Source organism: Podarcis muralis, chromosome 8, assembly GCF_964188315.1.
Source record: "Podarcis muralis chromosome 8, rPodMur119.hap1.1, whole genome shotgun sequence".
NCBI classification, from domain to species: Eukaryota; Metazoa; Chordata; class Lepidosauria; order Squamata; family Lacertidae; genus Podarcis; species Podarcis muralis.
Window position 1 is genome coordinate 81,914,738 of NC_135662.1, and position 71,774 is coordinate 81,986,511.

General features: G+C 45.7%; 1 protein-coding gene and 1 long non-coding RNA gene across 3 annotated transcripts; one reads left to right on the plus strand and one right to left on the minus strand.

The window, feature by feature from the left end:
- Positions 1-6,352: 6,352 nt before the first annotated feature.
- On the minus strand, positions 6,353-25,021 carry IRX4 (iroquois homeobox 4). Of its 2 annotated transcripts, none has more exons than XM_077933415.1 (6): positions 24,806-25,021; positions 15,741-15,906; positions 13,849-14,100; positions 11,980-12,086; positions 8,685-8,998; positions 6,353-7,798 (listed from the first exon to the last, which is right to left on the minus strand). In XM_077933415.1, exons 2-6 carry the CDS (start codon positions 15,783-15,785, stop codon positions 7,035-7,037), a joined length of 1,482 nt encoding a protein of 493 aa, XP_077789541.1. In that variant the 5' UTR covers positions 15,786-15,906; positions 24,806-25,021; the 3' UTR covers positions 6,353-7,034. The 2 variants fall into 2 exon arrangements, with proteins under 2 accessions (XP_077789541.1, XP_077789542.1); XM_077933416.1 differs by lacking the exon at positions 24,806-25,021 and adding an exon at positions 14,604-14,710 and having other exon boundaries at positions 15,741-15,894.
- Positions 25,022-25,196: 175 nt separating this feature from the next.
- Positions 25,197-58,201, plus strand: LOC144328751 (uncharacterized). The gene is made up of 3 exons (XR_013394051.1): positions 25,197-25,388; positions 54,150-54,299; positions 58,022-58,201. It is a non-coding gene; the product is annotated as an uncharacterized LOC144328751 (long non-coding RNA).
- Positions 58,202-71,774: the final 13,573 nt, after the last annotated feature.

Genomic DNA, 71,774 nt, shown 5'->3' on the forward strand with positions numbered 1-71,774 from the left:
CCCAGAGTGGCTGAGGCAATCCAGTCAGATGGGCAGGGTACGAGTAAATAATAATAATAATAATAACAATAATTATTATTATTATTATTATTATTATTATTATTATTACGATTTTTGTACTTAGCTCATTGCTGATAACAGATACCTGTAACTAGTTATAACAGCTACAACCCCTTTTCTTTCTAATTAATGTACACACATATTATATTTAAAGATCTGCCTGTATTTGCAAGCCTGTGTGTAAGAGGGACTTCAGACAAATTTGCCCTGAATCGTGGACGGATCCACTCAACCACTTAAACGACACATTTATTAAAGTGACTAAGAAAACAGAGGCATTGGTGACTTAAAGCAGAACAGAAGCGGAAGCGTTTTGCTTGAAGCCTTTCGTATCTCTGCTTTCTTCGCCACCGCAACGCGGGCGCTGCAGCCCCTGCCTGGACGTGGCGAGGCGAAAGAGGCAGCGCTCTGCCCCGACTCGCGATTTTGCATGCATGCGTGGGGAAAAGACGAGGCCGAGAAGAAAGGAGCAGGTGACATTAATCGCATGCATGATCTCAGGAGACAATCATTTGAAATCTTAATTGGCTGCCTTTTAAATATCATTTAAGGTCTCGTTTGGCCGGCTCCCCCCCCCCCTCTCCAGTTAAGAAGGCGTTGTGTCAAAGCCTATTTGCTTTCCTGGACGGCTCTCTCGCCTCTTAAGTCTCTCCCCCCACCCTAAAAAAAGAAAAAAAAGAAAAAAGGAGCAAAGACAAGAGAGAAAGAAATAGACCCATCATCAGCCGAGGTTTGCGAGGTCGATAAAGCTTTTAGATTTGAAGATGTTTTCAGGAAGCCCATTTCCTGCGGCTAAGAGTTGTTAATGGAGCTTAAGGAATTATCTTATGACTCCGACCCGGAGAGCCCCCAGTCTCTCTCTCTCTCTCTCTCTCTCTCTCTCTCTCTCTCTCTCTCTCTCTCTCTCTCTCTCCTTCCCTCCCCCTCGCCTTTTCCCTTTCTCCGGCTCCCTTGTCGAGACTGAAGCTCCAGCCGCCGCCGCTGCTGCTGCTGTCAAAGTCTCTTAATGAAATGTAACGCGCCGCTGATTACAGTTTTATTTGGGCCCTATGTAAAAAGGCCATGTTAATTTCCCCTCCTCTCCTCGGAGGCTGGGAATTTGCCACGGCCCAGTGCGCGACAGAGGCGCTGCCTTGCAAGCCCAGAAAATGCCACCCCCCCGTGTGTGTGTGTGTGTGTGTGTGTGTGTGTGTTTAGAGAGAATCCCCAATTTCCGGTGGCTTTTTCCGCCATCGCCTCCAGGTAGATGCTGGGTGTTGGGGTTTCATTTGTATGTAACGCTATCGGTATGTACGAGATGTATTGATCCAGGCTCGCTCGAGATTAATTTCTCGCAGAGCCTGATGCCCAGCTTGATGCGGATTTGCTGGGGGCTGCCGGGGGGGGGGAGGGGAGCGCACGGCGCTGGGTGATCTGAACGCAATCCGCGAGGAAGTTCTCCTGCGCGGGCACCGCCAGGCAAGCGCAGGATTGCCCGCAAGGCTTGTCCCCCAGAGGATTGCCGCTTGGGAGAAAGGCCCCTCCGAAGTCACTTTCGTTGGTTCGCAGATCCTGCTCATTTCGACGCGGTTTGCGCAAGAGAACTTCCCCGCGTACTCTATCCCCGTTTATTATAAGTTGTTTTATTTACAGGGAGAGCAAAATTAAAAATTATGTATTGTGCCATAGGACTTATTCTGTACACTGGCTGCGGGGTGTGTGTGTGTGGATTCCTATCCTCTGCTGTGCGGAGAAATTATCCATCTGGAAACCTTGAGCCTTTTCATATTGTCGGTGACTGGGAGGGAAAGTTGTCCTGTTCGTTTCAGAAAAGCTTTCACTCTCTTGAAATTCACGGGACTGGAGAAGAGGGCTCCAGCCTTTCTTCACCTATTTGCTCGCATTGTTTTTAAGGATAAAACAATCAAACCCACCAAGTAATAACAGCAAGTCTCTATTTAATCGCCCGTTCCAAAATTCCGCGCGTAAAAATAAAGGAAACGGTGAGTAGGGAAGCTATAAAAGTGGCTGAGAAACGTTGGCATCAAATCATTATTTTTTTTAAAGAAAGAAAACAAAAAAATAAAATAAAAAATCCTGAGATACTGTATTTGAAGTTAGCTAATTCTCTCCACCTTTGACCTTTCGAAACTCTTTTTAACGTCCTTATCTATTATTGCATGGACTGCAAGAAGATCAAACCTATCCATTCTTAAGGAAATCAGCCCTGAGTGCTCACTGGAAAGACAGATCCTGAAGCTGAGGCTCCAATACTTTGGCCACCTCATGAGAAGAGAAGACTCCCTGGAAAAGATCCTGATGTTGGGAAAGATGGAGGGCACAAGGAGAAGGGGACGACAGAGGACGAGATGGTTGGATAGTGTTTTCGAGGTTACCAGCATGAGTTTGACCAAACTGCGGGAGGCAGTGGAAGACAGGAGTGCCTGGCGTGCTCTGGTCCATGGGGTCACGAAGAGTCGGACACGACTAAACGACTAAACGACTAAACAACAACAACAACATCTATTATTGCCTGGCTGCAGGAGTGCTGGAAAATTAAAAGGCTGGGGTTGGTGAGAAGAGAGGAACTAAATATGTCCTGACAAAACACAAAACGCGATTTCTTAATAACAGGAAATAATTCTCGCGGGATGTGTTTCAAAGTCTCACGTGGGCTTACTCTGCGCGGGCACAGCTAGAGCCACAGTTTAACGCGCGGAGGAAGCTGCTTTCCCTCCGTCTCCCCTGCGCACCCACCAGCCCTCCATCTTTTGAGGTCCCTTGCCCTCTTTGCCTTTTCCCCGAACCCGGAGCCGCTGCCCCCCAGCTCCTCACTGCGTCGGACTGCCACGATGGTGTGCTTTGTCTGTCCGCGGGGTCCGTTTCCCTGCAGCCGCCCGCCCAGACGGCATTAAAATTCCTCTTGGCCCAGCCTCTGGCTGCAAAGCCATCTCCCCAGAGGCTCCACTTTTCGCTATTACTGTCAAGTACCCTTGACTCTTTATTTTGTGCCCTTTTTATCTATTACAACTAATTCGAGTTCTTCTGCCCTTTTCAGCTCCAAGACGTGCCTTTCCGTAAGATGCCCCCCTCCCCTCCTTTCTCCCCACTCCATCCTCTCCCCGCCCCGCCCCCCCGGGTGCAAAGCCTTCTTGAAATTGAAGAGGCTGGTCCCCCCCCCCCCGCGTTCCCTCCTCTCCCCCTTTTACTGTCAAAATGAAAATTTCACTTCAAATTATCTTGGCTGATGCAACGGGTTTCCTCGGCCCCCCTTCCTTCCTTCCCCTTCTTCTCACACCCCCGCTCTCCCCTCTTTCCTTTCCCCAGGCTGGGGGCCTCCTGTCTCAGCCTTTTGACAGCCCCCATCAGCAGAGAGGTTCACTCATTTCGATAATATCATCCGAGGGAGCGAAAGTCAATATAATGACAGGGGGGAATTTAAGGAGGAGGAAAAGGGGGGGCGGGTAGAGTGCGTGGGGGGAGTTGCAGTCCAATTACAGACGTTTGCAAGGAAAAAAAGAGAGAGAAGGGAAGGGACGGCGGCCACACCAGCAGCACAGCCACCGCCTTTCCTCTGCCTCGGTCCGAGCGCCTCTCGGTTCAGTTCCAGCCCCAGCGCATCTCCTTCCACCTGGGCGCCCTTTGGCGCACCAAAGCCAGCCCAGATCCGCCACCCGCTTAAGCCCTAAGCGCTTGTGTTTTTCTTCTCCATTTGACTCCTATCAATAACAGAGGATGTGGCAGTTTCTAATCCCTTCCTGGCGCGATCCGTTGGAGAAATCTAGGGTGCCCTTTCGGATTTATCCTGCACTGCAGGGCCGGAGGTGGTGGTGTCGGATGGTTTTGTTTTGTTCGTTCGTTTCTTTGTTTTGGATAGTGAGAAGTATGTTCTGTTGTTGTGTTGCCTGGGACCAGTAAATGCGCCCTAGCAGATTATTTGCGCCACCCTCCATCCCTAACGGGGCGTTTTGGAGATCTGTGTTGTGGCGGACTGCATTAGGCTGTTCGGCCATAAGAACAAGAAAAATGCACTGGCAGCGCGCGCGCGCGCGTTGCCATTTATTCTTGGACACCCCCACCGTGCAGAACCGTCGCAAGGTCAAACAGTCAGTTGCCGTGCGGGGCGGAGAGAAGCAAAGGGATTTGCGCCCTTGGCATGCAGAGGCCTATTTAATTGCTCAGAACAAGGTTGCGTAAAAGCACCAGGCGCAGAACTGAGCTGGCCAGAGACGGGGGTTATATCTGGAGAAAGAATCACATGTGGCCTGGAGGAGGAAGAGGAGGAGGGTGTCCTAGAGAAGCCTTAAATGGCACCCTTGGTTCTAATCTCATCACTTAGACCTAACTGGGCAACTTGTGGAAAGGGTGACATTTGCGCTTAATTTTTAATTATTTCTATTTTACATAGGTGTCCATTGGAGCCTGGTTGGGGGGAACAAATCATTGCCTTTTCACCTTGGCTTTTGGGGACTTAGAGAGAGGCGATGAAAGACTGGTTTAAAAACACTTTCTCTCCTCCCATCTCAAACTCCCTCAACCCCTTAAACTTTTCTAGATTGTGGGTACAGATCTCAGGCGAGTTCTGTTGGTGGCTCTCTCCCCGCATCCTGCGGAAAAGTTTACACCCCCGGACTTGCGAAGAGAGGCGAGATCTTCAAAGCCCTGTCTGCCTTCTTCTAGCTAAATGGTAAATCGCCCGAGCCTTCTCCTGAATCGCGCGCGGGGGCGGGCGGGCGGGCGGGCGGAGGGAGAGAAGCGCTCGCTCTTTCTCTTGGCTGAGCTTCTATTTAATGTCAAAACGGTAAACCATCCGTCCTGAAGTGCTGAAATATTCATAGAGAATCCAACGATTCTCTCTCCCCGTACCAGCGAAGAAGCTTCAAGTTAAAACAGTAGTTAAATCATCAAATGTTCCATGTGAATCAATTGCTTCGCGCACATTAAAAAAGAAAAGGACCTGCGTTAGTAAATGGGATCTCTACTCCACCGGTGACTTCGCATCCCTATAGCCCAGTTTTTATACAAAACCATTTATCGAGATCCATTCTAACTTTTCACAAAGTTTTAGCATATTAACACACACCCCTTCTAAAAATAAATAGGCAACTTGATCCACACCACTTGTATATAGCCTTGCAGTTTCCTGGGGAAACCGAATTCCCTTAAATTCTCGTGCAACTCAGTCCTGTGCATGTTTACTCGGAAGCAAGTCTCCCTGGCTTCAGTGAAAAGCAACCCTGCAAAGGTTCTCACCCTTAGTCGGGAAGAAAACAAAGAAACGAACGAACCCCAGTTTAAATCACAGCAGTCCCCGCTTAAGCTGGACTGAGGATCGGAACTCTCCTTTGAAAATTAAGATCTACCGGGTTTGCATACACACATACTGTATATCAGGGTAAAAGAACCTTTCAGGGTGCCTCGCCCCTCCCCCTATTTCAGACCACACGTGATTCTTCTGCACACGGAATAACTGTTGCAATAGAAACAATTGGACTGGCTTGTGTCTTTTTTGCTTAAAAGACTGTGCCATCTCTGTTTTGATAGCATAGTGGGGCAATTCAAAAAGAACAGAATAATGAAATTCTCTCCCCACCCATTTGCTGCCTGCCCTTATGTCCCAGAGCGAGCTTTGGGCCCTCCTTGCGGATGTGGCCTCGCGATTTACTGAACCCGGAACAGGCGCCTGGCCAAACTGCACCAACGCCTGCAGCTGTCCAAAGGGAAGCGCAGAGAGGGCAGGAAGCGCTGGCCGGCATTCACTGGGTAGGTGCGAGGGAGGATGATCGTTTGATTGAAAAGCCAGGAGAGGATTATTTTGGAGTCCCCCCATTACAAACTAAGATTACAGTCGGACAGGTGAAAATGAACACATACATTTTAAGGCATAATGAGAAGTCGCCAGCCTCTTAGAGATTCTCGGTTTCGGCTGCTAGTGATGCAGCTGAACCAGGTAAAGTCAAGGTGGCCGGGTCTCAAGCTGGTTTAAGGTCCAGAACCACATCAGCGCCAAACGCACCGTTGATTTTAGAGGGGGCGGTTTTCCTCTCGTGGGTTCCTACTGAGGTCTTTACCACTCGGGAGTATATCCCGGGTGTCGAAAGTGCAAACGCACTTGCGCGTGGAAAAGAATGCCACCCAGATGCGCAAGGCTTTTATTTCCAAGAGTGCGCTCCGCCCTACATTTATTGACTGGGGAATTCCGTACATCTCCACGGGACGTGAAATAGACACGCGTCTTCCAACGCGTTTGGGACCCAGGCGTCGAAGCTCCACTTCCTACGCAGGCAACGCAAACAGACCACAAATCATAGGGTACCTCTGAGAGACAGACAATTTATTTGGAGTGAACATACCTTTTCGACATAGCTTATTTGTCAAGTTCAAATTCGGTGTGTGCGCGTGTGCGGGCAATGGTGTCAACTTGGTGGAAGAAGTGCTGTTTTTGTGTGTGGGTGAGATGCTAACGATGAGAAGGGGAGGGCGGGGTGGGAGGGTAGGGAAGTTCGAAGAAGAAACTAAAATTGGCATGCCACAAATCAATTTTTTTGTTTTTTAGAAAAAGGAAAAAAAAGGGAGGGGGAAAAACAGAATAGACAAACAACTCCCTCCCTCCCCAAGAAGCTGAATTCGAATCTCGCGCCTGGTAAACTTTGCAAGGTAAACGCAGAAGGACGCCTCTATAAACTAGTGGAACGTGCTATGGACTTAAATAACCGTGAAGACATTGATCCCTTAAGGCTGCAGCCAAGTGACAGTCTTTTCGTTCTCTCTCCTTATACCAGCAACTTTTAAAATCCTTGCTCGGTTTTTGCGACGGAAAAAACGTCTCTGGTTTGGAACGGAAACTCTCTCCCAAGTCTTTCTCTCTCTGCGTGTGTCTCTCCACCTCCCGCCGCTCAGTCCCTCGGGGCCCAGCCTGTCTGCCCTCCCATTCCACCGTCTTGCCTCCCTCCCCCGGCCTGTCCCAGGGAGGCGGACGGGGCGGGCGTCGGTCGTTAGGAGCAGAACATTTTGCTGCCTGCTTTGGGGAAAGCCAGAAAGTCTTTGCCGGAGTCCTGGGGCGCAGCCAGGCCTGCCAGCTGCCCTTTGAGCACGGCGGTGGCGCCGCCGCCCAGCGAGCGCCCCAGGGCCCCCGTCTCCAAGAGGGAGCCTTTGGTGGTAGCCCAAGACACTGCGGTGCTGCTCAAGGCCTGGTTCAAAGTACTGTGCCGGAAGAGCGGGTCGTGGAACACGCCGTCAACCCAGTTCCTGAGGTTGGTGACGGGGGAATCCTTCGGGTGCCTCTCCAAGACGCCCCCAGCCGTCGGGGCCGGCGCGGCGCTAGAGGCACTGGACGCCCCCTGCTGGCGCTTCAGCATGCACGACGGGTACTCGGCCTGGTTGAGCGAGGTGGCCGTGTGCGCCAGGGACCAAATCCTCGGCTTGCTGGACGCCTCCAGGAGCTGCTGCTGCTGCTGGTAACACGGCTTGGCCTCGCAGCTCCTCTGCCGCGCGCTCAGCAGCTCCGCCGCCTCGCAGCCCTCCGCGCCCGCCGTCGGGTCCTTGAGGCAGCTCTTTGCCCGCTCGAGGGGGCTTTCCAGCGGGGCGGCGCCGGCGCCCAAGGAGGAGGGATCCTTGCAGGCCTCGGTGGCGCACGCTTCCCCCTCCGCGTGGCCGAAAGCCGCAGCCTTCAGCTCGCCCTCGGAGCTCTCCGACTCCAGCGGGTCGTAGTCGTCCAGGTCGCTGAGGCCCAACTCTTTGTCCTCCTTGCTGGCCGGCTCTGGGCAAAGGAGGGAAAGGAGGGCACGTTACAAACGAGACGGGCAGGGCGCGGCAGATACATTTGCAATTGAGGCTTGTTCTTGGCTAGTAAGCCATGGGGCTTACGATTCTGTGCAATGGCTTTAAGGCTAGGACTTCTCCACCCATTCTCTGCCTCTGTTTTGCTTCCCCTCACTCTTCACAACAGCTCTGTAGCATGTGCGGTTAACAGCAATCCCATTTTACTAATGGGAACCAGAAATGGGCAGTCACTTGTGCTGGGATATGTATAGGGGGACGTGACCATCTTATATAGGCTGCGCCCCTTTACCTGGCTTGCTGGACACAGTGGGCGTGGCTCTCAAAGAGAGGATTTCCTGTAGACCCTGTGAGATCCAACTTCCCCTGTGTGTGCCTTTATAGCAAGCACGCATTGTGGGTTTGACTCTGTCGTAAACGTCCCCCAACTTACCCAAGGCAACCCAAGCACTGCATGGCTTCCAAAGGTTTCGAAACCCGAATGAAATGCCAGTGTTGCGCTCAGGCCTAGCAAAACAAGCGCTTTTCTACGCGAGGAAGCAAAACTTTTAAAGGTTTTGGTCGGGTGGAAACCGATGCAAAGCCCGGCAGGCGCACCTCTCATTTGACAGCCCCCTTCCCCTGTCAAAGCAGAGCAGACTCAGAAGGGACACTGGCCGCCTCAAGACATTCTCTCGAAATCCCCAGCGCAGCTCAGCTGCAAATCCAGAAGCCTCTTTATTGCATTAAAGGCAACACACCCATACTTTTTGTCTCCTGGACACCCATCACCCTCCCCGTGTGCCCAGTATCCTCGTCCCATGGGAGGGCGACAGGGCTAAGATAGCTCCTGCCTCCAGTATACTTCTAAGAGACTTGGAAGATACCCTCGAGTTTCTCATTCTTCAGGCTCTCCCCTTGACCCTCTCCCTCGTCCTCGTCCTCGTAGGGTCTCTTTTCGTCCGCACACTTGTTCCTGGGGGGCCAGGTCATCTTGTTCTCCTTCTTGAGCCTCCTCCTGGCGTTGGCGAACCAGGTGGAGACCTGCGTGAGGGTCATCTTGGTGATGATGGCCAGCATGATCTTCTCGCCTTTGGTCGGGTAGGGGTTCTTGCGGTGCTCCTGCAGCCAGGCCTTCAGCGTGCTAGTGGTCTCCCGAGTGGCGTTTTTCCTCCGCGTCCCTCCATCCATGGTACCATATCTAGGGCGGGGGGAAGAGTGTCAATGAAAATGCAGCGCCAACGAGCCGGAAGAAAGCACCACCCACTGTGCCCACATGGTCTGATTCACCGACGCAATTCCATTTCCCGCGAGAAAGGGATCCTGGTATCCAAGGTTCACCTTTAAATATTTCCCCTCTTTCTACAAAACCCAGAACGCGCTGGTCTTACCAGGAAAACGGTTCAGTTAGTTAAGCCAAGCAGCTAGAAAGACGGAGCGTTTGGGTACACAATTGGTGATCAATAGGACCTTAACCAGCTTGCTATCCTGCCTACACTTACTTGGGAGTAAATCCCCCTTGAAAATGGGGTCGCACAGTTAATCTTGGGATTTAGGCTCGCCTCGATCATGGATGGAGTCTTTGGGACTTGCCTCGCAAATAGGGCAAGACCAATGTACTCGGGGCAAGACCAATGTACACCTGATCTAAATCGGGAGTATGGACAGCCTCAAAACAACGGCACTCGGGCTCCTGAAAAGCGTGCTGCGGATCTTGTACACGCTTACTCTGAAGTGAGTCCCGGTGACTTCTGAGTTTGCACCGGATTGCAGCCTGAAAGCATGTCTACTTCAGAAGGCAAACAGCCGCCCTTGGGAGGCGTCCAAAATTCAACTCCTGCGAAATGGATATGCTAAAATAATAATATATATATATATATTTAAAGTCTACTCTTGCTCCAGCGCTCTGAGAGAGTCCACCGAAGTAACCTCAGGGCGCAGTTATTAATAAAAAATACTTATTTTATTATTAGTAAATTTCTCTCCTACCCATTCCATATATATATGCTGCACAAGACACTGGGCTATACCTGAATATTTAATGCACACCATCTAAGGAAAGGTCATCGGCACCCAGTAGGCTTAAAAGGTTGGAACAGCGTAAGGAGGATTCTTGGTGTGTGTGTTTTAAAGCAATAACCGCACCAAAGATTAAAAAAAGAAGAAGAAATATAAAATTGATCGACACACTTGTAAACGTGGTGGGGGAGTGCCAAAAAACGGCCCCCAATCTGCCCATGTAATAGTAAAAAGAGAAGCCAGTAGGAGATGAGCGAAGATTTTGGTTCACACGTGCCAAATGATGAGTGAAAGGCCAAATGATGAGTGAAAGGTCTTGCTCGTGTGAACGAACCATCGCGAGCTCAACAGAGGCAGGACTTCCTGGCATCTTAAACGCCGTGTTGTTCAACGGGACCAATTCATACTTTTAACAAGGGCTGGCTCATTTGAGGTTGGCTACCTCAGGGGCTAAAGAGTCGTCAAAAATAAAAGTCTCGGAAAGAACTTCTCTTTTCAGCAGAGCCGGTTTCATGCGTTCAGATCCCAGTTAATGAAGTGTGCCCTACTCAAGCGGAGAGAAAGGATGCGCGTGCACGTGTGATGTAGCCCGTGGAAACCAGTCGAGAAGAGGTATTTGTGATTAAATCCATACGGATCTATTGCTGTGATAGCGCAGATCTTATCGCATAGATCGAGCGCTAAGGCAACCACAGCGCTTTCCTACTATCCCTGGACAATAACCACCAGCTTATAGGGATGCTATACTTGAAAAACGCCAGTGATAGGAGTAAGTCGCTAGAGGATAAAACGCCAGTGATAGGAGTAAGTCGCTCGTGTGACTTCGCCTTGCCTTCAGATATATTGCGTTCCGCCAGGGAAGGCGTATCTTCCTTTCTCACTTCGTACTTTGGGTATCAAAGCCCACCATTGGACTTCCGCATGTGCAGAACCAGGCTGTATCCTGGCATACGAGAGCTAATTGAGATCGACTCCGTGAACTCTTTCATCAGGTGTAGGGAAACCTCCCCCCCCCCCGCGCGCCAGACTACAACTCCCATCAGCTCCAGCAAGCATAGCCACTGACCAGCGATGATGGGAGTTTAGCAACACCTGAAGCAGAGTTTCCCAAAGTCGGGTCCCCAGCTGTTTTTTTGGGACTACAATTCCCATCATTCCTGACCATTGATCCTGCTAGCTAGGGATGATGGGAGTTGTAGTCCCAAAACAGCTGGAGCCCTAACTTTGGGAAACCCTGATCTGGAGGACCAAAAGTTCTCCACACCTGATTAAGATCAAGGATGGAGACGAGGCTTTCCCCAACCGGATGATCTATAGTTGTTGTTGAACTACAACTCCCATTATCGAGTTGGCCGGGCTGGCTGACGCTGATGGGAATTGGAGTTCAACAGAGTGGAGGGCCGCAGGCAGATCCGCTTACTCCTTCGTAAAACGGATCGGGTCGCAGTATCGATCTCCATTAATCAATGAGGACTTGCTTCCAAAGAAATATAGCAAGGAGAGGAGGGGTGTCATCCAGATTAAGATCGGGCTGGCAGACGAATGAAAGAGGTCAAAAGGAAAATTTTCGCATTTGCTGTGGGCTCCTCCAAAACGAATCGGAGATTAGAGGCGCAAAACTAGCTCCGGATCCGTGCAGAAGAACGAAGAACAGGTTCATTTCGTGTAGACAACGCGGAAACATAACTTGTTATTGGCATTTATAGAGATAAAGAGCGGACGCAATTAAAGCTCCATTTAAACCCATTTCTTTCTTTCGGGAATGCGCTGGCTTTTAGGCGCCTTGGTTTCTCGCTGGAGTCAATGGGGTCTGAGCCGATGCAGGGCAGGTTCACACGTGCACGCTACACCGATTCCTCGTGCCTGATTTGGTGAGCAGCCTCTGCTGAAAAGCGCGGCCTTTCTCAAGGAGGCGCGCTTCGATGCTTGCTTCGGATGCGTTCAGGATCCCGGCTTGCAAGGGCTCCATTGGTGAGATCAGCTGACTCTGATACAGGGGCGGCTTATTCTGGCCACACTCGTTTCCTACTGGTCCTTTGAGGAAAGCACAAGCTGAAGACGTTTCCTGATTAAGAAGCGCAACTAACCTCCTCTCCTCTCCCCCCCCTGGCCCCCACCGCCTTTTCCTGCCCCTCAATGAACGGCTGATGGTTTATTTCTTACCTGTCATATTGATACTGACTGAGCGTGTGGTCGTATGGATAGTAGGCAGCCGCCTGGGTGATTCCCGCATGCGCAGATCCGCTCCCATCCTTCGAATCAAAGCTGTTCTGGAACAGGAAAAGCAAAGGCGTCTTCTTATCAGCGCTCCCCTCCCCCACGGGCAGTGCGGGTGGGGGGGCAGGAAGGGAGGCGCAAATGGACACGTTTTTATTTATTTTTGCAGTGGAGAAACACATCGAGGAGCAAAAAACCCAAAAATCCTCTAGCACATTTTCAAAGCTAAACAGGATCCGGCTTGATTTCAAATGGGATGGGAGGCCACGTGTTGAGATTCCTGCATCGCAGGGGGTTGGGATAGATGACCCTCGGGGTCCCTTCCGACTCTTCACTTCTGTAATTCTATCAGGGGGTTAAACTTGGGCTGCAATCTTGGGCACAAGTCCCACTGAACTCAGTACAGCTTACTTCCGAGTAGACTGGCATCGCTTGTATTTCAGCAAGTGCTTACATTTCTCCAGTTCCTGTATAATGGACTCGCGCTTAATTGGAGAGGAACATTAAATTCCTTGTACTCTTGTCCACTGACTCAGTGTTAGCATCTCTTGGCCCGATTTGATGCAGGTTGACTCAGAGGAAACCTTATTTTCCTGCAATGGAATTTACTCACAGGAAAGCTGGTTTAGCCTCGAGTCCACTGGAGTCCACTGCTTTCCTTCATCCGACTAAGAATGGTATTTTATGCACACTGGGCTCCAAGAACAAGTGACTAGGGATAAGCAAGGGTCAAATATCACCTAGGGCAGTGATGTCCAAACTTATTTTCCAAAGAGGGTCAGATTTGATGAAGTGAAGGGCCGTGGAAGCCGACCAAAGGGCCGACCGAAGTTGTTAACTTTTAGGATTGAAGTTGTCGAGCTTTTCTTAGAATTGGAATTGTTGAGGTTTTTTTTTAAGGATTTTACTCCCTGAAACAAGTGCGAAACAAGTGCCCTCTTAAAACTGCAATCCTCAATAAACATACTTTCCTAAAAAAAAGGGGGGGGCAATTGCAATAAATGGGACGTGACCTGTTTGCCACACAGGGAAGTATACGAAAAGTTAATTTCTCTGCCAGTACACAGAAAGTCAGCAATGCCGCGATATCTTAGCGTTTATCGTTTATCTCTAATTAAGTAGTTGGATCGCAGAGATCAGCAGACAATAGTTTCTCAGCGCTTATTACCGTCTATCTCTAATTACATAGTTGTAGGCTGATCTCCGTGTTGTTAGACACCTGAATTAGCAACGCCTATGATTGACTGAAGTTTCTCACAGCCCCGATTCATATTCGCTTCGGATTACTCCATGGCACATAGACAGGTTACATAGCCGTTGGCTAATTAAACAACCCATGGCCTTTTAAACTCTCTCTGTGGATTATTGTTATTGTTTGTTACTACGTTTTGTGTTTTTATATTGTAAGCCGCCCTGTGCTCCTCGGATGAAAGGCGGCATAGAAATTTAATAAATAAAATAAATAGGAAACATTTTGCGTTTCCTCCAGCTTTGCTTGTACTAGTGATACATCTCTAACTCTATCTACACCTACACACACGTGGGGATGCACAGCACACACACGTTGCTATTAAAAAGTGCACAACTAGAAATTAAGTCCCGCTTAACTTGATGAAGTTCAGTCGCTTAGGGTCTCAGCCTTCCTTAATGTCCTTAGGGACTGGGTTGAGCGGTGAAGCTTCTAGCTAAGCTGTGACTCTCTCAGTTTGCTGACTTGGAAGAGCAAAAGTCCCTTGGTAATGGGGCAATGGGGTTTCCTTCTTGGCCAGTCAATGCGTTGAGGTGGAAGTCGTGCTCGCTGCGCAGAAGACTTACCAAGGAGTAGAAAGCCGACGCCTCCGTCCCGTAGGTCACGTAGTTGCCATAGCCTTGCGTGTTCGTGTAGGGACTCCCATAGACTCCCAGGGCAGCTGCCGAGTTGAGCTCGTGCCTGGCCGTGGCTAGCAGCCTGCTCTCGTACACGGGGCAATAGACGGGGGTCTGAGCCGAGGCTGCGGCCCCAGAGTCCGTGAGGGTCCTGCCGGTGGTCTCACAGCAAGTGGTCAAGGAGTTGGTGGTCATCAGGAACTAGGACGAGAGAAGACAGGGCAGTGATCTTAGAAGGGGCAGCTGACAGCCATGGCAACCAACAGGCCGATCTACCAACCAGTTCTAGCGAAGGCCGTTTTTGGTCCCAGATCAGTGAGCTTTCACACAACCCTCTGACTCCCGTGTCCATTGGTTTTAATGAGCATCTCTTCTTCACGTTAATTAATCCGGAACAACCGCCACCCCTCTATCCGACCTCACAAAGGGCACAAACTCGGGACAGCGCGGTCCATCCGTGTTATCACACAGAAACGCGCGATGAAACGGTCGTCTGCAACCGCCCAGTCACTTGCAGAATCCTCAGCTCCCAAAATGGAGGGGGAAGGGGCACCCAGGCCGAATAGCGGAAGGGAAAAGCAGTGGAAGGAAGTGGCTGCAATCCTATACACGTTTACCTGGGAGCAAGTCCCATTGTGCTCAATGGGGCTGACTTCTGAATAGACCTGCATGGGATTGCGCCGTTAGTGATCTTAAATAAGTACCTTATATATTATGTTAAACCCAGTGGCTTAACTGGTTTGTGGATCGGGGAGAAATTTAAAGATCGGTTGGGGAGGGGGGAAACCTAGTTCCAGTTCACACTTGTCAACTAAAGAGAAAGAGAGAAAGAAAATACTTTTCAGTTTTTAATGCATTCTTCCGGCGAGCTAGACCGCTCATGTTAACATTAATACATACATCCGTCTCGGTTATAGAACACATTTATTTCCAAGTAAAAGTACTGAGAATGTTAATGAAGATCCTCTGCGAGAGCTACCGTAATTGAACATTTGTTTTAACTGCAGATTCCAACACCCACTTCTGTCCCAGAAGTTCGGTCCTGCTCTCTTTTAAGGGTACGATCCAGAAAGGAGCTGAGCCGAGGCCTCAGCTGATACAAGGCCCCTGACTGCACCCCACCCAATTTCCTGCTAAACGAAGTCTTTGCCCGTGAATCTGGCTTGAACCGGCCAGTTGTTGTGGTTGTTGAATCCTCTTCCATCCACCCGCTTACTTCAGAGTAGGTCCGCGGACCAGGGGAACGAGCTGCTTCCTTCTTATCCCTTGCCCCAGTTCACCTCTGGGCAGTAAGTGAAAGCCTCTGAGATCAATGAACACCGGAGATCTTTCCGTCTTCAGCGCGCTGCGGGAGTAATTTGTTGCAGGCTAGCTAGCACCCCTCTGAAACTAGAGACCTTCCAAATCTCAGGACGGGGCTCTCCAACCCAATCCTAAACGTTACCCCGCCCCTTGACTCCAATTTAACTCCCCACCCCTCACTGTTAACATTCTCACTCTAGGTCAAGGTCCTTCGATGAATCCAGGACAGGTGGACTTTCTAAACCAATTCGTGGTTAGAGCACAGCAGCGTTAGGATACCAAGGCGACAGTCTCCCTTCTACCTGGAAGTAAGTGCCTTTGGTTTCACTGGGGCCTTACTTCCGCGTAAAGATGGCAGTCGCTGCTCTTGGGGAAGGGGGGGGGGGTTCCATCCCTTCCCCCAGCCCCCAGTTGATCTGAAGCAAATCAGGTCCCTACAAAAGCGCCTTCCAGGAGCTGGGAATTCTCCTGCGCGCCTTCACAGCGGAGGGCAGCGAAAGGAAAGGGCGTAGATGCGATGGGAGTCCGGCAGGACTTACCTGGGGTGCAGACGAGTAGGGGTATCCGAACTGGGGGTAGGACATGGCCACGAGGGGCTCCCAGGCTCCAGGAACAACCAGGAGAGGCGCTGGATCCGCGAGCTCCGCAGGCTGCCTCGCTGTGCCGTGTGGCCCCGAGTGATGGATAATCCGAGCTTCCTAGGGGCTTAGAGGACCAAGCATAAAACCATCTTGAATTCATCTGCCTTGAACCTGAAACTATTTGTGCGTGTGTGTTGGGGGGGGGGGGAGAGTTTGTCTTCCCTCCCCCGCACAACACACACACACACACACACACACACACACACACACACACACACACACCTCGCGATCTTAAAAAGATCTGCCTAGGCAGCGTGGCGCTTCTTCAACACGAACAACATAAAAGGCACGGTTGTTCTGAGGTTTCATGGGGGGAAAATACATATTTTGCCCACACACAGGCAGCGGCGGAGGGAGGGGAAGAGAACCACTCCTAGCTGAAACACACATGTCAAATCAAACATCTGACGTCAAGAAGAGAAAAAACAAACCCTACAGAAACTGCCTCTCGCTCGCATATTTGTGTGCACCTTTGTGGTAGACCACGGCCTGGAATTTAAACCAAATACCCAGGATGAAAGTTTGTTTTCCAACGCCTCAGAGCACGCTGGCTGATCGCTATTTCAGGGAGTTCTCCTGCGCTGATAAGGAAAGCGAACCTCGAACGTCCAACATGGCAAGTTCCTGGGTGGTTCATAACTGCATCTCAGATATCAGTAGTTTGGAGAGGAGAAATCAGTGTCGTCTCTCTCTCCCCCCCCCCTCGAATCACTGAAGAGTGGTCAGCACTTTTAATTAGAAATTAATTAATGAGCAGCTGCCTGCTGCTTCCTCCCACTCCTCCCTGCCCTGGAGTCATCAGTCCCACTTACAAACGAGGCCGCTGGAAGGGCAGGCGCGCAAGCGAGGCTTTTAAATCAACAGTTGAAACGAGCTCCGGAGCTGACAGTCAAAGCACGTGGATAAGGCGACTCTTGAAGCCCCGCCACCAAAGTGCACGTTAGGAAAGGGCAAGGAATGGGCATTTGCGCTGAACGGACATTATGTTAGACGTTTTAGGTTTTAAAAACTTTTTGAGGTGGGGAGATATGGAAAACCAAAGTGAGGAGGGACCACAACTTTGAATAAACTTCAGGCCATTGAGTGGCAGGGGGAGAGTGATCTTCAAACTCAGGCCAGATCTGATTTGCAAAGCGAGAGCATCTATCCATACTCAAAACAACAGCGGACATTTATACAGCATTGTACAATCTTCAAACTTCTTCGCATGCATTATCTCAGGAATCCTTACAAGAGCAATGAAAAACTGAGTGTTTCCAGGTACTTTAAAAAAAAATTGGGGCACGGGTCCAAATTCACATTAAAATTGCATATGCTAACTTAAATGTCTATGTGCAGATATAGACAGCAAAGTCAACTAATTTCTCATCCAAGCCACTCTACTTAAAAAATCCAGTTAACTGGTACCCATTTCAGATGTGTTCCTCTTTAATTCATTTAGCCAGTAGTAAAGTGAATTTCCCAACAGATCCTGCTTCAAATCAATTAAGCGCCCCTTCAATTATCCCATTTCATTGCCTCCAACTCATCTTAAGAGAAAGTCATCTTCAACTGATGTAGTTCCCCAAATTTACACCCTTATACCTCGAATTAATGTCAATTAAGACCAACCCTTTCATTTCCCCCTGAATTTATTATCCACTAGAAACACTTGGGGGATGGAGAAAAAGATCTGGGATCTGAGATACTTAGGCTCACCACTAGCTACAGCCTGGTCAGTATCCTGGTCTTGCAGTATAGGACAGCTGCTGAGAGAGTGATTGGCCTAAAACTTCTTAGCAAGTTCATAGGGGAGGGGATTTTCTGGTTCATAGTCTGTTTTCCCCACTACCTGTGCTAAGGTAACTCTCAAACTCTCTCTTAATGGTTTTGATTTTTTGTTGTGTGGGAATATACAAGTTTTCTAGGTAGGTAGAATATGAAAACTAGTTCATATTTTTTTAATCAGGAGACTGACCAAAGAATGCCACCCCAATTGTAGTTGTGATTTCCTGGAATTAATATGGCTCCCCATATTGTCAAGCACTCTACCCTTCCTCTGGTGTGCCCTCTCTCACATGTCCAATGATCCCCTCAGATCTCTGACAGAGAAACAATAAATCAGCTTTGTCCCACCTGGCTTTCAGTCCTTAATTTAAGCCACATTTTCCTGAGTGGCAGCACAGAAATAGATGAAATAAACGTGGTTCCCTCTCTGTGTCATACAGATTCACTACCTGTGACAGTCAAACTTCCATACAGTTTTATCAAACTGTGCCCCTTTCTTTCAATGTCCAGCTGGTATCCATTAGCTCCCCAGAATCCCAATGTCCAAGAGTCGCTAGTTTATAGTATAACATGAGATCATAGAACAGCACTACCTCTCTTTAAAAGAAACTCTGATATTTGACCAGAGATTCTGTTTGAGAGCAGAAGGCAGAGCTAGGCCTTTCCTTAGTCCCTCCCTTTTCGCACCTTTGGATTATCTCTGGCCTCTTGTCCAAGATACATTCACAACAAGCCTTTTAAACTTCACATGAATTGGTCAAGAATAGTCATCGCTCCCACTTTTGAACTGGAAGAGAGGGGAGGGAGAAAAATCTACCTTTCCTGAAAGTATGCATAAAGTGTTTTAAGAGGTGGCTAATTTACTATGTGATCTGTGTATACACTCTTATTTCATTTTATGACTACAAATATAAGACTACACCAGAAAGTCATTTTCTTGGAGACTTATTAAACTGTAGATCGCAGATTTCTGCCAAAGCCTCTTGTTAGACCTTTTTATCCTACTAGGGAAGTTTAAGTGTTTAATGGGAGTGGTGCTTTAAATGTTTAATGAGAATGATATTTGGTCTTTCTTGATTTCTGTCTCTCGTTGTTAGCCCAAGTCGCCAGCTCCATCGCTGGAAGGAGCAATGCACATTTCATTGATGTTAGTAGCAAAACGCCAATTAATTTTAATGGAGCTGGAATTTCTGTAATGCTGAGTGCTCTCTAGGGCTTAAAGGCCCACCCTCGATTCTTCAGGCAAGTCGGGGATCTCTCATTCTCAGTGTGTGATCCTAAACATTTGGATCCTTAAAGACTTTTCTGTAGTCTTCCTTCTAAGTGAACATCTTGGCCTTATCTGGAAAGAGCTAAATGCTCAGTAGGATGGTTTCAGATACTGCCATCAGTAAAGTGGGGTTAACAGAATACAATATTCTGGATGAAGGAACAAGGTAAAATCAGAAAGAATTTGGTACTTTAGAAGGTTCACCACAAAGATGAAAACTGCATTCAAAAGGCAAATACGCTGCAAATGAAGTTTTGTTTGGACTCGCTCCCCATTTATGGAAGTCAGTTGCACGGAGGGTCATGGAAGCCCTAGGTGAAACCTATGAAAAGTATAGGACCCTATGCAAACTCTTGAGGGTTTGGCTGGGCTGAAGGTCTCTCTCTTTCTCTCCAGAGGATATTTACCATCTGTCCCATTTAGAGGGTAGTCCAGGATATAAATTCAGCAAAAAATGTTTGCTTTGAAGACAGTTCCAGTGTGATTGACTTCCGGCATGTTTATTAATCCTAAAGGATTAATTTACTTATAGTATTACTCTACTTAAATTCTAGTTCTGACCATAAAACAGCAGGGAATATCCAGCAGCAGTCATACTCAGGGTAGATAGAGCCTTAAGTCCAATGACTTCAATGGATCTACAATATTACTGCCATTGGAAATACCCAGGAAATCTATTTTTTGAAAGTAAGTGATTTCAGGGAGATGAGCAAAAAGATTATTTTTAATCATTTTTTTCAAGGTGAGAGTAGACTCTTACCCTCCTTAGTAGCTCTCGCTAAATTCAGAGGAGCATTTACTTTGGGTTAAAAGAGAGAAGTTCTTATTAATAAGTTGGCATACCATTACTACTGGTTTCACCACCCCTATCAGTCCCCTTCACCTTGTCACCTTTATCTAGGCCTCTCCTGGGAAGTCCAGTACATATAATTTTCCTCCAGGACCTTTTGTGTATGTGTTTGTGTTGGGGAGCGGGGAGGGTAGGGGATATAGAAAAACCTCAGTCTCTGAAAATCGGGATACTCTGCCTAGAGAGGAACTTGCAGTGGGGAAGTTAGCCAGACCCAGGGCGGGCGAGTTTCTGTGCGTATTTGCGCGCGTGGAGAGGGGAGGGCAGCTGTGGCGGGGGAGGGAGGGATGAAAGGAGTGCAGACTTGCTCGGAGAGCTGCCTGGGTTCAGACATGTGAATAGCCCCAGGGTCACACTCTAATTAATGATGATGTTCCCTTCTTCTCCCCAGCTGGAAGACTTGGTGCCTCCCAGGGACGAATCTGCCCGCTCTGACAGCTCGATTGAGGGTGATGGATGACTATCTGGAGACCGCAGTACACCTAATATAATCATATCTGCTGCGTAATTGCTATAATTTACCGAGGCAAAGCCTTGGCTCTAGGAGGAGCGCGTTAGAAGGCAGCAAAGGAGCTCAGCAGCCCCTTCAAAAGAGAGGGCCACCCTGAACCTAGTTTAAGCGCGTTTACCTGGGAGTAAGAGGCACAAGGGATGTCTTCAGATTACCTGTGCTAGTTCCCTGGAACTTTGGTGAGACACTGGGCTCATCCATCCTGTCCTTTGATGTGGATAGTATGAGGGAAGGGAAAGTCTGGGAAGGCAGTGATTTTGGGGAGAGCGTCATATGGAATGAATGGAGGTGTTGGAAACTTAACCAGTTACATTAAACGACAGTGCGGACGACCACCCCTTTCCACTCGCATTGTATGTTTACTCAAATGAACAGGCCCTACTTCCAAAAGCCCAATTCCACGTGTGTGGTTTTTTAAACTTTAAAGCAAGTCCCACTATGGTTAGTCAGGAACTGAGACCAAACTGGGGAGGAAAGAGTTAACACCCTCTCAACCCCCCCCCCCCCCAGGCTTCTGCTATCTCTCTCCGCTCCGCCTGCGGCTTTTAAATGAAAATAAATACATCTAGCACATGTCCAAACACAGATGTATCGCGCGCAATATGTGGGGTGTCCCACCCTCTAGTCCGCAAACCGGGTTGTGATCCTGCGCACGCTTGTCACGGAGACAAGTCCACTTCTGGGAAGCTATGACCAGAGTTGCACTGTAAAGTTTATTTGGGTAGATCGGAGGTCGCAACACACATGGGTGGAACTTTTGCGGAAGGAGGCATAAGATTGCAGCGGTTGTATAATATTTGCAGGGCGTATAAGCGTATCAGACCCCAGGAATCTCCGGCACGCAGATCACTTAAAGCGGCTGAGCGGTTCATGGCGGGCAGCTCCAGTAGTTTAGGGATCGCAGACGCTTTACAAATAAATGCATCGGGGGGGCGGGGGGGGGCTGCTTCAAGGACAGGCTGTGACAATAATTTCTCCCCCCCACTGCATTGCTAAAACTGTTTCTCCTCCTCGTAGCCTGCCTGTAGTTGACGAAGGAGCCTTCCAACCAGCCAACTGGATGGAGGAACCCTCTTTCAGAAACGAAAGCCAAAGTTTGCAAGTACTTCATGGAGACTGGGGATGGTGGCAGCTGCAGGTCTAGCCAGATTTACTCAGAAGGCACAACCCCAGTCGATGGAAGTAACTTCTAGGGAAATCAGCTTTAGAAACCGTGATCCTAAACAGGATGCAATCCTGTGCTCGTTTACCTGGGAATAAGACTTACCGAAACTCGATGGGACTTACTTTCGAGTAGACCCGCTTTTTAAAAACTAATAAATGATTGCACGAGGACCATCTCTGAAGATAAAGGGAAACCCGAGAGCCACGCAGCCTATACATTGCAGGTATACAATACCAGGAGATGGGGGGTGGGGGTGTTTACTGCAACACGCAGGCGCGTCGCCCTCCAGGGGACGTGGGCGGGGTGCAGCCTCCCAGATCTCCAAAGGAGTTCAGCGTTAAACGTTGCAATTAGCTGACTGAAGCAGACGACTTTTACAGAGGATGGTGCAATGTTTCCCCCCCCCTTCCGCCAAACCGCAACGTTGCAAATCCATCTTCACACACACACAAACACACACACACACACACACACACACACACACACACACGCCTTTTTCAAATACTCAAACAATTCCACCGGGATCACCCTGCACTGGCAGACGGAGCAAAGAAGTTTCTCGCCCGTTTCTGGATCCATAACATAGCGTCTTCACCATGATCCATGCCATCCTATCCCGCTTCTAGACGAAATTTCCTCCCTGGGACCGTTTGAACTGCAATCCTTTACCCACGATAAACGCAACAAGTCTAGGATCGCGCTGTTGGTTAGGTGCTCAGCAGAAATCAATGCGTTTTTCCCTCCTTTTTTTGCTAGGGACTTCCATAGCGTTCTACTACAAAGTCATGGTGGGTTACTAACTACTCGCCCTCGCCCTTGACTTCGGAGTAACAGCACGATCCGTGCTGATTGACTTGGGAATGTGTCTAATTAGGTGCAGTGGCGCCCCCCCCTCCACGCCCCCGGTAAGTATCCATAGGATTGCAACTTTAGGTTTGTATCCTGAAGCACGCTTCCTTGGAAAGTTGAGGCGTTGGAATGAACGAGTCTCGTGCCTGAATAAACACGCGGAAGATCGGCAGGACTGGCTTCAACGCGCCTAACAGCAGGATGCATGGCTCCAGCGCCACACACTCAATCGGAAGTCAGCCCCCAAAGCACAAAGTGGGATCATGATTCCCTCGAGTCCCTGAAATAGTTCTCCCCCATACAGCCTAAGTTCCCCTCTCCTCCAGCAAACACCACGCCAAGCTCTGCCCTGTTTCCAGGCTCCTCATAAGGGAGGTGAGTTTTCTCGCAAACGCCCCACTTTACCAGGAAAGACATTCTGATGAATTTCATTAGCTCCCCATTCAGCAGCAAAGCCAGAAAGTAACAGTGTCCTAAAGGCAGTCCCTGCATTTAGCAGCGTACCTCGCTCGCGGGGAGATCCAGGGACAGGAGTCTGAGCGCTATCCTGTGGAAAACAACAACTTTTGCGCATAAGGCAACAAGCTGACTTCTACACGTAACAGGGAGCAGCCAGAGCGAAGCCCTTCTTTTGCCAAAGAGACCACCCAGCGCAATTATCACAACGCAGCTCCCAAAATCAGAACGAGTGGGTGCTATTTCTTGAAAAACAACAGCAGCAGCCGCAACCAATACGCAGCATAGCAGAGCGAAGTGTGCAGCGTCTTCAGGGTTTAAATCTCTGCAGATTTTTTTCATCGTTCTTCTCCAAGAAACAAAAGCCAATGTCTGGTTTGTTTGTTTGTTTGTTTTTTTAATCCTCCCCAAGAAAACTTGAAAGAGGAGTGCAGGAGCAGGCCCTAGCAGGTTAGGTAGCTGCTCTGATTGAGGTCGGCAGGAAATTGATCTGGACACGTTTTGAGCAGTTAGAGAGACCATCGGGTTATTTTTGCCCTAAATTTCTCTGCCTGAATGGCCCAGGACTAACCACTTCCTCTGGTTCCGAATTACAATTTCTCAAGACACCCCTGATAAGGAAAGAATACGCCGCATCTTCGCCCCCAACCCCTACAAACACCAGCACCCAAAAGGCGACTAATAAACTAAGTTGCACTCCTGCGCATATTAACTTGGAGGCGAATCCCAAATAAAAGGAGTGGGACTTCCTCCCGTAAACACTGTTTGGATCGGGCCAGAAGGCTGTTAAAGAATCTGGAGCCCGCGACCTTGGAAAAACCTTTCCCAACGCTTTGGACTTCGGAGCTAGCGGCGCCTCTCCTGCTTTCCAGTTTGTAAAATGGATGAAAAAGCGTAAACTAGAAAACTGAAGGTATATCCTTGCCGGCGACCTCACCAAACCTGACACTGGACTTGAACTAGCCGGAGACCTTCAGAGGGTCTAGGATCAACCACTGCGTGTGGACAAACTGGTTTTAGACAGGCGCCTGGTCAGACCTAACACAGAAGCCCCCTATTTTCACGCAAATATCCTCACGGACGTTTTTTTACCGTTTTATTCTCCCGGCCTGGCTAATAACCAAGGCGAATTTACTCTTGTTACCAACAACAACAAATCAATGGGATTCATTTGCCAATGTGTTTGGCTCCCCCCATTAAATCCCCCCCTTTCTTCGACTTACAGTAAGGAATCTGTGGCGCTTCTCCAAAAAAACCCCTCCCCAGAGGACCAGGTTAGAAGGAAGACCCACCCAGTTCTTGTCAGCGCCGAAATCTTTGCAGTCGTAGCCCAAAGCTGTGAAACCGGAGATTTTAAAAGTGTGTCGTCGAACATGTGCAGAGTGCCTTGCAGTCACTCCTGAACCATGCACAACCACACGATTGGGATGGGAGGGGGGGGGAGGTGACAGAGTTTTCGGGCTCGATTTCTAATCAGCCCCACTTCTCAGGCTAGAAACTGTGTCTGAAATCCTGTACCCACTTGGCTGCGACTCCGCCGCGTTGAACTCCGTGGGACTTCCTACGCAGTAAACAAGTACAGGATTGCACCGACCAGCGCCGAGTTTACAGAAGCGATTTAAAGCAACCCCCCCCCCCGCCAAACAGAGGAACTTTACACCCGCACTTCCTTCATAGGGGTGCCCTCCCCGCGCCTTCACGGTCCTCCAAGCTTGGGCTCCTTTTCCATGTCCACCAAACTTTCTTGGCCAACGCAGCCTCCCTGCCCAAAGTCTCCTAGAGCAACCGACCAAAGTTGCACTCTATGCATGACCGCGAACAGCCTTTCCCTTTCCCCATCCCCGTGCCGAGAAGAGAAAAAGCATGCGTGTAAGGCGGCTTTCCTCTCAGCCCTAGGTAAACACTGCCCAAGCCGCATGATGGATCGCCCGTAGTTTCTCTTCCATAGGCAGCCCGAGATTTCCCAGCCGGCTGGCTGCAGAAGGCAGGCTATTGTTGGGGTGCGCGTGGATGGATGGACGCCTAGATGGGCGGAAAGGAAGCCGGGGGGGTGCAAGTGCACCGCCAGCAAGGAAGTGTCTCTCTTTCTTGTTACCTGCAATCACGCCGGGCTGCGCCTAGGATCTCCTGGCGAGAGCTTGTCCATGGCAAAGGGTGGCCGCGTCTTTTCGCCTCGCTCGCAGCGGCTCGCTTTGGAGAGAGCAGCAGCCACAGCAGCGCGCTAATGGAGACATTGCTCAGTGTATGGAATACCTGACTGGAGTCAGTCCGACGAGTGAGTGCCTCCAGTCCCCAGGCGCCACAGTCACTTCACTAACCCCCTGCACCGGAGTGACGTTCGAGTGCAGAGCTGCGCTTACCGCGCGCCTTTTCCTCCTCCTGATTAACACTTTCCAACGCTGCCCTCGCTCGCTCGCTCGCTCGCTCGCGCGCTGCTGGTGCTGCTGCTGCTCCTACACCCTCCCCCCCGCTCGCAACTTGCGCTGCTGGCCGCTGCCTGCGCAGGTCACAGCTCCGCCGGTTCGAGTCCGGAGGGAGGGCAGTCCTCTTGCATCCCTAAGACCAGCAAACGCGCTCTTTAAAAACCAGGCGCCACATTTCTATAGCTCTTTAGATTATCTTCCAAGTTCTTCAGAACCGTCGTCGTAGTAGCTATCCCCCTACAACAGCCCTGGAAGGTAGGTCGATTACCTGCGGATGGAGGTAGGGGAGGTGGGGGGGGGGGAGAGAGAAAGCACCGAGGCTTGTCATCAAACACTAGTTGGGGCTTGAGATGAGATCTGAACCCGGGGCTTCCTAGATCACTGCCCACTGCCCTCTTAGCAACTATGCTATAACTATTGGCTCATTTCTGCAGCACTTTCATTGTCCAAAGCTATTTCTGACCCATTTCCAGCTTAGCATTCTTTGGGACCCATTCCCACGACTGGGAAAGATGCTCACACCCTGTGCCCCTGGCAACCAAGAAGCTGACAACAATATCAAAATTTGTGAAAACCATTTAGCCTTATAGTGCAATCCCATGCAAATCTATTAGGTCAGTTCCACTGGGATTTGCTCTCAAGTAAATGCCCACTGAATTGCAACATTGCAACATAGGCCTAGGTATCTTTACTCAGAAGTAAGCCTCACTGTGTTCAGTGGTGCTTACTCCTAGATATGTGTGCCTAGGATTGCAGATTTATAGTGTGATTCCCTATGTTGTCTGCTCAGAAGTAAGTCCCACTGAGCTCATGGGATTTACTTCCAGGTAAATTAGCACAGCTAAAGGTAAAGGGACCCCTGACCATTAGGTCCAGTCGTGGCCGACTCTGGGATTGCGGCGCTCATCTCGCTTTATTGGCCGAGGGAGCCGGCGTACAGCTTCTGGGTCATGTGGCACAGGATTAGCACAGGACTGCACCCTTAATCTTATTCCAGCCCTCCGAGCACTGTCCAGATTTTATTTACTTCCTCTCCTCCTAATGGGCAATTTAGGTTGGGCCATACAACCCACATCCCCCAGTCTGAACTTGCCAAAGTGCCTTCTCCTGGCACACCAGGTGGATGTGGAATCTGCAATTTTAAATCTATCCAGAAGGAATCTTTCATTCAGGGTCCAGATCCAATTAGATGGGAAGTTCCTCAGCTTTGGAAGAAACAGGCAGAGGAGCAGAAAGAGGGAACACTAAAAACAGATCCACAGGGACAGGAGGAGGGAACTCTAACTGAGGCCTGGAAATAAAGACCTTATATCTAATGCCTTTATATTGGGAGGAAGATAAGAAATTACCCCTGGGATCTGAATGCTGTTCTTTATTTGTGCTTGGGCGGTTCGCGCGGTTGAAATATAGGTCCCCAACCTGAAACAGACTGCAGTTCAGTTGATGCATTCGGTAGAATTAAATGGCAAAGCTCTTCCTTGGCCTGTATCACTTCAGTCTGCAAAGGAAACTCCATCTTAGGAAGAAAGAACCTCCTTCCAGATTCAAAACAAGCAGACGAGGGAGAAGAATGCAGCCGGGAGTCTTCCTCAAGCGCACTCCCCACTGCTGCCTTCGAAAATTGCAATGCTTAACAAAGTAGTTCAATCCAAAGGGAACGAAAGCTTAGCCCACGTGATTCTGCCTGCTGAAACTATAAACAGGAGTGAAGTATGTGCTGGCTGGCTAATAACAGTTCCCTGATTTAAAGGGGTTTGCCATAATCAAGGCCATGATTGCCAAAGCCACCTAACAGGGCTGAATTCAACAGAAAGCAAGGCAGCTACAAGCCAAATGACCTTGTGAATGGCTACCTCTGAATTAATGGCCCTGCTTACCTTTACAGTGGTACCTCGGGTTAAGTACTTAATTTGTTCCGGAGGTCCGTACTTAACCTGAAACTGTTCTTAACCTGAAGCACCACTTTAGCTAATGGGGCCTCCTGCTGCTGCCACGCCACTGGAGCACAATTTCTGTTCTCATCCTGAAGCAAAGTTCTTAACCTGAAGCACTATTTCTGGGTTAGCGGAGTCTGTAACCTGAAGCGTATGTAACCCGAGGTACCACTGTACTTGAAGGGAGCACTACTTATTTCAATCACACTCACAATTGAGAATTCCCAAAGACCGGTCTTTTGCAAGAGGCTGTGCGAGTCTCTTGAAGCAAAAACCACAGAGAGTCTTGTGGCACCTTCAAGACTAACACATTGATTATGGGATAAGCTTTCATGGAATCCGGCCCATTTCCCACCCCGCTGGATATATGCACCTGCAACTCAGGATAACACTTCGTGCATATGACGAAGTGGACTGCACTCCACAAAAGCTTATGCCATAATGAATTTACTTTTGAATAAATCGGCTTAGAACGGCCGCCTTTATTGTGGAATTGAGCTTTCATATCGCTGTAATCCCTGCAACCTGCTAAAGTCTTTAAAGCTGTTGCTGGTGTATACTTCTGAGTAGAAGGGCAAACAACTTTTTACAGGCTGATCCGAAAAACATTTACTTGGAAATAAGCTCTCTGGCCTGCTACAAACCTTACTTCCAAAGATCAAGTTTCTTTGCCTTTCTTGTTGCCTGTTACATTTAAAGGTGGAGGAGCAAGAGAGAAAGTGAGGGATATCAGTTGTTTGGACTGGTGATATTCAGAATTGTAAACTCACTCAGAGGTCTATTACAGTCAGAAGTGTGGACTGGAACTTTTCAAAAGGAAAAAAAATAGTTACAGTTTGTATCATTGCACATTATGGTATATGAAATATGAAAAAAAGATACTTTATATTTATATAGCACTTTAAGATTTCCAAAGTGGTTCACAGACAAAATCTCTGAATCCTTGCAAGGAATCCTTTAATGTAGGCCAGTAGAATGACAGTATTTCCATATTGCAACATGGGTGAGACTTCACTCCCTTTTCTGCTTGAAGAATGAAGGAGCAGACACTTCATATTTTGAAACTTGAATTCCTGTTCCTGAACTCAGACTTGACATTCTGCAGGCTGTATTCTAGCACTGACATTGGAGTTTAATCACCATCTGCCCGCAAGTAAGGCAAACCTCCAAGTTTTGTGCTGAATCAAATCCAGGAGTTTCACTGTGAAATCTGAAGATAAAATGTTAGAAATTCAGAATCAGAAACTTAAACAAGAATCCCAAATGAAAAATTCACACGGTTTACAAAGTTGTATGGTGACAAAGAAGGCTAGCTCTGTTAGCTCATCAGTCTTCCTATTTTAAACATAGAAGCCTTGTAACTCATACAAAATGTGTGTGATGGGGAGGGGAAGAAGGAGGACAGTTCAAGGGGGGAAAAATCTAGCCCTCAAGTAGTGCAATTGCTTAAACAGCAAGAGTGAAGACGAGCTTGTTTAGGGCATGAGGAGTGAGTAAGCCAACCTTCATCACCCTTGCACCCTCCAGATGTTTTAGACTACAACTCCCAGCAGCTGCACATCTGGAGTGCATTCAGGTTGGCGAAGGCCGAAGTAAGTCATCAAATTTCCACTGCATCTATTTGAGTTCCCTTGTGGTTTTGGTACACTGCTTCTTGCTCATCTCCAAATAGCAAAACATTGAGCCTAATGTACAAGGACCTGCAATGGGGGACGCTTCTTTTTCCTCACGCTGAATTCATGACGTGATGTTGCAAGGACTGAAATACATTAGAAAGCCCTCCAGGGCTTTCAGAGTGAAAGGAAAGTTATTAATTTGAATTATGGCAGCGCATATATTTAAATATTAACTATTTACCTGGCACTGACCTGCATTTATCCAGACCTGCAGTTGTACAGAACTGTTGCAGAGCTTTTAAAAATGGGAAGAGGGTTAGGGGAAATACAGAGGACTGCCTGTTCTGGCCACTTTCCCAGTGAGACCAGAGCTCCCTTTCTTTAATGCAGCCATTTGAAAGATTTTGAGATGGAAATTCAGCATATAGATCCTTCAGAAAGTTCTGGGCTGTGGTTTTTGAACAGAAAATGCCAGTTCACGCACATGAAATATATCTTAGATTAGAAGCAACCACATGTGAGAAAAAGCTCGTGGCTTCTTACCTCACTGCAAAGCAACATGGCGAGGGGGAAGTTTGGAGCAGAGAAATGACAGGGGAAAGGGGTGTTCACACATTAAACCTCAAACGGGGTGGAGTAGATTGGAAAGTGGCAACACAGGAAGGCAGGGCAGGATTAGAACCTGAATCAATGCTCTTTGTTTTATATTGCCCCCGCTTAAACGGTCTCGGTCCAGTATATCTGAAGGAGCGTCTCCACCCCCATTGTTCTACCCGGACACCGAGGTCCAGCACTGAGGGCCTTCTGGCGGTTCCCTCACTGCGAGAAGCCAAGTTACAGGGAACCAGGCAGAGGGCCTTCTTGGTAGTGGCGCCCTCCCTGTGGAATGCCCTCCCATCAGGTGTCAAAGAGAACAACAACTACCAGACTTTTAGAAGACATCTGAAGGCAGCCCTGTTTAGGGAAGCTTTTAATGTCTGATGTATTACATTATTTTAATATTTTTTTGGAAGCCGTCCAGAGTGGCTGGGTATAAATAATAAATTATTATTATTATTATTATTGATGCTGCATTTTTCTCAAAGAACTGGCTGCCAAGGTCTATTAGTTATTTATTTATTGCATTTGCTTTATATCCCACCTTTCTCTCCCAGTGAGAAAAGGGCACCTAACCCTTTCCCCTAATCTCTCATTGTTCTTTGGACAAGAAATATGATGCTCAGGGCCTGAAATGGTTGGAATTTGTATTCCAGAATAATTTATATATCCTTCATAGGAGTCATGCAGATGTTTTGAAGGGTTGGTGTACGTATTTGAACAAAAATGGTAGAAGTGCTGTCAACCACATTATAGTGGTTCATCTTTGTGAACACCTGCGAAGTGTTAGGAAGAATAGAAAGAGATCACTTTCCAGTACGGTGGTACCTCAGGTTAAGAACTTAATTCATTCTGGAGGTCTGTTCTTAACCTGAAACTGTTCTTAACCTGAGGTACCACTTTAGCTAATGGGGCCTCCCGCTGCTGCCGCACTGCCGGAGCACGATTTCTGTTCTCATCCTGAAGCAAAGTTCTTAACCCAAGGTACTATTTCTGGGTTAGCGGAGTCTGTAACCTGAAGCGTCTGTAACCTGAGGTACCACTGTATCAGTCACCACAGGTCTTCTAATATAATGCAGAATGTGACTGCAGAAATACAGAGCTTGGTGATATTCAAGAAACACCATATAGTAATCATCTGATGATCTTGCGTCAACCTTTTATGAGCAGATATCCAAATCTTGTTGATGTCTTCCAGCAAATTGTCACAGAACTCAGGCCCTGTTCCATAATTTCTACAATTATAAACTACACACAATCAATACGCCTACGCTGGTTTGACAGTCGGCGCAAAGAGGCCTAGAAAGTTCTGGCTAAGACAATTAGGGATTCCTGTAAGATGAATTCATGGAAAACTTGATTACATGTAGGTTGACACTGCAGAAAAACAAGAAAGCTGAATATATGAAACCCCAGTGGCAAGAATTGGGACTAGCAGTAATGGAACAGAGGGAAGACAAATTCTGGGAACTGGTGGCTGTATAAATTCAGTGAGATCATCATAGGAAGACTCAATTCTTGCCTCTGAGTGGGTTAAATGTTTCTCCAAAATAATTGGTGGTCAATCTGGGCAATCACATGTATCAGCAGTTTGTAAGGATTTCTCAAACCTACCTGAATGGCAACCAGTCTCCCAATTGTTTTCTAAAGAAAGCTCTGTGTAGAATGGGTTGAATTTGAACTTAGTCATACATAGAGTAAACCCACTAAAGTCTGTAGGAATTAAGATAGTCCTCAAGATTGACAATCCCAATTGATTTCAATGGGTCTACTCTAAGGCTGTACAGTGGTACCTCGGGTTAAGTACTTAATTCGTTCCGGAGGTCCGTTCTTAACCTGAAACTGTTCTTAACCTGAAGCACCACTTTAGCTAATGGGGCCTCCCGCTGCCGCCGCACCGCTGCAGCACGATTTCTGTTCTCATCCTGAAGCAAAGTTCTTAACCTGAAGCACTATTTCTGGGTTAGCGGAGTCTGTAATCTGAAGTGTATGTAACCTGAAGCGAATGTAACCCGAGGTACCACTGTATACACATTGTACCTTTACAGCACATTCAAAACACATTATTTACCTCAGAGAATTCTGGGCACTGTAGTTCACCCCCCTCAAGTTACAATTCCCAGCAGGCCTTAAGAAACTGCAGTGCCCACAACCCATTGAAGGGACAGAATGTGCTTTAAAGGTTTAGTGTGTACACAGCCTTAGTAATTCTGGGTGAATTACTTTGTTTGGAATGTAACCTGTCATATAAATGAATGAAACTCAGTTATCCAAGTGTGGATCCTTATGTAGCCATAAGATGGTGGGAACTGAACCTGGGACATTAGACGCACAAGCCATGTGCTCTTCAACTGAGTGATGCGGTACATATGGAATTGCCAGACTGTAGCTCATCCACTGCAACGAGAATTGAGAAATCAATCCATAGAGTCAATGGGATTTCCTCTCAGTATGGCTAAGTATGGATCCATCCCAGTTCATTAGCCTGATGAAAGAAATTCACACCACCACCTCTGTCTTAGCCAGAAGCCCACAACCATTTGCATGTTGTTGTTGTTTAGTTGTTTAGTCGTGTCCGACTCTTCGTGACGCCATGGACCAGAGCACGCCAGGCACTCCTGTCTTCCACTGCCTCCCGCAGTTTGGTCAAACTCATGTTGGTAGCTTCGAGAACACTGTCCAACCATCTCATCCTCTGTCGTCTCCTTCTCCTTGTGCCCTCCATCTTTCCCAACATCAGGGTCTTTTCCAGGGAGTCTTCTCATGAGGTGGCCAAAGTATTGGAGCCTCAGCTTCAGGATCTGTCCTTCCAGTGAGCACTCAGGGCTGATTTCCTTCAGAATGGAGAGGTTTGATCTTCTTGCAGTCCATGGGACTCTCAAGAGTCTCCTCCAGCACCATAATTCAAAAGCATCAATTCTTTGGCGATCAGCCTTCTTTATGGTCCAGCTTTCACTTCCATACATCACTACTGGGAAAACCATAGCTTTTACTATACGGACCTTTGTTGGCAAGGTGATGTCTCTACTTGAGGCAGGAACTGGCAAGCCACTCCAGTATCCCTCCCAAGAAAAATCCGTGGACAAAGACAACAAACCATCTGCATACTTGTTCCTGAATAAACATACATATGGTCAGGCTGCAAGCATTCATTCATTAAAACCGATGTTTTAATGTATTTTTAATCTTTTGTTGGAAGTCACCCAGAGTGGCTGGGGAAACCCAGCCTGATGGGCGGGGTATAAATAACGAATTATTATTATTATTATTATTATTATTATTATTATTATTATTATTAACATTTTAAAGTTTTAAATAGGACTGTTGCCAACACGCTCTTGCTTCTGAATCCAGTGTGAGGCAGGTCATTGTAGGGTGAATTAACATGGCGCCTAGTCAACAGAGTAGAGCAGTTGTGTATAAGTGAGGAGGTCACTCAGAAAGTGATCCTTGTTGTGGGGATAACATGGGCATGACAAGTCTGCAAGTGTCCTAAAGGTAAAGGTAAAGGACCCCTGGACAGTTAAGTCCCGTCAAAGGCGACTATGGGGTTGCGGCGCCCATCTCGCTTTCAGGCCAAAGGAGCTGGCGTTTGTCTACAGACAGCTTTCTGGGTCATGTGACCAACATGACTAAACCGCTTCTGGCACAACGGGACACTATGATGGCAGCCAGAGCGCATGGAAATGTTGTTTACCTTCCCACCCTGGCATGCTTTTGAACTGCTAGGTTGGCAGAAGCTGGGACAGAGCAATGGGAGCTCACCCCATCATGGGGATTCGAACTGCTGACCTTCTGATTGGCAAGCCCAAGAGCCTCAGTGGTTTAGACCACAGCGCCACCTGCATTCAGCCATTAAAGGTAAAGGTAAAGGGAACCCTGACCAGTCGTTGACGACTCTGGGGTTGTGGTGCTCATCTCACTTTATTGGCCGAGGGAGCCGGCGTACAGCTTCCGGGTCATGTGGCCAGCATGATTAGCCACTTCTGGCGAACCAGAGTAGTGCACGGAAACTTCCCGCCGGAGTGGTACCTATTTATCTACTTGCATTTTGACATGCTTTCGAACTGCTATGTTGGCAGGAGCAGAGACTGAGCAATGGGAGCTCACCCCGTCATGGGGATTCGAACCGCCGACCTTCTGATCGGCAAGTCCTAGGCTCTGTGGTTTAACCCACAGTGCCACCCGCGTCTCAATTCAGCCATTACACAGAGGCAAACCCAGGTTTGGTGGATGCAGCCAATGAAGAGCTCCCAGATGGCTGGATGTGCTGGGATATCATGCAAGTTTCCAAACATGTTGCTGCATTTACACTGTACATTTTTAGGCAGTCACTTAACACATCTTAAAGGTAAAGGTAAAGGTACCCCTGCCCGTACGGGCCAGTCTTGACAGACTCTAGGGTTGTGCGCCCATCTCACTCTAGAGGCCGGGGGCCAGCGCTGTCCGGAGACACTTCTGGGTCACGTGGCCAGCGTGACAAGCTGCATCTGGCAAGCCAGCGCAGCACACGGAACGCTGTTTACCTTCCCGCTAGTAAGCAGTCCCTATTTATCTACTTGCACCCGGGGGTGCTTTCGAACTGCTAGGTTGGCAGGCGCTGGGACCGAGCAACGGGAACGCACCCCGCCACGGGGATTCGAACCACCGACCTTTCAATCGGCAAGCCCTAGGCGCGGAGGCTTTTACCCACAGAGCCACCCGCGTCCCATTTAACACATCTTAGGTGACATAGAACAGTCCATTCTCCATAAGGGCTCGCCATTGGCTTGACCCGAGTTCATTATCTTTAAATGGGGTTGATAGCATGTGAGAGTTAACAAGGTAGTGACAATTATGCTATTATACAATAATTAATGCAACATTTACATTTTACTGTTAGGAACTGCTTGAACAAAACTGTCTGCTAATGATTTAAATTAGCATTTTAAAAAGACTTCTATTGAACACTCACAACTATCATTGCTGCAGAATAACATATATATATATTTCACTGATTATAAATACAGAGAGAGAGAGAGATGGGGAGAGGGAGAGAGAGAGAGAAATGAGGGAAGCACAATTTACTGTAACAAACATTTGTTATTCAAATGTTTCTGACATGGAGTCTAATTGTGTTTGCATATCACTGTCATGTAAATAATATCACTGAACCTCAGCCTAAAATGGTGCTAGGATTCTGGAAAAAAAACCGATACATAAAGAGAATGAGACAATTTTGCTTGGCTTGACAAGTCTTTCACATTACCCATATATGTTTTAAGTTAAACCAAAATATAGCCAGGGGCAGACAGGAGTTTCAGCAGTGACCACTGTAATACTGAGTATTTTTAATTACTGTAACAATAAATCACAGAGGAATGTCCTCCAGGAGTGAAATAATTTTCTTTTAAAAAAAGAGAAAAGCCCAACATCTTGGAATATTTCTGAAATTCAATTAATTGAAGGCACCAGATAAAAGGTACAAGTTCTTAATGGTTGTAAAGGAACCCTAAGGGATGGAAGCGAGCTCTCAGCTCAACTTCAAAGTGTGACAGAAATACTTACAGTATTACTTTAAAAAGTATTCAGATCAATGAATCAGTTAAAATTACTTATACATTTAAGAGCCTTTTCATTTTCTCTTTTTGAGCTGGAGAGGCAGAAGTGCTCTCATTTCCCGTGATACAAAAAAGAAAAAGTCTGTTGAAACCTGTAAGAGAAATTGTAATTAAAGCCAGCCTTCAGTCAAAAATTGATATTATGGATTTCCAGTTGACACATGATAAAGAGGCCAGGGAAACATAAAAGTGGCTTGATGAGACCTACATTTGCAGGCATTATACTCACATTTCACAGGGTTGTGTAAATACTTCTTTCCTGAACCATTTGAGGTGCACCCAGTGCTGTCTTCTCCACTGACATGAGAGCTTCCACTCACCAACGACCATATTGTACCATTCCCCCGACCCACCGTCATGATGTATAATTTCACAAAATGGCACCTTCATGTGTAGAGGCAGCATGCTATGACTACTAGATGCTACATACAGCGGGGAAGAGCTGTTGCTTTCATGTTGGTGAGCTTCCCAGAAGCATCTGGCTGGCTGCTTTTGGAGGCAAGCTGCTAGAGTAGAGTTCTTTTTTTATTATTATTCTTTTTTTTAATTAAAGATTTTCTTGTTTTACAGAAGTATGTGTAATGTCTCTCGTATTTTTTCTATGTAACATTTTTACAGATCAGTTTCATTTGTTGAGACATGGGGGGGAAGGGGGTGGAGGGGGGAAGATGGGGGGGGCCCGGGTGTCGATGTTTCTATTTTGCTTAATGTATGTAGGGTTTGGTGTCAGCCTTGCTCGTGCTTGGCAGGGGGTTGGACTCGATGACCCTTGTGGTCTATTCCAACTCTATGATTCTATGATTTGTGTTTTATTTGGTGGTGAAAGAGGCTGGGATTGACCTAGGGTGTGGTTGTTTGTTTGTGATTGGCTGTGGTGATCTTTGTTTTCGTGTGTGAGTGGGGTGGGTGGGTGTTTTGGATCAGGTTAGCCATATTGATTTGTATGCTGTTGGTGGATTATTGTCATTGTCTTGTTGGGCTGTGTTTGTGATAAAGGGGAGCCATACCAGGGTAAAGGCGTCTTCTTCTATTTGTCCCCGTGTCGGTTTCAGTTTATTGGTTAATTTTTCTAGTAGGGCTGTTTCCCATACTATTTGGTACCATTGGTCCATGCTTATAGAGTTCTTGACTTATGAAGGTTGATGGGCTGCTTTGGGGAGGTACGGGGCTGGCCTAAGATATTTTTCTGTCTGCTGTGAAGGACAAGATGGTGTTCCTCCCCAGAAGTAGACTCTGTCTTCAGTACTAGGGATGGGCAGTGTCCTGTACTGTGCTTAAGGGCAGCAGAGAAAACAGGACAAGTTCCATGGCACACACAACTCTTATGTGGGAGATGGATTGAGGATTCAATATTTACATTAAAATTTAAACCTCCTATTCCATGTGTGTGGGAGAAATACAAAAAAGTAAGCAGACTGTGAAGCCCTTATAGTTTTTGCAGCTTACAAAAACTTAGGAATTGGGCAGTTATACCCCTTTCCATCACTTTTATTTGTGGTCTATTGACCTTCCTGTCTGCACCCCAATTGCAGAGAATGAACCACACTTTTTAGTAAGATAAACAAAAATGTTTACTTACATTTCAATGCAGGCAGCAAATACAAGACAGGTAAGAAAAACTTATTAGGTACAAAATAAAAAAGTTGGCTTCAGTATAGGCTGTGGGTCACCCCCCCCCAAAAAAAAGGCTGTGTGTGTTTGAAGCCCCCAGATGCATGTCTGATTAGTTTGGAGGCATGGTGCAGAGAGGGTCTCCTCAGACGCAGGAGGAAATATAAAAGGTTTGTTACAGAATTCCCACTCAGAGTAGGCAGGGGAAGTAAGCACACAGAGCGTCCTCTCTAGGAAGTTTAAGAACTCTGTGTACTAGCCCTGTTCTTGTCTAGCAAAACATGCATTTGTGTTTTGGCTACAAACCCTACAGCTCTGATCTCCAGCTCCTTAGCACAGCTCCCTGCCTGCCTGGTTGCTGCTACCTGAGGCAGCTGCTCTACTCTGCATAATGGTAGGGCCAGTCCTGGGGACACTATTATCCTGGAACAAGGAGGTATTTAGGGACACGGGGAACCACCTTATACCAAGTCACATGATTGCTCCATTTAGCTCAATATTGTCAACGCTGAGCTGGCTATGCCCCTGTCTCCAAGTCAGTCTAAATGAGAAAGTGCTCATTTGCTTGCCCAGTCCCTGAACTTAGGCTGCTCGCTTCACAAATAGCTGTGCCCATCCTGCTCTTCAAATAGAAGATACAGGGTGTGTGATGCTTGTTGGATTAATGTCCTAGTTTGGGCTTAGCCACATAACTCAGTTTATGATGTAACCTGACACATGTAGCACTCTGATTTATGCATTAAAGCCTTTGGTGGAAACAATGTCAAGAGTTCCTACTGTATTATAAGACCACATATTATGTGTATATGTGCATGCCAACCTTTTAACGCTCATGGGCAAATTTGGACTTTTGAGTGAGTTCTGTGGGTGCCACACTTCTTGCAACATCTCTTGCTCCTCTGGACCCTCATCCCACCAGGACAGAAAGGGAAATTGCACACATGCAGGTGTTTCACTTTTCAAGGGATCTGGGTAAAAGTCGGATCCAGTGGAATTAATCTGAGCCTTGAAAGGCACATAGAGCTGAAACAGGAAGTGGCAAGGAGCGCCACTCTGCCAACTTCCTCCTTGTAGTTTTCAAGGGAGAAAAAGGTAACCACCCTGCACCCAAATGGGCAGTATGAATGGTGTTGGTGGTGGGAGTTCAGAACCTTTGTTGGCACCAGAAGCCCAAGAGAGCACTTTGTGGCCTCTGGATGCAGTCTCATAGTGGTGTCGCTGGTGTGTAGGTTTTTATGTGAAATAGCAATTAAAAAAACCCCCCTCTCCTGCAGCTTGAAGTGGTCTAATTCTTTTCTCCATGACTGAGTACTCCATATAAATGGCTGAGTCCTCATTTGCAACCAGAAGTTCTGTGGTCCAGAAACAAGTTTGCGGGTTCCTGTTGTTTGCAGGAACTTGGTGTAAAAGAAGAGAGTGGGATGGAAGGAATTGCAACTTGTTGTCAGGAGGATAAGCTATGAACACCTGCTCAGAAGTGCATGCATCCCAGAGAACTCCTTTGAACTAAGAGTTATTATGACACATTTTTGATAACTCTGTGGACTGCCCCCCCCCACCTACTGTGCTGGCAAAGGGGAGCGCTGTGGGTCACTGAGCAATGAGAAAATTCACAGTGGATTACAATCACAAAGTCAACTGTGCTAAGGTGTCTTATGATGGTTTATTCTCCAGAAACCAGGATAACAATAAGAAAGAAAGTTGATTCCCAACAGACAGTCGAACAGAGCAACGAAAGTTCGTGACAGTGACCTATAAAATATATGGATCACCATCTTGCAAAACAATTTCCCTGTATGGAATTGTAATGCAATGTGTATACAAGATGATAAGAATGTGCTCACAGTCAAAATATAATGCAAGCCCTGCAGTCGTTTCAGTTTGTAATGCTGTCCAACTTAAAACCTGCTTTTAGGCTGATGGTAATGCAAGTTGTTGACGATGCTGCAAAGAGCTAGTCCGGTATAGTGTCTAAGAGACTGAGTTGCCTTATTATGATTATTATTACCTCCTTCAATAGCATTTCCAGTCTAGAAGCTAACCATCTCCTCAGTGGGAAGCTACTCTAGTTCTTCATTTCAGCTGATGCCCTACCCAAGAGGATTCGGTGGGGAAAAGAAATGGACGCCATCAACAATTCACGCCCTTTGGAAAGTTGAAAAGTCATACTTTGCCAATATGAATGAAAGGAGGACATACAAGTCCTTTCAAAACACCAGAAGATATCAACCATTAATGGTGAAATTCTCTTGGCCCGAAGTCATAGCTTTCTGGAGGGGTCCAGCATTGTGTAAGCAACTCAGATTTTAACACATCTGATGGAGGATTTGCTTTCATTACATGGTTTCCTTTATCCAGCTCTTCCTGTTGTTCGAGTTGTACAGTACTGATAGCTTTCTCAGTATTTTCAGTTGGGATGTTCTCATGCACTGCCCCAGTCTGTACCAGGATTTTTTCTGTCTCTTTTGCGGCAGACACACTGGGTGCTGCTTGCACAATGTTTGATGAAGTAGTTTCTTGTGTCTGGGATTCACTATTACAGCTGTCTTCTGCTTCTTGATGCTGGTGTGGTTTTCCACAGCTAAACAAACAGAAACAAGACTGCTTCTTTGCTTTTTTCTTCCTCTTGAAGCCTTATCTAGAAAACCCCTATACCTTTTCTTCAACCTTCAACCATTTGAAACAGTAGCACTACATTCCTGTTTCCCAATTAAAAAAATATGTTTACAGTGGTACCTCGGGTTACAGATGCTTCAGGTTACAGATGCTTCAGGTTACAGACTCCGCTAACCCAGAAATAGTACCTCGGGTTAAGAACTTTGCTTCAGGATGAGAACAGAAATTGTGCAGTGGCGGTGCGGCGGCAGTGGGAGGCCCCATTAGCTAAAGTGTGCTTCAGGTTAAGAACAGTTTCAGGTTAAGAACAGACCTCTGGAACGAATTAAGTTCTTAACCTAAGGTACCATTGTACTACAGTGGTACCTTGCAAGACAAATGCCTCGCAAGACAAAAAACTCGCTAGACGAAAGGGTTTTTGGTTTTTTGAGCTGTTTCGCAAGACGATTTTCCCTATGGGCTTGCTTCGCAAGACGGAAATGTCTTGCAAGTTTGTTTCCTTTTTCTTAACACCGTTAATACAGTTGCGACTTGACTTCGAGGAGCAACTCATAGAACGCGGTGTGGTAGCCTTTTTTGAGGTTTTTAAAGACTTTGGTGATTTTTTAAGCTTTTCCAAAGCTTTCCCGACACTGTGCTTCGCAAGACGAAAAAAATCGCAAGACGACAAAACTCGCGGAACGAATTAATTTCATCTTGCGAGGCACCACTGTACCTATTTTCTCAGAACTGTGTCAGCACTTTTGGCTTCTGTTCTTCTGAGTTACTTTTGGTTTCTGTTCTGAGTCATAAGCACCCCACCTGCCCCTCAAAAAGCAGAGCACTCTGAAACTCCTCACCTGATCATAGAAAGGCACCAGTGCTCCTTTGTGTATATTATCATTGCATCTCCCAGGTTTTCAAAACTTGTAACATTTGCAGAAGCAACATCATTAGATCAGAACAACCCACATTCATCTGAGCTGCCTGCTGCCCCAGGGACATGCAGAGAAGCTGAGCTGGGCAGCTAATATCAATAGGAATAGTCTTAGAGATGACTCTAAACCTCTTGTTATAATAAAAAAACTGTAGAGTTGGACCAGGAGGGTCGTCTATTCCAACCGGGGGCAATGCAGGAATCTTTTGCCCAACGCAAGGCTCAAACCCACAGCCCTGAGATTTAAGAGTCTCATGCTCTACCAACTGAGCTATTTAGCATTGCTTCATGACATTACAGTCCTGGGTGTGTCTATCTGCGTGCGTGAAAGGAAATACACTTCAGATTCCAAGGGGAGCAAGTTCTCCTGCCCCCACAAACAGACACCCATGGCTCCAGGACCATACTGATCATTTGCCAGCCCTTTGGGGGGTCACATGGGCCAAAAAGTGTCTGGTGTCACCCCACACTCTTCCATGCTCACACATAGGCACTCAGCTCCCCCTCATTGCTCTTCAGGTGATTAATCTAATGGCTGTTTGTGTGTGTTTGTGTGTGTGATTTGCATCCCAAATCAGGATGTTTGGTTGGGAAGAGGAGTTCAGACATCTCTGCCCGTGCCAGAAGTGTGTCTACACACTTCTCCCCAGCTTTTTGCTACCATTGCCAAAAACATGACGTTTGGAGGGGGGCGGAAATAGTTGCTTGAATCGGGCACATCAAGTCCCCAGTCCAATGGTTAAATACCCTGTACAAACCCCTTTCAGAGCGAAATGTGCCTCCATTTTTTTTAGAAGGGTGTCTCTGCTATCAGAATTTTGGGCAACGTTGCTGTAGATAGCTACTGGAGACATCAGAAAGGCTTGTTTGTCCTTAATATTGCATATTTCTCACTAAAATTGGCTTTCGTTCCACACATAGACTCCCCTTCTCCCATTTTATTTTTAAAATTCAGAAACCTATGAGAAGACAAACAATCAACCAATGAGATATCGTTAACATCAGATTTCCCATGCTCTGTTAATAACACTGTAATCCACATTAGCTATAAAAAACCTGTTCCATATTAATTCTTTGCTATTGCACCGACACCTGCATACTTTCATACTGGTCACGATCCATCTCTGTCTTATTCAGCTAATGTCGATTTTATAAATTGCAACACAGGATCACAGCTGTTTAATATTCCTTTGTAATTCTTAGCAGTTCTTAACACTACACTTAGTTTATTTAATTTGTTCCCATAGTTTACACAGCGATCCTTTTCTATCAGGACTCCAGCCGCTTTCCCACATTGTAGCAAAAGCTATTGTGGCTGCTATTGAAAAAAAAAAATCTAACTTACTTCTCCATGCAACATCCCCCCCCCCCCCAATTGCTTAACAACCCTCAATGGATTCTAAGCAGTCTTATTATATGCAGGATCTTACCCTTTGAACATTGTTGCTGTGGTGGTGATTGTTAGGGGAGGGGAAGGAATCCCACTCATCATATTAGCATAAAGTGAGACATCTGTTTGTAGTGTTTGAAGGAGGAGCGATGTTTGAAATGCAGAATTACTCTTGCTTGGAGTGGTGCAATTTGTTCCTGCGCAAACTTCCTTTTTTCCATCCTTTGTTTTGTTTTGTTTTGTTTAGAAATCTAGTGACTTTAGGAATTGTGGGTTTGCATATGGTGGACGCGGTGGTGGGGGGACGCCTAGGGCTTGCCGATCGAAAGGCCGGTGGTTCGAATCCCCGCAGCGGGGTGCGCTCCCGTTGTTCAGTCCCAGCGCCTGCCAACCTAGCAGTTCGAAAGCACCCCCGGGTGCAAGTAGATAAATAGGGACCGCTTACTGGCAGGAAGGTAAACGGCGTTTCCGTGTGCGGCTCTGGCTTGCCAGAGCAGCGATGTCATGCTGGCCACGTGACCCGGAAGTGTCTCCGGACAGTGCTGGCCCCCGGCCTCTTGAGTGAGATGTCCGCACAACCCTAGAGTCTGTCAAGACTGGCCCATACGGGCAGGGGTACCTTTACCTTTACCTTTATATGGTGGATAGATAGGGCTCTACTGGAGATAAATTTGGGGGAATGATAGTGATTCTCATCTCCAAAGGGTAAGCGATATACAGTGGTACCTCGGGTTACAGACGTTTCAGGTTACAGACTCCGCTAACCCGGAAGTTTGGCTAAGAACTTTGCTTCAGGATGAGAACAGAAATCGCGCAGTGGCGGCGCGGCAGCAGCAGGAGGCCCCATTAGCTAAAGTGGTGCTTCAGGTTAAGAACAGTTTCAGGTTCAGAACGGACCTCCAGAACGAATTAAGTTCTTAACCCGAGGTATCACTGTATTAATAATCAGGTGGGAGGAGAAAAGGATGGAAGAATGAATTACCAGGATGCAGTTTCCCTTCTGGAAAAGACTTACACCTGCAGGTAAAGTCATATCCCCAATGCCAGCCAACTTTTATTGTAAGGTTCCCATTGAGGCAGCATGATGGATAACTTCATTATACAACTTATGATGCCTTTATTTCTTTGTCTTGTACCCTTTCTGATTCCGTTTAATCACTTAGCTCTGGTAGTTTCTTTGGTATTCTATGGAAAACCAGGTTTTTAGCCCACCCAGGCCAAACAGATTTGTATCTACCTGTGAAGAGAGCGTGTTTTGTGCTCCCAAGTCCTACGATTTGGAGTTCCATTCTGGGTTCCATACAACTTCTGAAAATTCTTTGGACGGCAGCTTAGAGCATCTGAGAAGTTAAATATATTTATTCCCTCCGCTGTGCTCTGCTCTGCATGCGTTAATATTGAAACGCTACCTGTCACCAGCTTCTCCTGTCAAGTCTCCCTGTTGACTTCTCTGGCATTCAACACAGCTTCCTGGGGCCTCGACTAACCCGAGTTATTTCTCATATTGAATTTTGCCACCTCTTTGCCATCCTTCTCCCAAGACCAGTAATGCATGTTTCTGCATATTTTTATCTAATCTCTTAAATGACCTTGATGCAAAAGCTGGCATTATTTTTTTTAAATAACAGGTTTTTCAGTTATTTTGCTCTGATGTAGCTTATCGTTGTAGTTTATGTGTTTTAAATTTATACTATTTCTATATTTTCTTTGTTATATGTATTCTGCTGCTAGGTGCCTTAAAGGGCTTTGTGAAGCCATGTTGGGTGGGGTATGAATAATAATTTAAAAAAAATCAGCAACCTTTTTTTATTATAAAAAAGCTAACGCCACTATAATAATAGCGGCAAAGGTGTCTTCACACCTTGCAATCTGTGGTGGTGCTCAACACTCAAATCAAAAGGTCAGTCACCCATAAACCACACATTAAGGTTCTGTCTGCACTATCTATTCAAAGCAGCATCATACCATTTTAAACAGTCCTGCTCCCCCCAAAGCATTCTGGGGACTTTAGTTTTTTAAAGGTGTTGGAGAGCTGTTAGGATTTTTAGTGCCCACACAGAGCACATCATCATCATCATCATTTTTAATTTGGATACCGTCTTTCTATCTTACAATACTCAAGGTGGTTTACAAGCTGAAGAAACAAAAAATGTACATCTAATAACAATCTAATGCACTACAAAAATGTGATAATAAAACATAACTTTGAAATAGGCAACCTACATCAAAAAGTAACATTCAACAATCATTAGAATATTATATAATAATAACATATAAAAGTTAAACAGAAATCCACTCAACAGTTACAATAAATAATTTCTAAACTATAATCAATAAAGGGACGCGGGTGGCACTGTGGTCTAAACCACAGAGCCTAGGACTTGCCGATCAGAAGGTTGGGGGTTCGAATCCCTGCGATGGGGTGAGTTCCCATTGCTCTGTCCCAGCTCCTGCCAACCTAGCAGTTTGAAAGCACATCAAAGTGCAAGTAGATAAATAGGTACAGCTCCGGCGGGAAGGTAAACGGCGTTTCCGTGCGCTGCTCTGGTTCACCAGAAGAGGCTTAGTCATGCTGGCCACGTGACCCGGAAGCTGTACGCTGGCTTCCTCAGCCAATAAAGTGAGATGAGCGCCGCAACCCCAAAGGGAATTGTGTACAAAATGGGTGTGTATCAGGAGCAATCAGCACTAAAAGGGTGATTAATTTTCAAGAGGGTGTTGCTTTGAAAAATAGTCTCAAACTGATATGGAAATGGAGAAACCGGAATGGACCCAGGAGTGAACTTTGGTAATATGGAACCCTAAGGTAGGACAAAATCCCCCCCCCCCCCAATTTATTATTTTTGGGCTTCATGATCACTGCAGATGGTGACAGCAGCCACGAAATTGAAAGACGCCTGCTTCTTCGGAGAAAAGCAATGACAAACCTAGGCAGCATCTTAAAAAGCAGAGACATCACCTTGCCAACAAAGGTCCGTATAGTTAAAGCTATGGTTTCCCCAGTAGTGATGTATGGAAGTGAGAGCTGGACCATCAAGAAGGCTGATCGCCGAAGAATTGATGCTTTTGAATTATGGTGCTGGAGGAGACTCTTGAGAGTCCCATGGACTGCAAGAAGATCAAACCTCTCCATTCTTAAGGAAATCAGCCCTGAGTGCTCACTGGAAGGACAGATCCTGAAGCTTTGGCCACCTCATGAGAAGAGAAGACTCCCTGGAAAAGACCCTGATGTTGGGAAAGATGGAGGACACAAGGAGAAGGGGACGACAGAGGACGAGATGGTTGGATAGTGTTCTCGAAGCTACCAGCATGAGTTTGACCAAACTGCGGGAGGCAGTGGAAGACAGGAGTGCCTGGCGTGCTCTGGTCCAGGGGGTCACGAAGAGTCGGACACAACTAAACGACTAAACAACAACAACCACATTTATTATTTTCACAATAATTCCTTTTGACACAGTTAACCTGTATATTTACCCGTATAAATATAGGCTGCTGCTGCTGCTGTTCTTCTTCTTGTCCCTATTACTATTATTTTGCGTCCCCTTGCCCCTGATGCACCCATTCCTGATTAAAGCTCACCATATGATACAACACCTTTGAGTTGCTCTACCCTCAATTGAGCAGAGGTCAATGGTGTTGAGCGGGACAGGGGGCAATTAACAGTGTGATTAATCCCATATCATCCATTGAATTTCACTGGGCATTACAGAGGAGCAGCGGGGCCCTGTGTATAGGGATGCCATTTTCAGTGGCAGTTTTGCATCTTCAGTAACAGCTAGTTCTGCCATAACAAGGTTACTCTCCCAGAACATTGCGTTCTTCCAGCCATAATTCAGCAAGATAGCAAGGCAGGGTAGATTACAAAATAAAGCAAACACAATTAATTTAATCATTGACTCAGTCGTATAATTCAAGGGCACTCAAGTTTCTGCGAAACGCAGACTTTCCCGATTCGTGCAGTGAAATAAACTCTTAACTCCTAGACACAAAGTAATGAACATTTGTTATTTCTGTATGACACTGCCATGTCTTCCCTTCTTTTTCTACTTTTGTAGCCTACTTTAAAAGAATTCCAAGTGTTTCCACCTTTAATCAAATGAATCTTTCAGAGCTTTAAAAATGATTTTCTGGTGCTTTTATAACTTTAACATCTCCCGTGAAATCTTTAGGGACTGTATAAAATCTAAGTAAAAGTATTCCTAATCCTTTCCTATTATCATCTCTGTTTACTGTGCGGCAGCACCACAGATTTCTGAATTCTAAATACCTTAATTATTTAGCAGTATATCAGAATAATACGTAATAAAAAGAGACAAATCATCATGTTTTTTTCAAGAGGGAGTGCATCATACCTGAGCAAATGACCTGACTTTTCCATTAGAGGCGACGCTCTGAGCACACAGCTCACGGTGTTCACACTCAAATGAAATGCAGATTTCTTTTTGAACATCTGACAGACATTTAAATATAGAAATGGTTCTGTGGGCCCTTCCAGTAGCTTCGAAAAACCGTAAGTCAGACCAAAAAGGACAGCAAAGTTTCATCAATAGGCTGCAGTCCTAACCCCACTTACCTGGGAGTAAGCCCCATTGAATTCAGGAGAAAGTAGACTTAGTGAGGGTTGTGTTATATAGCTTTAGTTCAAACCCTGTGTTGGCCAGGTGTTTGGGACTACAATTCCCATCAGTCCCATGCTGTCTGGAGCTGATGAGACTTGTAGTCCCAAACATCTGGAGAGTGCAACTGTACTGTACAAGCATTCTTTAGTTTTAGCAATTTATTTAGATTCTGTTTTTTGCAGTCTTATAATTTGCCAAAGTCTGAATGAGGGACCTCAGGGATATGAGTGCTCCATCAGTGGAGAACATCTCTTCTCCTGGGGTGGCACCTGCACCCCAGAGCAGCCCTGGATTGGCTCCCAGAAAGCTCCATGGGTGAAGCAATTGTGCAGCAATGTTCTTGGGCATAAGCTTGGGATAGCTCAGTCGAGCTCCACGTTGGGCAAAAGATTCCTACATTGCAGGGTGTTGGACTAGATTACACTCAGGGTCCCTTCCAACTCTAAAATTCTATGATTCTATAATGCAGACCCCAATACCAGCCTTCTTTGTGTTACTGCTCCCACCAGCAGTCAACTTTGTGGAAAAGGAAACAAGCTGTTGGGGTTTGGGAAATTGCTTGGGCACCATCACATTCTCAAAGATGGTAACAGGAATGTGAGGAATCTCTCTCTCTCTCTCTATCTATCTATCTATCTATCTATCATCTATCTATCATCTATCTATCTATCTATCTATCTATCTATCATCTATCTATCTATCATCTATCTATCTATCATCTATATCTATCTATCTATCTATCATCTATCTATCATCTATCTATCTATCTATCTATCTATCTATCTATCATCTATCTATCTATCTATCATCTATCTATCTATCTATCTATCTATCTATCATCTATCTATCTATCTATCTATTATCTATCTATCTATCTATCTATCTATCATCTATCATCTATCTATCTATATCTATCATCTATCTCTATATCCATCTATCTATCATCTCTCTCTCTCTCTCTCTCTCTCTCTCTCTCTCTCTCTCTCTCATCTATTTATCTATATCTATATCTATATCTATCTATCTATCTATCTATCTATCTATCTATCTATCTATCATCTATCATCTATCTATCATCTATCTATCATCTATCTATCTATCTATCTATCTATCTATCTATCTATCTATCTATCTATCTATCATCTATCTATCTATCTATCATCTATCTATCTATCTATATCTATCATCTATCATCTATCATCTATCTATCTATCTATCTATCTATCTATCTATCTATCTATCTAATCTATCTATCTATCATCTATCTATCTATCTATCTATCATCTATCTATCTATCTATCTATATCTATCTATCTATCATCTATCTATCTATCTATCTATCTATCTATCTATCTATCTATCTATCTATCATCTATCTATCTATCTATCTATCTATCTATCTATCTATCATCTATCTATCATCTATCTATCTATCTATCTATCATCTATCTATCTATCTATCTATCTATCTATCTATCTATCTATCATCTATCATCTATCATCTATCTCTATCATCTATCTATCATCTATCTATCTATCTCTATCTATCATCTATCATCTGCAGAACTCTTTCTGAATTCAGGGGTGTCTTACCCACCACTAAAGAAAAAAGTGTGCACCAGGTATCAGAAGTCTGAGAAACACTATCTTAGATGAAGAGGTAACTGATTTTGTTTTTTCCTCAGAGCACTCAGAGAAAAAGAGGCCTTCACAAACAAAATTTACAGTGTTCTGAACATTAATGGTCAATAGCATGAAATTATATACAACTATAGCAGAAGGGAAAACAAAATGGAAAGGGAATCTAGGCCTCTCAATCAATATCTGTCCCTGTACATATTTTTTCATGGTTCAATCGCTTTTTGCCTTCTGCTCTTCAACATTCAAGCATTCTGTAGTATTAAAAACAGGTGAATGATTATAACTAAAACCCAAATCCCACTGGGGCCCAGAATAAACCTCCCCATTCAACGTGTTTCTTCAGTGCAGTTCAGTGCAGGCATTTGGGGAGCCTGTGGGCATTTTACTTTGAATATAATATTGCTGTTATTCCCAAAGCGTGTGCCAGAAATTACTCGCTCTCGTGGGATTCATGTTCCCACTTTCAGAAAAGCCTGCCCACTGTATCTCTGCGCCATCTACAGTTCTTTTCCGGTCTTTCTTCACAGTCTTCCGAGGCCCATTCTGTCCTCCATTTGCCCACTGAATGTATGGGCGTCTCTTCTGAAGCGGGCTAGAGATGCGGCATAACTGGCCGCAGATAAGTCCAGCTTGTGTTTTTGCATAAGGGATTGTTCCGTGCTTGCTGCGGCAAGCTCAAGAGAGCCCTGTTTCAGTTTTCCTCTTCCTCTTGCCAATGAGAGTATATGGGTATGCAGGCAGATAGCACAAGGAGCCATCACAGGGAATGGGGATCTCTGATATCCTCTTTCAACCCATGCTATGCTCTCTACCCATGCGGCATGCAAACTATTTGTGCTCTGAAGTTACTTGCACACGGAGGGAGGATTGTATGGGGACTTGGGAGGCATGCAAAGATGCTCAACACCCCCCACTGTGGCCCATTGTGTTGCCTGTGTGTACCCACAAATTGCCCAGTGGCAAATTGAACAACTATCCCAACCGCCAAGGCTCTATGACCCTTGTTGGACAATTCCCCATGTGGATGCTGTGCTCATACTCAACTGGTAGAGCCCTGTTGGGATTATCATCATCATCATCATCATCATCATCATCAGGGCAGTTCACAGAATAAAATCAAGATATAAAACTACAAAATACCTAATAAAAACAAAAACAACCCAATAGCGCCCCCCCAAACCCCACATTTTAAAAGGGCATAGGATGTAAACTGGATCAACCAAAGGCCTGGTTAAAAAGGCACATTTTTGCCTGGCGCCTAAAGGTGTATAATGAAGGCGCCAGGCGAACTTCCCTGGGGAGAGCATTCCACAAATGGGGAGCCACTGCAGAGAAGGCCCTGTTCTCGTGTTGCCACCCTCCGAACCTCTCGAGAGATAATGTTGAATCCACAGTACAATAGTTCCATGTAGGTCCCATTGAAATTAATCTGAAAAGTTTGTTCCAATTTCAGTGAAGCCCCAACCATTTCAGTGGCAACTAAATTCCCTCAATCTGGATCGAGCCCACTGGATATTCTCTAATGAAAATGTTTCTGGATTTCCAGGTAGCTATCCACTCGGCAATCTTGCGTCTTGGGGGCCGAGTCGTGAAGCATTAAAACCTACAGAAGGGATATTTTTAGGCCTGACGGAGTGCACCTTACCACCACAGGAAATGAACACTGATTGGACAACATCAGGCATGGCCTCCTGGAATGGTTGTCGGACTGCTAAGGGTTTTTTCAGGTGTAGGGAGTCTTGGCGGTGAGACCGCGATTTTGCGGTCTTGAGTGGCGGTTATAGGCCTTGGGCAGAATCTTTTAGTCTATCTTCCCTAAAGGGGTGTGTGGGCGAAGCGGTGACACATGACCCCCCATGGTGGCAATCCCAGGGTTCCCCGTTAAAGGGGTTGTGTTGAGGGGAGTCACTGGCCATATGCTCCCCTGTGTTGTGGTGAAATGGGGGGGGGGGGTGAGCTCTCTGCTTAAACATACGTCTTCCAGAGCCAGCCCAATTCCCAAACAGATTGGATAACCCCGATGTGCCCCAGATCCCCAGCTGGGGACTGGGAGGTATATACGCCCAATGCCTAAGCCAAGGTCTTCCTACATCTGAAAGTTTAATAAAGTTGTGGCCAATTTTAATCCCATAACACAGGCATGTCCAAAGTCCATTTCGGAGGCCTAATCCGGCCCGTCGGTTGGTTTAATCCAGCCCCTGTGGCAGTTTATTTACTGGGATGAAATCCTAAAAAAATCCTCAATAACTGTAATCCTGAAAGAAGCTCAACAACTCCAACTCTAAAAAAAGTTCAGCAACTCAACTTCAATCCTAAAAAAAAGTCCAACAACTTTGGTTGTCCCTCTGGTTGGCCCCCATGGACCTTCACTTCATCAAATCTGGCCCTCTTTGAAAAAAGTTTGGACACCACCGCCATAACATGTTGTCATGAGTCATTATTCCACCTGGGTGTTGCCTGGGGGTCTCCGCCTGGGTGCACAATATTTCACACAATGCCTCCTAGTCTTGGAGACTCTCCCCTGTGACTTTCTTAACGCAGTGTCTTCCAGCAATGAAATAATGCCGGGGGATGGAAATTTTCCAAGAAGAACATCACTGTTGGTGCCTCCAGATTGCCAGTATTTTGCAAGAGGTGTTCAAGGGCATTGTTATGTACTGAGTTGAATAGGATCCAAAATGCAGCAGTCTGATTGGTCCTAGAACAATAGGATTCAGAATGCAGCAGGCTGATTGGTCCTAGAACAATGCTGCAGTATGATTGGTCCACAGGAGCAGTCTGATTGGTCCTAGAACAAAAGGATTCAGAATGCAGCAGGCTGATTGGTCCTAGAACAATGCGGCAGTATGATTGGTCCACAGGAGCCACCCACTCCAGCTCCAGGTGGAAGTGAATCCACAACCTGATTGGCCTACAGAAGAATCCCGGAATTAGCCAATCACGTGGGGCCCATTGTGTAAATAATGTATATAAAGCAGACATCCTGGGGGAACTTCCATTCCTCCTCACCACTATGAGCTGAATAAAGAGCATGAAATCCACTCTCGACTCTGAGTATATTTCAGGCATCATGGAACTTTAGGTTTGTAGAATTAAAGCACATTGAAGGGGCTCTGTCTCCTTAACACAACAAATCAACTTGTAAAAAGAATCAGGCTTTTTGTAGTTTGGAAGGTGATGGGGAAATGCATTGAAAAGTGTGGAATGCATAAATGGCTAATGGGAAGATGTGTAAATACCTTGCAGAAAAATCAGGATTGGTGCAGGATGAATATAAGTGCCATACAAGCAAATCAGAATAAATGCTCAGTCAAGACTGGATATGTGGTAGCCTCTGTTTTGTCTGAAGGAGCCCTCTATACTTGTTTATAAAAAAATAAATTGTAATGGTTGAAGATGATGCAAGCAGAAAAATGGTTTACGGAAGGAATGGAAACTTTGAAACACAAAGTCAAGTGTATCAGTGATTTCAATAAGATGACAAATGATGACCTAGCTGATGTTATGCTAGGAATAAAATAGAAATATGCTGAGGCTAGGCCAAGTCTGGATGGGAGACAGAAAAGCTTAGAGAAACTATTACAGAATGATAGCTGAACATCATGTTAGCGTGACAGGAGATTCTGAGCACACACAAAGAAGTTACAGTGACAGAGTTTTTCAAGGGCTCCTAACAGTTCACTGAAGATGCAATGGCAACCAGTTCCATCCATGCAATAAGCAATGTTTAAAAATAACACCCCTCTTGAGCTGACAATCATCGTGGAAGAACAAAGATTTGTGTGGATGAAAGGAAGGAAAAGTTCAGTGATATACAGTGACTGTTCATAGTGAGGTTGACAGGAATTTCTACTTCAGTCCAGATGCTGCTTTTCCCAAAATCCTGATAGCTGAGGCTCATTTTCCCCTTGAATTAAAACTGGAGACATATTTTATTATTATTATTTTTAACACCTGAGATGGTTTGCTTTAAGAGCGTGGGAAGACAAAGGTTTACAGTACCTGCTTTCTGAGAAACCCACCCTCCTGTGTTCTACATGGGCATTTCACCAGCTACTTATTTTTGCAATGTATATACAGTGGTACCTCGGGTTACAGACGCTTCAGGTTACAGACTCCACTAACCGAGGAATAGTACTTCAGGTTAAGAACTTTACTTCAGGATAAGAACAGAAATTGTGTGGCAGCAGCGGCGGCGGCAGCAGCAGCAGCGGGAGGCCCCATTAGCTAAAGTGGTGCTTCAGGTTAAGAACAGTTTCAGGTTAAGAACGGACCTCCAGAATGAATTAAGTTCTTAACCCGAGGTACCACTGTATCCCAACTTTTGCATAAGGAAAACAAGATAATAATAAAAACAGTAATGAATAAAGAAGCAGAAGGAAAGGTAAGGATGCTCTGGTAACTCATAATCCAGGGGAGGGCAACCAAAATGGTCAAAGGCCTGGAAACGATGCCTTATGAGGAACGGCTAAGGGAGCTGGGCATGTTTAGCCTGGAGAAGAGGAGGTTAAGGGGTGATATGATAGCCATGTTCAAATATATAAAAGGATGTCATATAGAGGAGGGAGAAAGGTTGTTTTCTGCTGCTCCAGAGAAGCGGACACGGAGCAATGGATCCAAACTACAAGAAAGAAGATTCCACCTACACATTAGGAAGAACTTCCTGACAGTAAGAGCTGTTCGACAGTGGAATTTGCTGCCAAGGAGTGTGGTGGAGTCTCCTTCTTTGGAGGTCTTTAAGCAGAGGCTTGACAACCATATGTCAGGAGTGCTCTGATGGTGTTTCCTGCTTGGCAGGGGGTTGGACTCGATGGCCCTTGTGGTCTATTCCAACTCTATGATTCTATGATTCCTAACATAGCAGGCACTCCATTAAAAGCTGGAACTAGTTATCAAATGCCATTAAAAGCCAAAGAACAGGATGAACTTCCTGGCACCCAAAGAACAGGAAAGAAAGAAGCATGATGGGTCCCCCCCCCCCATAACTTGGGGTGCTTCCAGGTGACTTGTTACTGAGCATTCATCCTGATTGGATTAGGTGATGTGTGTCAAAGCAAAGGTTACCCCATACTTTTCAGTGCACCCCCCCTCACTTTCCTTATTGCAAAAAGTCCAGAATTCCTCAGCATCGCCTACACTGAAGGGCATCAGTTCTCCAGGGTCTCAGACTTGTGGTCTTTTCCAGCTGCACTTGGAGTTGCCAGGGATTGGACTCTGGGATCTTCTGCATCCAAAGTACATATTCTGGCATTGAGTTATACCTCTCCCACAAATATTTTAGCCATGGAGGGGTTTGAATCAGTGAACTCCTGGGTATATGTTTGCTTGCACCTCAGGGTCCCAACTGACCCAGTGCAGACATAGATTTTGTTCTGTGTTTTCTTCCAGTTCCAACTACACATTAATAGTGAGCCAGTGTGGTGTAGTGGTTCAGAGTGGTGGACTCGTAATCTGGTGAACTGGGTTCGATTCCCCGCTCCTCCACATGCAGCTGCTGGGTGACTTTGGGCTAGTCACACTTCTCTGAAGTCTCTCAGCCCCACTCACCTCACAGAGTGTTTGTTGTGGGGGAGGAAGGGAAAGGAGAATGTTAGCCGCTTTGATACTCCTTAGGGTAGTGATAAAGCGGGATATCAAATCCAAAAAATAAATAAATAGTAGCCTGAGTATAGTTAGCAAATTCACATGAGTGAGTAAATGTTGGGGTCATTAGATTCATAGCAAATGTATGTGTTGTAAAGGAGTTATTCTTTTCAGTCATGATTTTACAAAGTAGCATCAGAAAGGGTGGGCAGGAGGGGAGAGGATTGTTTGCCATTGTTTTCCTTACTTTGCCAACACACACTATAAGGTGACAAGTATATTTTTAATCTGAAGAAAGCCACTTAACATTACAACGCCCATTCATGGAATTAATGTATATTCCCATTGTTGATTTATAATGGCATGTCGGGAACAAACTGCCAGAGGTCCTAACCTGCTTTTTAAATGGAGTTAACAAACGAAATAGAAATACGAAACCGAAAGCGCACACAGCCCTCCACATTAAACTCGCATTTTACCTGTAATTTTGATCCTTTTGGGTTAAAGGAATGTTCAAATGCTTTCACAGTATTTTTTTTTTTTTTGATTGAAAGAATTTGTAATTGGATTTCCAAACATGCTGCTTTCATCTTGGGCAGTACAATATGCACTTTGATAATAACACGGCTATGTCATTAGAAAGAAATCCATTTACGAGCTTCGGCATAAAATGAGATACAGAAGGAGACAATAAAATGCTTTCTAACATAATGTACCTTATTTTTCATTGTATTCCATGCCTGCATTATGAATAAGTAATTTTATAAGTGCATCACCAATACGGTTCGCCTGATCAGTGGCTGCTGTCTGTGAGCTGTCAGCTTTCCGTTGCCACCAAAACCCTTCTCACTATCACATGAATATCTAATGAACTTTATGCAACTTTATTACAGATCAGAATCGGGGGCTAGAAACTTTTTTCATGAATTTTAAAGTCATCTGAATGAGAAAAATGGAGACTGTCAATACCAAAAGGAGGAAAAATGTGAACATATACAAATTGTTGCATTTCCCCATAATCCTGAACTGTTCCCGATTTTCATGTAAGTGTTCATTACGCTTCCATGTATTCACTGCAGCTTTTCTTTTTGTAAGTTGTCTACCTGCCAGTTGCTCTCAGCTTTAGGGATTTTGTCATATGTTTTTTTCTCCAAAGAACAGGAATGTAGGGGGTTGAATCAAGCTAAGACCATCTAGTTCAAGGGTAGCCAAAGTGTTGCCATCCAGAGGTCTTGGACAAGACTTCTCCACATCCCTCTGACCTCACCAACACCTTGCTGTGAAGATCTACTCATAACCCTGGCTTTTTAGAGTTGGTGACTTGAGGAAGTCAGTTGGTAGTTCACCACACCTCAACCAGTGTGATGCAGAGTCTTCAGAGATTTTCTGCTCCCAGCAGAACAGCTTCTTCCAGAGTCCTCAGTTAAGGGGAAAACTCTGTCGGAACCGAGGGATGAAAAGCCAGCTGGAGTGTCTCCCCTCTCAGCCTTGCTGCTGCGGAGATCCATCGACCTCTGCTCCCCGACGTGCGTCTGGGACTCAAGCAGAGCAGGCTTGAGCACACATTACTCAGCAGTGTAAACTTCACAACAGATGAGGCTTGAGGCGCGGACACAGTAATAAACTACGCATTTATTATACATAAATCAGGACAAAAGAAAAACATGGCTTCTCTCCTTTCCATTTTTCTCGGAGAGAGATTGAAAAACAAAAGCAATACAGAGCAGAAGTTCCGCTCACGCCAGCAATCTGTGCTGGAATGTAAACAGACATGTGACATGCAACCTCCACATATCTACAGCAAAGGGTGGAATGGAATCTCCCAACATCCTCCCCCATTACATGTAACCCATGGTGCAGCATTTCAGCCTAACTGCAACCGCTGTACATAAACCTGAAGTTGTTCCCTGTTAACAACTTTCGACAACGGATCTGCAGGAATTTCGTTTCCTGGCATGTAGGTCACCTGAATAAGTCCTTTCTGGGTACATTCCCTTGCATAATGTAATTTTATCTGCAAGTACTTGGTTCTTTGCTTGCAACTCTCTGAAGCTAGCAAAGTCAAACAGGACAGTTGCAACAACCATTCACAATCCAAAAGTGAATATGACAGTGCATTGAGTTCAGCTTCACAAGAACGTAGGCTCACTGTTGTCTGCTTCTTGCATGACCAGTCAAACTGTGCTCTCCCACACAGGTCAAAGTAACAGAGTGTTCATGGTCTCCAGACACAAGACAAAGCTGAAAACTGCTGTCTACTTCATAGAGTTATTCTGGTCTTTGAAGTATAGATATATATGTACAGAGAGATCTGCTAACAACTTCACCATGCTAGCTGTCAGGGACTGGGCAGAGGAGAAATGGTGGAGACAACCTCCTCAGCCTGACCCTTCCAGAGAAGAAGAAGACAGTTCAGAATTACAACAGGGGTTTGAGAGAGGTCACAGCTCAGAGGGAGATGAGGGGAAAGTTGGGAAATAATGGGAGAGGAGGAGGAGGCGGAGCAGCTGGCTGACACATTATCACTAGAAAGCATTCCAGACCCACCATCTTCCAGAACCAGGAGAACCTTAAAAGTAGGAGAGCAAAGAGCTTAGAGACAGATGGCTCTAAGCAGCAACTGTAAGGTGTGTGTGTGTTTGTGTGTGTGTATGTATGTGTGTGTGTGCTGTTGACAAATGAGGAAGTGGGAGAAAAGGGGGGTGGAGAATTACTCGGGACAATACCATTATTCTAAGAGGCTGCATTCTCAAGCCTCTCTCTGTAAATATTGAATAAAAAGCAGATGGTAAGGACTTTTCCTTGTCTTATCCATTCCTGGCGACCTGCAGTGGGGGTTGGTTCCTCTGCTGCCTGACACTAGCTAATGCACAGCCTCTTCCCCTGACTCTCACGGATTCAGAGTCAGACCCAGATATGCAAACAGGACAGCAGCAGGACATGACATGGACAGGCCATAACAACAGTACAAGTTATAATGAAAACAATGCCCTAGAGACTATTATTCTATTATACTTCAGTGGTACCTCCAGTTGTGAACAGGATCCGTTCCGGAGGTCTGGCCGCATCCTGAGGAATTCACAACTGAAGGACTGCTTCTGCGCATGGCATGCGCGCATGGTGAAACCCAGAAAAATACTTCCAGGTTTGCCGCGTTCGCATCCCGAAGTGTATGTATCCAGAGGGATACGTAAGCGGAGATACAACTGTATTATAAATGGCCTCAGCTCTGTATACCTGAAGCAGCATCTCCACCCCTGTCATTCAGCCCAGACACTTACGTCCAGCGCCGAGGTCCTTCTGGCGGTTCCCTCACTGCGAGCAGTGAAGCTGCAGGGAACCAGGCAGAGGGCCTTCTCAGTAGTGGTGCCCACCCTGTGGAATACCCTCCCATCAGATGTCAAGGAGATGAGTAACCATATGACTTTCAGAAGACATCTGAAGGTAGCCCTGTACAGGGAAGTTTTTAATGTTTGTGGTTTTATTGTGTTTTTAATATTTTGCTGGGAGCTGCCCAGAGTGGCTGGGGCAACCCAGTCAGATGGGTGGCTTATCATTATCATTATCATTATCATTATCATTAATATTATTATTCTGCTACAAGTTTGATATGGCCTTTGACTAGAACAATAAAGTCTGAGCAAAGAGAAAAGAGTATGGCAGAGAGAGAGAGAGGGTGGCCCCCAACTTTTGCCTCTGACTCGACTTACTGATGGCATGTGACTCTCTCCTGCAGGAATGCTGCCCTTAATAGAAAAAATTCTCTCCACCCTTTCCCTGAGCCTTTCATGAGTTGACCAGCCTTTTAATTTCTCAGTTCTGTAGAGGGTGATCTTCTACTTACCATCCCCTTTGCTTTGCCTCCCCGGTGCTTGGAGTGCATTGCAAATGGAGAACTCAACCAGACCAGCTTCTGCACTGCGTAGCAGCAGAGTGTTTTTGTTTAAAGCTTTCCCCATTTCTCCCTTCCTCCTTTGCTGGAGTCTGAGCTGCTCTCTCAGCATGGGGGAATTTAATGTCAAAGGTGAAGTTCTTCCAAGGTTAATGCTGATTGGATAGGAACCACTGAAGCTTTGTCTATTACTGCGTTATTCACAGAGGAATATTGCTAAGAAGTGTGCGCTGCCGGTGGCATTCTTTTGAAAGCCTGGCTATGCCATTGCTGATCATCTCATCCGGTGGTAGAGAATTCCACAGATCATATACTGGATAATAAACATTTATTTTGATGCATTTTAAGTCTGTTGCAAATTCATTTATTGTTTGCCCACAATGTTCAGAATTGTCTACACTGATTGGCAACAGTTTTCCAGGGTTTCAGGCAGGGAATCCCTACAATTTGGGACCTTCAGCTCTGCCATTGACCCACAAGCTTTCTTTGTAGTATTTGTAATATTTGAAACTGGGATTAGCTGTGAGAAATCAGAATATTGCTTAAGGAGTTATGCACATTAAAAAAAAAGAAGAATCTGAAGATAATACTGAAATTTTAGGGAAGAGCATGTCAAGTTAAATGATATGTTTCAGGAACAGGGGAAAAAATGAATTTGTTTTTTTGAAGCAGAAATATTCTGAATGTAAGGGGAAGCCTTAGAAACTAGTACACAAAAGGGACAACATTATTCCTCCTATTATGAAAGATGAAAGTGAAGGGGGAGAGGATGGTTAAAATAGCTGCAGGAAACAAAACAACATTTTCTCTTCCGATAAGAAAGTTTATGAGGTTGACTCAGATCCTACAACCCAAAAATGTTTCTGGTTGCAGGCCCAGGTGCAGTGAGTCCACGACTGTTGAAGCCCTCAGTGAGACAAGTAAATAAAGGCACAGGACAACGAACATGGGTTTGAATAGGCCGTAACTTTTACTGATTACAGGTAAGTCATTTTCACAGAATCAGAATTGCAGAGTTGGAAGAGATGACGAGGTTCATCTTCTGCCCAACATGGGGCTCAAACCCAAATTGGGGCAACCATCAAGGACCACCATTTTGGAGAGGTGCCTATGGCCCATCAGCCTCTGACTGGGTATCTGGCCAGGTACTCCCTTCTGGACCCCTCGCATTGGGGATGGGCTCCCAACCCCCACCTTCAAGTAGGGATCCAACCCAATGCCTTTTCTGCCACCCAAGCTGGCCCCTTCCTGCTGGCTCACCGCCAAACCACTCACATCTGCAACCAACTCCAAAGGGGGTTGGCAATATCTCACTGTGGCGCTAACATATATGAGAGAGTACTGGTGGTGGGGACATGGGTGGTGTTGTGGGTTAAACCACAGAGCCTAGGACTTGCTGATCAGAAGGTCAGCAGTTTGAATCCCCGCTATGGGGTGAGCTCCCATTGCTCGGTCCCTGCTCCTGCCAACCTAGCAGTTCGAAAGCACCTCAAAGTGCAAGTAGATAAATAGGTACCGTTCCAGCGGGAAGGTAAACGGTGTTTCCGTGTACTGCTCTGGTTCGCCAGAAGCGGCTTGGTCCTGCTGGCTACATGACTCGGAAGCTGTATGCCGGCTCCCTCGGCCAATAAAGCGAGATGAGCACCGCAACCCCAGTCGGTCACGACTGGACCTAATGGTCAGGGGTCCCTTTACCTTTACGTTACTGGAGGTGAAATAGTTAAACAGGTTGCCCAGGACCCAGGGGGGTGGAGTCAGTGGGACTATAAAACCAGCTTTGGGAGGGGCAAAGGGAGGAGTTTGTTGGGAGTTGGGTGGTTGGTTGGAGTGGGAGTGAATTGGGCTAGAGTTGTGGGTAGGTTGAGTTAGTGTAATGAAATAGGCTGAGTCAGGAACAGTTAGGGGCTAGGCAGACAAGTAAATATCGGAGAGGTGGTTTAGTGAGTGAGAGCAGGTAGTGAAAGTTATAGGACTGGATAGGCACCCCATGAATGTAATTGACAGATACTGTTTATGAAACCACACGCTTGTTAAACTGCAATAAATAAACAAAAGTTTTTGTTTCCATTTAACCCTGACTGGACTCAGTATTGTCCCAGGTAGGGCCTGGGTGGTGGCAGCGAGAAATAAAGTGGTGGCACAGGGATCAATAGACAGTGAAACGTCCAGGGACTCTGTGTGATTGCCACACTCACAACCACACCTCATGCTCAGTGGATGAAAAGTGCACCCCATCTGGTCAGAAGAGACTGTCATTGTCAAATGCAATGCCAGTGTGTGGAATTCCCAAACCTCCAAGCACAGCCTTGTTCATCTTTTTCCAAGCCTGGTTGACCTAAGCAGGTTTCATAGTGCCCTTCGAATGCACTCCAACATATCAGACCAAAGTCAGGAAACACAGGGGGTGGGTGGGGAGCAGTATGCTAAGCCTTGAGACCCGCAATTGCTGTAAAGGTGAGGCCAGTGTCCTTCCTGCTGCCCAGATCGCTTTCTCCAAGCTCAATAATCAGTGCATAGGGCGGCCCCACACAATCTGTGCTGTGAGCAAAGGCTTCAGGCCATGTCAGCGCATTCTTCTGCAGCCGAACCAGGTGAGCTGGGCTTGTGCATCTAGGCTGAGGTGGTGGCTCCAAGGCATTGCCATGACAATGGCCCAGTGCAAGATGCTGCAGCCACAGATCCACATTTCCATGGGGAGGATAATCAGAAGGAATGGGTAAGTTTTGTGACCTTGGGTTGACCCACTGTGAAAGGAATGGGTGGCATAATCAGTGGGGTTAAGCAAGCACGGCCTTCTTCAAAACTGCTGTAAATTGCCACAGACTTGGCTGCTTTATATGTGTGAGTGGCGGACCTGGGTGATGCCTAGGCCACCCAGGTCCGCCAGCCAGGCCGCACCTCCCAGCCTGCCTGCGACTGGCCAATTCAAGGCTCCCAGAGGCCAACATGGCTGCTGGAGGGGTGTTATGTATTCAGTGGTCTGTGTTTGCCTGAGCTTGAGTCTGGACTAAGGGTTCTGAGCCCCTGTGTTCTGATTCGATGCATGATATCCAATCACAGAGCATGTCAGGATTTGGGCCTCTGCCACTGGCCCTTAAATTCTGAGTTACGATTCACAGCTTGGAAGTTTAGACAGTCAATCACGTTGGGAGTGGGAGTGGCCCAGGCCTCCAGAAATGTATATAAGCAGTTGTTTTGCCCCTGTTGTCCAGTTACGTAGTTCAATAAAGGTTCTTGCTGTTATCACTGTGTCTTGCCTTGTGGGAACACAATGGCTATGGGCCCCAAACGGCCATGGCTGTGCCGGGCCACAACAGTGATTACCAGATTACCAGTGAGTGTTTTATAATCATTAGAATATTTCTTGTACTGATACACAGGGTACAGAAAAAAAAAACCTTTGCATTTCCCCCTGGGCAAAAAATACTTTGCTTTCAATGCTCATAAAAGCAACATTGCTGCTGGCCACAGGTAGGGTGGTGACTGCCACCCACAAGTAATTTATTTAGCAGCATCAATGCCGTAGCAAAACCAGCCTGTAATGTGAAGCCGGCACCTTCACAAACATCATATGAAGGATTTTTAGTAGGAAAGTGGAAATTCTCTACCCAGAAAAACATTTGCTTAATCCTTTTTAACCCCCCCCCCAACATATTTCCATTAGGGCACCTGGATCTATAACTTCATGTGATAAAATAAGTGTTATTCATATATGAGTGAACATAGTGTTTCGGTCCTTCTTGTGGGACTTGCCCCTGTTACTAGGGGACATTTTCCTTTTACTGGAAGTGGTTAAGAAAATCTCAGCAGGCTTTGGTACAATTATCGTGGCCTGTGGTTTCCATCTTCTGCCCTCCTAGCTCTGCAGTTTCTCAACCGGTGGGAATTTAGCAAACTACTTGGAAGGAGTTCAGGTCAATCAGGCATCAAAATCTACCTTCTTCTCACACTGTAGACGGTACTGACGCAGTCTGAAAGCTGCACTGTGCCTTTTCACACGGTGTGCTCACCGGGGACAGAGCACCAGGGTTGGGAAATGGTGTCCAAAAATAAACACCTTTCAGGACTTTCACGGTAGGGCCTCTCTCTCCCTGTCTCTCTCTCTCCTGTCCTGGAAACTGAACACAGTATCTTCTTTCTTCAGCCGCAGCATCTCTGTTAGGATTAGTTGTATGTGGTAATCAGGAAGAATGCAATGCGGTTATGAAGTCCCAGCACACAAGAGAAGGAAAGCACTCACAACCTTGCACACCTCCTTTTTCGTTTTGTGCAGATTAAAAGTACAGATGTAAAGAAGGATAGATTTTTTTTTATGTATGCAACAACAGCAGCAAGAATACTCATCGCAAAACACTGGAAGACACAAGATTTGCCCACGCTGGAAGAATGGCAGATGCAACTGATAGACTACCTGGAGTTGGCAGAAATGACTGGCAGAATTCGAGACCTGGGAGAAGAGTCAGTGGAAGAGGATTGGAAGAAATTAAAAGACTACCTGCAAAAACATTGCAAATTGTATGAATGTTAAATCGATGCAGATTTTAAGATAATATGGCATTAGTGAATTAGTTGAAAGGAATAGGTAAAAGATGTTTCACAAGAATAAGGGTGAAAAAAGTTAGAATAATATTATGGCAAACTTAAATAAGTGGAAATAAGGGGGAAAAATCGGAGACATAATATTTGAAATGTACAATTTAGAATAAGATTTGAAAGAGGGAAGGTACTGCTGAATATGATCGTGTAAAAAGGAACACAGAGAAGGGAGATGTGAGGAAGTCTGGAAAGAGGGATATGAAAACAACTAGTAAGAAATTGGATTTTTATGTCTTTTTATGTCTTTTTTCTTCACTTTTTTCGGTGTGCACTGTATTTTTCTGTTTTTATTTGAATGCAACACTGTTTTTCCTTTTTTTTTTGTTTGGATGAAGATGTCTGTTTTATTCTTTAAAACTTTAATAAATATCTTTTTTTAAAAAAAGTACAGATGACGAGCTGGGAAAGAAATACTTCAATCAGAATTTGAATTCAGTGTTCCTGAAATTGGCTGGAATGAAAAGCGCAGATCACAAAATCATAGAGTTGTAGATCTGGAAGGCACCCTGAGAATCATGTAGTCCAACCCCCTAGAATGCAGGAATAGGTAGCTGTTCCATATGGGGATTGAACCTGCAACCTTGGCGTTATCAGCGCCATGCTCTAACCCACTGCGCTTTCCAGGCTGGTATCCTCCACACGTTCCCTCAAATCTAGCATAACGGGACTTGGGATTCAAATAATGGTTTGCATTCTAAGATAAGTTCGCTTAAGTTGCCCATCTACTTCTCCCTCTGCAGCCACCTGTCTCTCCTCCAGGTGAAGAGGGTCCCTCACAATAGGGTTGCCATACGTCTGGAATTTCTTGGACATTGCTGGGATTCAGCCATCTGAAACAGTGTCTGGACAGAAAACGCTGGGATGTCTGGAGAAATCAACAACTTTTTTGTCCGGACTTTCACTTTTTGAAATATGGTAACCCTACCACGACTGAGGGACGCGGGTGGCGCTGTGGTCTAAACCACAGAGCCTAGGGCTTACCGATCGGAAGGTCGGCGGTTCGAATCCCCGCGACGGGGTGAGCTCCTGTTGCTCAGTCCCAGCTCCCGCCAACCTAGCAGTTCGAAAGCACGTCAAAGTGCAAGTGCCGTAGTTTTCACTCCATAACACGCGCCTAGTTTTTAGAGGAGGAAAACAAGAAAAATAATATTCTGAACGCAAAAGTGGGTGCGTGATTTTTTGGGTGCAGGCTGTAGCCATGGACATGCTATGTGATCTGATGGTGAATTTGGGTTGACCTAATGTAAAAATCCTGAGGATCCATGGGCTTTTACCTTCCCCCTCCCAGGCAGCCTCCAATGTTCCTTAATAACCCACCGATCAGCTGTTTCCTTTCAACACTCCCTTCTCTCTTGTTTGCCTTAGTGTCTTTTCCTTAGCTGGAGCAGTTTTTTTGCTCCTCCTTTTCTTCTAATTTCTCTCCTTATTGCTTTAGTCTTCCTGTTTCCCCCCTTTGCATGTTTGCTGTCTTTACCTCCCCCCTCCCAGGCAGCCTCCTTTATCTCTAGTGTCCCTTATCTCTCTCCCCGATCAGCAAACGATCAGCGGCTTTGTTTCAACACCATTTCCCATGGCAATTCGGCTCCAGGGACCATGCAATTCACTCTATAAGACGCGCAGACATTTCCCCTTTTTAGGAAGAAAAAAGTGTGTCTTATGGAGTGAAAAATACGGTAGATAAATAGGTACTGCTCCTGTGGAAAGGTAAACGGCATTTCCATGAACTGCTCTGGTTCACCTGAAGCGACTTAGTCATGCTGGCCACATGACCCAGAAGCTGTCTGCAGACAAACGCCGGCTCCCTCCTGCTGCCTGAGGTGTTTGCCTCACCTTGCCTCTTGGGTGGGCTGGCCCTGTGAAGATTTCACAGGTGGGCCTAAGCGGACCTTAGTTCAGGAGGATCATCCTGAAGGCAGAGACATTACAGGTCAGAGTCTGAAATGAATACTTCATCTGAAGGAGGCCTGAAGAGGGAAGACAGGCAGCAGGAGATGGAAAAGTTGATGGACATGGATGCTGGAAGACTGGAAAGGACTAGCGGAGGCTGGATAGAGAGGCACACAAACAAGTAGAGATACCTAGAGAGATGAAGGAGTCCCACATGCAAGCCTAGTTTTTTGGGCAAAGGTTCAAGCCTGACTGGGGGCAGTTATTTAATAAACAATAATTAATGTAAGTGATGACGATGATAACAGGCTACATCAGAGGGCAGCTAGTGGGCTGTGTGGAAGGTGGTAATTGGGAAGAAAACACTGCCCCTTTTCTTCAGTCCTGAGAGTTCATAGTGAAGTGTACCCAGTGTAGTATCACCATCATTTTTATTATTAAATTTTATATACTCCTCTTCACTTGAAGGTCACAGGGAGGTTTACAACATAAAACCTCAAAATAAAAATACAAAACATAATAACAAAAACCAATACCCCCACCCAGTGTACAAATGAGAAGACACCTAGTTCAATACCCTGGATGACCTGATTGTAATTCACTGCTGTTCTGGATGATATCCTCATTGCTACCACATATTTCCTCAAAGGACCTGTGAAAGCCTTTGATTGAAACTGGCTTTATCCAGCCGCGCGATTTCTGTTCTCATCCTGAAGCAAAGTTCTCAACCCCAGGTACTATTTCTGGGTTAGCAGAGTCTGTAACCTGAAGCGTCTGTAACCTGAAGCGTCTGTAACCCGAGGTACCACTGTATTTATTTGGAATGACCTGATAGGTCTTTCTTTCTCTTTAGGTCAGGAATGGCCAAACTTGTCCATCCAGCTGTTTTGGGACTACAGTTCCCATCATCCCTGACCACTGGTCCTGTTAGCTAGGGATGATGGGAGTTGTAGTCCCAAAACAGCTAGAGGGCCAAGTTTGGCCATGCCTGCTTTAGGTAGGGGGGAAAAAATTCTGAGAATGGAACAGTCTCCCTTGGGAGGTTGTGGACTCTGCTTCATTGGAGGTTTGAAAGCAGAGGCTGGATGGCCATCTGCCATGGATGCTTTAGTTGAGATCCCTGCGTTTCAGGGGGTTGGACTAGATGACCTTTGAGGGTCCCTTACAAGGCTAAGATTCTATGATTCTAAGCAGAACTTTGTGATGGCACTCAATGATATGGAATACCAGCCTCTCCCTCTCCCTCTCTCTCTTATTTTGCATGGCATTGCTCACTAGTGTTTAGAAACTAAATACTTGACGCTCATTCATTTAACCCCACAAAACATTGTTATATTCTGTAACAGCCTTCCCTAATCTTGTTCCCTGCAGATGTTTTGGACCAAATTTGCCATGCTGGTCAGGTCTGGTGAGAATCGGGAGGGTACCAATTTGGGAACGACAGTTCCGTAGTAAATATCAGGCTTGGTCAGTTGTGTTCCATTTGCATTTTACGGAATCTAAAGCCATTGAAACGTTGGGAAAGCAAACCTTAATCCATTCACAATGTTATAAATGAGACAATACTGCCTCCCCCGCCCCCTGGTAAAGAAAGAAGAAATCAAGATATCTGTCAAGCCTATTTATACAGAATAGGTAACCCTGGGTCACAGGCAACGCTAATAAAAAAAGAATGACAACCCATTTCTTTTAATGACAAGCTGACATATTTATTTTTATTATTCCACAAAGAACTCGCCAGACCCATCTGTCATGGAAAAGCCTCCTTCTTCAGTCTTCGGGAAATTCTCTCACTTCGAGAATTTCGGTTTTGCAGAGAAGGTGCTCAGCCTCCTTGAAATGTCAACATTTAGGGAAGAAAAATAAAATATTTTAAAGGCTGCATCTTTCTTATCTGTGCTGCTTTTGTTTTCAAAGCTAAGGTGTGGTGTTAATATAGATCAGTGTTTGCTGGACCATGTGTAGGTATACAGATCGGTGGCCTTTGAAATGTGAAGAAGATTGGGGGGGGGAAGATTCATTGGACGCTTGAGGGTGTTCCTCACTGAGTAGATCAGTAGTGGTAGATAAGCCCTTGAAAGAAAGGTTTCCCACTGCAGATGGTATCCTCTGGTAACAAACAGATCTAGGAGAGTGGGCATCTTTTAGGGCGACAGTGGGAGGAGGCATCTGTGGCTCTCCAGATATTGCCAGGCTACAATTTATATAAGCTCCGATCAGTTGGCCATGCTGGGTGGGACGGATGGGAGTTGGAATCCAAGGACCCCTGAAGATCTACAGCTACCCTAGGGCACTGTCCTCCAACTGGTGGGTTGGGACCCATCTGTGGGCTGCAGCCAGATCCAAGGTGGGTCGCAACAGGAGCACGACCACCTGTCAGGCTCCCTCCCCCTGTGGCAGTAGATAAGAGATCAAAAATGGAATGCCTTACCAGTTAGAACCTTTTATAATCACAGCGAGAGAGCAAAGAACACATCTCTTAGAAATGGCGGTGCTCCCAATTAAGGGATACTCCCCCTCCGTCCCTATTAATCTACGCCACTCCTATGTCTTGTAATCTGAGCTTGTACCCTCTGTGCTTTCTGTTCTGAGACTTTCTGAGCTCTCCGTGACTTTGGAGAAGGGGGGTGGATGCTATCCAGTGTCTGCGAATCTGTTAACTCTCTCTCTCTTCTAGTGTTTCTTCTGCTAGCTGTTCCCCATCCAGTATTTCCCAGCTTCTGCCTTCTGAACTATGCCCCTCTGCAAACCCCTGTTCCAAATCTATGATGTCTTGGGAAGATTCAGGATCAGGATCAGGGGGAAGGGGTGGCTCCCACCATTCTTCCTCAGTGCTGCCCTCCTCAGCACGGATCCTGACACCACTCTGCAAATATATGGTAAAAGATTAAGAAATACATCGCCCAAAGCATGTTTGGGTTGAAAGGGGGTCCTGGGTCTGGAAAGGTTGAAGATACCTGCCCTACGGTATACTTTCAGGATGTGCCCTAGAGCAGCGGGTGCTCGAGGAAGCGATTATTTGTGAATTCTGAGGGTTAATGTGTGGATTGGAATGTAGGTACCCCTCAAATTACTCACATCTCTGAATTTTGTGATGCAATTCTCTGTTCCGAATAACACAAAGCTTCACTTACGAATGCGTATTTTGAAATGCGTATCGGAGAGAAATGCATATCGGAGAGAAAAATACATATTTCTGTACGACATTTCTTTTAAAGTCACAGATGAACGTAGAAATGGGAGGGATGCATTGACGAATCAATGCGCGCGTGTTGAAGATCTTTTTATTGTTTTATCACTTGTTGTTTGCCTCCCTGCCCTCCTTTGGCGGGATATAAATTTAATAAATAAATGAAGCGACAGTGACATGGACAGAAATAGATTTAAGACTAGGGTACTTTCCTTTTTTATAATAATTTTAATTAATTTTAACATATAAATTACAATACATACCACAGAACTTCATCACTTATATAAGCTTTTTTTTTGGACTTCCATCAGCACCTCTGATGATCCACCGTTTTGACCACATTTTACGCATTTCTTAAATTCATATTGCCTTTAATTGTTTTAACTAACCATCCTCCCCCTTATCCATTTTTGCAATAATACCAATAATACTCCTCACAAAACTTCTTGCAAACCTACAAGCGTAGTCTGATCATCACAAATACTTTTCAAATAGTCTGTAAATTTATTCCAGTCTTCTGTGAATTTCTGGTCCCGCCGGTTTCAAATCCTTACTGTTAGTTTATCCAATTCTGCATAATCCATTAGTTTCATCCTCCATTCTTCTTTCATCGGTAGTTCTTCTTGCTTTCATTTTTGGGCCAATAACAATCTTGTTGCCATTGTTGCATATAAAAACAACTTACATTCCTTTCTATTTATATCACTTCCTACAATGCCCAGTAAGAATGCTTCTGGTTTCTTTATAAATGTATATTTCAACATTTTTTTCATCTCATTATATATCATCTCCCAGAAGCTTTAAGACTAGGGTACTTTCCATTAAGGGCAGAGATTCTTGATCCTCTCTGTGGCTTTTGATACTGTTGACCACCATTGACTGCTTGATCTGAAAGCTGGAATTAGTAAAGAATGCTGCAGCTTGGCTGTTGACAGGAGTGAGACCCTGTCTGCAAAATGCACCCCTCCTCAGAGATCTGCACTGCTTGTCCATTGGCTACTGTAGCCTTATTGGAGTTCACCAATTGGGTCTGTGTTGCTCCTCGACAGGAGGAAGGAAGTCAAATAACACCGAGGGTTGGTTCAGAGAAAGAGTTCTTTATTTCTGCTCTCCAGAACAGCAGAAAGGCACCTGCATGGTGTGTCCATAGCAAGTCCAAAGAAATGAGAAATTTCATGCAGTATATATATCCTCCAGGCACCATAAAGAAGGCTGATCGCCGAAGAATTGATGCTTTCGAATTATGGTGCTGGAGAAGACTCTTGAGAGTCCCATGGACTGCAAGAAGATCAAACGCATCCATTCTTAAGGAAATCAGCCCTGAGTGCTCACTGGAAGGACAGATCGTGAAGCTGAGGCTCCAGTACTTTGGCCACCTCATGAGAAGAGAAGACTCCCTGGAGAAGACACTGATGCTGGGAAAGATGGAGGGCACAAGGAGAAGGGGGCGACAGAGGACGAGGTGGTTGGATAGTGTTTTCGAGGTTACCAGCATGAGTTTGACCAAACTGTGGGAGGTAGTGGAGGACAGAGGTGCCTGGCGTGCTCTGGTCCACGGGGTCATGAAGAGTCAGACACGACTAAACGACTAAACAACAACAACAACCAGGCACCCTCTCCCTCCTTCCCCAGGAATCCAACCACGTTAGCCTATCCACGCAGATTGACATCACAGATGTTCCTGCTCTGGCACTCTTAACCATAAAAGGGATTTCCTTCCTGCACTCCTGACCATAAAAGGATATTCCTGTTCCTACTCTTATCTTGGAGCCAGAGGTCACCATTTCCGAGAACACACTCTGGCGTTGTTCCCAGACTTGGGTCTGTGGTCTTTGTGGTCAGGACGTAAGATAAGGCACAGATGTGTTTTCTCTGTTCTACTGGTACAGTCAGGGTCATCCTTGACGTCACAAACTGATAAAGGAGAGAGCTGTGTTCTTGTTATGCATTTGCTCAAGGGCTCAAGTTTATGCATTTTAGCTAAGAAAAAATAGGGATTTTGGTGCAGTTTAAAACTGCCTGCACAGTCAGTTTTGGGTTTGGGAAACCCATTCCTTCACTACCATGTCTGGTTCAAGCTGTTACTATTAGGATATAAAGCCCTGATCAGCTTAGGAGCTGTCTGCTTCTGCAATCGCTTATTCCATATCTGCCAATTCAACTGCTTTGATCTGTGGAGCTGGGACTTTTTCAAGTGCCACATAATACTCATTATTCTGCAGTTGTAAGAAATTGATCTTTGGAACTTCCTGCATATTGAGATCAGGCAGTCACCTTCATTGCATTCTGTTCTGTACCTGCTTAAAACATTTTTGTTTAGGCAAGCCTATCCAGATGTTGATGTGTTTTAGTCTCTTGTTAGTCTCTTGTTAAATCTTATTATTTTCTAAATGTTTTAATTGCTTGTATTAAACTGTTCTTTGTCAATCATTTAAATATTTATTGTAAACCACTTGGAGGTTTTATTACAACCAAGCGGTATATAAATTTTGTTAAATAAAAATAAAATGGCTACTCCTTGATGTAAAATGATTCTCTGCAGGAAGTAAATTTGAAATATATATCATTCAGTTCCTGAGGTCTCTTCTGAATGGTCTTATGAGAAATAATATCCTTCTGTGTATAAAACACCCATGTAAATAAGTGGTTTCCTGGAAGACCAAGAATTTAGAAAGCATTTAGAAAGTAGCATAAAAATTCTGAGCTGTCGACAGCCGGTCCCATAAAATGGCTTCATTTCCCTCTGTCTTGAATAAGGACAGAAGATTTTTCACTTGCGCTGAAGAAATGTATTTCACTCCCCAATCCAAATTACATTTTTTTTTTTTTGCAGCACAGAAATTTCTTCTCACTTTGTAAAATGTAACTGTCACTCTGATAGAGAATGACCTTTTGTAAATGTTGAAGCAATCACAGATGGGAAGTAAAATAGTGACACCTTTGTAAGAAAGACACCTGGCAACTGTCTGTGCCCAAACTGCCGACTTCCTTTTTGTAAAGGGTTTGGGTGGGCATGGCACCGTCATGAAATGGCTATTAATTGAGTGAAGCACCAGTCAAGTATTTGTTCACATATGATGCTCAACATGACCATTGGGGCTGGTGAGAGCTTCAGTTCAAAACATCTGGACGGCACCAGGTTGCGGAGAGCAGACCCAGCCTTTAACTCAAACATACAGTACAGGCGTTGATGCATGGTCATATCCTGACTAGCATGGCAGACATGGCACCCAAAGGGGGAGATCCCAGGAAGGATGTCTATCTGGACTCCTCTATGTTCTGGCCAATGGCCAGGAGGAAGAATACTTGGGCAACTCTGGATGGAGATGTCAAAGGATTAAGTGGAGGAATTCCCAGCTTTCCAGACCCAGATGTGCATTTTAAAGAATTTTCCAGACCACGTATGTTGGCACAGTTTAGATTTCTGGTTAATGAGTGTTAAAATCATGAAAGAAATCCTCCTAAATGCACTCCTTTTAAAAATTCACACATGACTCTTGTCAAATATATATGTAGTCCTTTGGGGTGAATTTGCCACCATGCTGAAATTCTGCACTTGTTTCATCATCATCATCATCATCATCATCATCATCATCATCATCATCATTTATACCCTGCCCATCTGGCTGGGTTTCCCCAGCCACTCTGGGCAACTCCCAACAGAATAGTAAAAACACAATAAAACACCAGACATTAAAAACTTCCCTAAACAGGGTTGCCTTTAGATGTCTTCTAAAAGTCAGATAGTTGTTTATTTCCTTGACATCTGATGGGAGGCCATTCCACAGGGCAGGTGCCACCACCAAGAAGGCCCTCTGCCTGGTTCTCTGTAACCTCAACTTCTCGCAGTGAGGGGACCACCAGAAGGCCCTTGGAGCTGGACCTCAGTGTCCAGTCCTTATTCTAAAGTGCTATAGAAATGCTACATAATGTTTATTATTTATTATTTATATTTATTCTTAACATTTATTTGGAACACCCTTTGGATATGCTCTCCCCAATGAAACTTCAGAATGGACCTTCTGCATGGTCTCACTAAGAGCAACACATGAGAAAGAGACATTTTTCCTCACTTTGCTTTCTGCAAGTACCAACAGGAGGCTAGATTTTGTTTTAGAGTTTGTGTGCTTAGGATCCATTGGTTTCAATAGGAATGAAGAACTTCTTCATTTGCTTTCAGTGGGTTCCATTCAAAAAAACTTTGACTTAATCGATTGCAGATATGGCTGGTTGTGTAGCCAAGCTGCCAACAATGAAAAGAATTGAATTTATAGACTGTTAAAAAGAAAAATCAATTTAGGGGAGAAAAATGGAAAAGTCACCCTGAAATGCTCCTGGTCTCTTGGGTTCTGTTGTGCAATACAAGTCACTTAAGAAATATCTATTTGCTTTGTAGAGAAGTAGGTAATATGGAAGCAGGTCATATTACTTGCAATTAATAGAAATCATGCTGATTTATTTTATTTTTTTGAGGGGGGAATCTTAACATTCTCATTTCTATTCCCCCCCCCCCTGAAATGATGCCATTTGTGAAAAACACCCGAAGCAAACCAAAAGGAGGTGCTTAATCAAATAATTTGGCTATGTAGATAAATAGATCTTTATCTCAAACTCTTCCCCATGGTCCAACTCTGACAGTCATGAGGGAACATATGCACAGAGACTGTCCGCGTATTCAGATGGGTGTCCCTGTTTTCATGTTCCTGTCCTCAGTAAAACACAGTCTCAATGCTTTCTGGTGAGATGTTTTAAAAGACCCCCCCCCCCCCTTTAAAGCATGCATGAGCTGGAATTCTCCATATTTCAACTCTCTCTCCTGGGCTTCTAGAAGTTAAATCTCTTAAGTAACGGGATCAGGGATGAGTCCGGAGTTTTCTGATTCAAATGCATGTACCTGTTGTGGAGGCCTTTTTTGTAGTTCCATCAGTGATTTATTTCTACTGTTTGTTTTTA

Bases quoted from the DNA above. Each gene is read 5' to 3' on its own strand.
- IRX4 (XM_077933415.1), bottom strand. From the start codon at position 15,785: ATGTCCTACCCCCAGTTCGGATACCCCTACTCGTCTGCACCCCAG. The intron at 12,087-13,848 runs GTAAGTCTTCTG...TTCCTGTTCCAG, and splicing joins CGTCGGCTTTCTACTCCTTG to AACAGCTTTGATTCGAAGGA. The intron at 7,799-8,684 runs GTATCTTCCAAG...TCCTTTGCCCAG, and splicing joins GAAGAATGAGAAACTCGAGG to AGCCGGCCAGCAAGGAGGAC.